The 69,837-nt window shown below is 54.1% G+C and overlaps 2 protein-coding genes across 2 annotated transcripts; one reads left to right on the forward strand and one right to left on the reverse strand.

Moving 5' to 3' along the window:
* Positions 1-31,747: 31,747 nt before the first annotated feature.
* On the reverse strand, positions 31,748-38,055 carry LOC143692744 (serine/threonine-protein kinase pim-1-like). The gene is made up of 6 exons (XM_077172986.1): positions 38,025-38,055; positions 33,627-33,733; positions 33,459-33,509; positions 32,888-33,254; positions 32,097-32,273; positions 31,748-31,854 (listed from the first exon to the last, which is right to left on the reverse strand). Exons 1-6 carry the CDS (start codon positions 38,053-38,055, stop codon positions 31,748-31,750), a joined length of 840 nt encoding a protein of 279 aa, XP_077029101.1.
* Positions 38,056-39,760: 1,705 nt separating this feature from the next.
* Positions 39,761-56,443, forward strand: LOC143692745 (serine/threonine-protein kinase pim-1-like). The gene is made up of 5 exons (XM_077172987.1): positions 39,761-39,769; positions 44,445-44,859; positions 45,507-45,683; positions 46,959-46,966; positions 56,396-56,443. Exons 1-5 carry the CDS (start codon positions 39,761-39,763, stop codon positions 56,441-56,443), a joined length of 657 nt encoding a protein of 218 aa, XP_077029102.1.
* The last annotated feature ends 13,394 nt before the right edge of the window (positions 56,444-69,837 follow it).

Here is a 69,837-nt window from a genome sequence, read left to right on the forward strand (position 1 = left end):
GCTCCAGCACAAGGGCTGCGTGTGCCCATCCCATGGCCCCGGTGCAGTGACACAGGCAGCACAAAAAGGTCTGGGTTCCTTTGCTTCTCATTGCCACGGCATGTGTGGAGCTGGAACTTACCAGGGCCCTGGATCAAAGTGTGCCTGTGGCTCTCTCCCTTCTTCTATGGCAGAGGAATATCCTGCACCCAAGGATCACAGAACAGGTCTTCTAATGTGGGTCTCTCCAAGGAGTTCACGGATAAACACCACCTGATCAGATCTTTGCACTCTGGCAAGAGAAAGCAGAAACTGACGGTCAGCCAGAGAAGGCTCCTGTCTGCTTTGTCCCACTATTGCCATGGCCAGGCCATTCTGGATGTGCTCAGGGTTGGGCCTAAACTTTCCCATCAATTCCCTGTTTTGGAGGAGAGCAGGACATGTGCCACCTCCTCAGCAGCTGCCAGAGCGGGATGCTCACGAGCCCGCTGCTGGCTCCCAGCACTGGGATTCCCCCCGTGCCCAGAGAAGAGGATCCACCTTGAGAGAGCCCTTGTGGCAGCGGGAGCTGGCCCCAGCTGAGGTTCCGGCCCCTCCTGAACAGGTGCTCCCCGCAGACCATCTGGTGCAGCAGGATGCCCAGGGACCAGATCGTTGCTGCCTCGCCATGGTACCAGCCAAAGTCGTTCCATTCCGGGGGGCTGTAGGACAGTGTTCCTATGGAATACAGATGGAGTTCAGCAGGGGGATGCTGCTGCTCCCACAGCCTGGCCCCAGCATCCCTGGGCCTGCGGGGGCTGCATCAGTGGCACACAGGGTCACCACTGCCCTCTCGCCAGCACCTGGGACTTGTGCACAAACTAAGGCTTGGAAAAGAAGCCACTGGTGTCAGAAGAGGGCAGAGGAAGCCCTGGCTAAGCCTGACCATGACCTGCAAAGCAAAAACCCTCTCTGTGCTGGGGAAAACATGCCCTTATCCTCCCTGCCTGCATTGCCCCAAACATATTAGGAAGCCAAGGCAAACAGGGAGAGTGGATCAGTCCAAGCCCTTCCTCTTGCCTGCACACCAAACTGGCTGGGGCACAGGTTCCGCCCCCATCTCTGCTACCCCCACCCACGGGGGTTTTGGTCGGGCTGGCTGCCCCAGCCCAGCCCCAGTCCTGGGCAGAGTGGCTGGCAAAGGCTGCCAGCAGGGCTGGAAGATGGCTCCCCACCCAGCCCCGCTCTAAAGCAACTCAGCTGAAGACTCAGTCCCCTGACTGGCAGCAAAAGGGAGAATCCCCTCTGCCACAGCCAGCTTGGGCTGGGAGATGTTGGGCCATGAGATGCCGGGACCAGGAGTACACCCTTACGTGGGCTCACCTGCAAAGTGGGTGTAGGCTGTGTCTTGCAGGTAGGTGCCACAGCCAAAGTCGATCAGTTTGGCCTTCCCGGTGTGCAGGTCAAGCAGGATGTTCTCTGGCTTGATGTCGCGGTGCAGGACCCCGCAGCTGGTGCAGTGCCGCACGGCCTCCAACACCTGGCGGAACAGCTCCCGCGCCTCCTCCTCGGGCAGGAACCGCCGTGCCCCAATGAAACGCTGCAGGTCCTGACACCGCTCTGGCCGCTCCAGCACCATCACGATGTGGTTGGGCAGCTCAAGCCACTCCAGCAGCTGCACCACACCAGGGAAGCCAGTGGACACCTTGGCCTGCAGCACGACCTCCAGCGGGGCCCTGCTGCCGTCGGGCTGCGGGAGGAGCACGATGCCCTCAGTGGGGCCGATGCCGTGCCGGGGCTCGGGGAGCCCTCAGCCAGCCCGGGATGCTCTGCGCCCTGCGCTGGACCCACGCCCGCTCTCCCTCGAGGCGTCCTGGCGGCTTCCACCGTGCCGGGCCTCGGCTCATCCCCGCCCGGCAGCCCCGGCTGCTGCCGCTGGCCCCGCTCACTCACCAGCTCGCCCCAGTGCCGGACGCGGTTCCGTGGCACCCTTTTGATGGCCACCTGCAAGCCAAGGACAGCAGCGGGCTCAGCTCGCCGCCCGCCCTGCCCAGCCCCATCCTCCTCCTCCTCCTCCTCCGCCCCCTCCTCCTGCGCCCGCCGCCGGCCCCGCCGCTCACCGGGGCGCCGTCCGAGAGCCGCGTGGCCGCGAAGACGCTGCCGAATCCTCCGCGCCCCAGCAGCGAACCCACTCGGTACCGCTCCTGCAGGGCCTCGTGCGCCTTCCCTGCGGGCGAGACGCGGCTGTCAGAGCTCGGCCCGGGGCCAGCAACGGCCCCCGAGCGCCCCTCAGCCGCCCCGGGCCGGCCATGCCCGGGCGTTCGCTCTTTGGAACGCGGCACGGGAGGCTCGGGGCCGGCGGCCGCGCTGCCGAGCGGCGGAGCTCGGGCCGGGGAAGCCGCAGCGGAGGCGGCGGCAGCGGCCGCGCCGCCTGTGTCCTCCGCGGGCCCCGGGAGGAGCCGGGGCCGGGGCCGGGGGCGGGGTCGGGGCCGGGGCCGGGACTGGACCCTGCGTCGGGTCCGGGGCCGGGCTCGGGCCAGGCGGAGCCGAAGGGCGGCGATGCCGCCCCCGCACCAGGCACTGACGCCCGCCCAGCAGCGCCACCGCCAGTACGGCCAGAGCCGGGCGGAGGCGAGAGTGCGGCGGGACGGCCGGGGCCGGGCACGGGGCAGCCCCGCCCGGGGCCGGGGGCGGGCCGGGGGCATGGCCCGGCCCGGCAGGGGAGAGGGAGGCGGGGAGAGGAGAGGGACGCCGGGCAAGGGACCCCGAGAGAAGGGTGCCCGACCGCGGGAAAGGGAGAGATAGAGAAAGAAAAAGATAAAGAGAAAGTAAGAAAGAGTGATCTAAAATATCTGTTCTGCTGCTGTCGCTGCTGCTGCCGCCGCTGCTGCTGCCGCCGCTGCAACTGAAGCACCGGGGCCGTTCGTCCCCGTGTCCGTTCCCCGCTCGCCCCACGAGCCCCACGTTCGAGCCCCGCGCGCCCCGGGCACAGCCCCTGAGTCTGTCCAAACACGGGAACTTTGCAGCGGTGAGCCCAGATGCAGAGCCCTGACTCCTGCACACTGGCACAGCAATCCCCTCGCTTGCTGCTCTGCATTGGCCTGGCTGAGGGTCAAACACTGTCGGGCCACCTTTCCTTGCTGTAGGATTCCTACCTGAGCCCAGCACTGCACTTACATCTCCAGTGTTGCCTTCCCGTAAAAACAGGGGAAGGAAATCTCTGTGTGGCTCATGGTATTTTCCAGTGCCTAAAAATCACTAAGTCACCGATCTTAGAGGTGCGGTGCATCTGGAATTCCTGGGATGGAGAAGTAGTGCAACATGGAAAAGGGGAGCATAGAAATAAATAGAGGAAAACATCTTGGATTGTTTCTTTCATTTTCATTTCCCTTCTGGAAAGCTGTTTCAGTTTTCCAGGAATCTTCTCCTGTCTCTCTTCCCAAGAATGTCTCATGGAGAACAAGGTCAAGCTTCTGTCACAAGATTTGCCAGCAGGAAATTATGCCACTGGTGAAATTTTCATGATGACTGTTTGTGCTGGCTTAGGTCAAATTTGGGGAGGAAACCTCCAAAAGGGGATCTGCCTAGAAAGCAAGTTCAAGCGGCCCCTCCCCCTACTAGTTCAGGAAAAGACTTCCCTCGAAAAAAGTGCAAAAACCCCAGTTTATTTAACAAGTGAAGTATTCAGAAGCATAAAAAATGCATAATATTAAATAAAACCTCTGACAGTGCTGAAGAGATGGCAAATTCAGAAAGTCCTTTTTGTGGGTTGTAGTTGGCTCACTCGGTCTCTTCTAAGTCCCTCTGGTGCTGGAATGCAGCGTCCCAGAGCTCGGTGGGCCACAGGTGTGAGCTGCCGGTGTTTTTCTGGGTTTTCAGTCCAGAGCAGGTTTAAACAGTTCCAAGAGAAAGTAAAGTCACAGTCCCAGGAACTTCTCTGCCTAACCTAGCCTAAAACCAAATTGCTGGACCTGGGCTGTGAAGGCATTGGGAAATTTCCAAATCTGGGCACTGGCGGTCCCAGCAAACACCAGATCTGGATGGTGCTGGAGCCAGAACCTGCAGATTTCCAAATTTTGGCTTTCTGTGCCAGCAAATCACTGGACTTGGGCTGTGCTGGCTCCAGGAAGTTTTCAGATCTGGGCACTGGCACTGCCAGCAAACACCAGATCTGGGTGGTGTCGTTGCCAGTGACAGAAATCTGCCGGATTTGGGCTCCGCTGGCACCGGGAAATTTCCCAATCTGGGCACTGGCGCAGCAAACACAAGATGTGGGTGGTGCCAGAGCCAGTAGCAGAAAGTTGCCGGGTTTTGGATTTCTGTGCCAGTAAATTGCTGCTGCACTTGGGCTGTGTCAGAATAGGGAAATTTCCAGATGTGGGCACTGGCGGTGCCAGCAAACACCAGTGAAACCTTCTGGCCCTCATCCGGACCGTTGACCAGTGGTTTCCCTGAGAACCAGCTCTGGCCACTTTACAGACAGAGACTGCTTTCATCTGGTGCTCTGGAAACAGAACTTTAATGAAGGCAAACACAACAAACAGGACGGTGTGCACAGTAGAGAGAGCAAAGCAGAAAAAAGCCTGGCTCCAGGGTCTAGCAGGGATATTTATCCATTTATTTATGGGGAGGGGTTAAGGTGGGATCTGAGGGAAGGATCCAAGAGGAAGGAAGGATTAAGAATATTACAATTTTTGCAGTATAAAGTAACCAATGGTAGCAAAGAGAACTCAGAACTTTCTCGTAACAATCTGCATAACTGAACAAGAGGATTATGGGTGGGAGCTCCTGCTGACCCTGACTAAAGAGGGTTTTCCCATGGCCTTAAGCCGAGGTCTCCCTCTTCTTTTAAACAAACCCCAACACACCAGATCTTGGCAGTGCTGGGTTGTGGCTTTCTTTGCCAGAAAATTGCTGGACTTGGCTCTGCCAGAACAGGGAAATACCCAGATCTGGGCACTGGCAGTGGCAGCAAACACCAGGTCTGGGCACCTGTATTGGCATCAGGAAATTGCCGCATTTTGGCTTTCTGTGCCAGGAAATTGCTGAACTTGGGCTGTGCCAGAACAGGGAAATTTCCGGATCTGGGCACTTGCGCAGCAAACACCAGATCTGGGTGGTGTGTTGTAGTGTGTTTTTATACTTTGTAATACTTTGTAATAGTTTTGTTTTTGAATCCCCGTATTTTTCCCAAATGGTTCATCCCAGATGGTACCCCCCTCCCTTTACCTGTGTAATCCCTTTCCCTTGCTGAGATCATCCCCAAACCCCCACCCTGGCTCTCTGTCAATCCCTCAGCATCCCATCCCCTCCATCCAGAAGCTTCATTCCAGGATGTCGAGTGATCAGCCAGAGGCCAGGGGTCAGCCCCCCAAGCCCTGCCCCATACGCTGTCCTAAATGTCCATCCCCCAGTACCCATCCCTTAGGGTCACTTCTTGGTTAGTAAAATGTTATCTACTTTGGGTTTCCACCTCCCTTTAAATGTAACCTTGGCACATCTCCCGGGGCTGTGGGCAGGAGGCCCCTGAGGTGTAGGGGCTCCTTTGGGACTCCTAGAATAAAACCTTGGATTAACCCCTGCTAAGAGTCGGCCCTTTCTCTTCTACCGATGTCTCTGGTGTCTCTTGTGCTGCACAGGCGCCCAGCCCAGGTGCCCTCAGTACCCTCGGGGCACAGAGAGTGTCTCCCCGCTGTCGGCCGTGTCGGGGCTGCCCCCGGTGTCTGCTGACTCGGGACTGGCCCAGGGTTCCTGAGAGGCTCCCAGAGGGACAGAGACAGCGCCCGTATAGGTAAACTGAATCGCCCTGGGATTTTGGAGGTAATTACAAATGGGCCCGAAGGTGCAAATTTTGGTGTCACAGATGAAGAACAAGAACCAGTGACATGGGCTGAAGAGGCTCCTCCATGTAACCAACTGCCCCCAGAGGAAACGCGCTACGCTCTTTTCACTGACGGTTCCTGTCGCATCGTAGGGATGAACCAGAAGTGGAAAGCAGCCGTATGGAGCCCCACACGACAGGTCACAGAGGCCACTGAAGGTGAAGGTGGATCAAGCCAACTTGCTGAACTCAAAGCCATTCAGCTGGCCCTGGACATTGTAGAAAGAGAGAAGTGGCCAAAGCTCTACCTCTACACTGATTCATGGATGGTAGCCAATGCTCTATGGGGATGGCTGGAGAGGTGGAATGAGTCCAACTGACAGCGTAGAGGAAAACCAATTTGGGCTGCTGAAGAGTGGAAAGACATTGCTACCAGGTTAGGGAGGCTACCTGTGAAGGTGCACCATGTAGATGCCCATGTCCCCAAGAGTTGGGCTAATGAGGAACACCAAAACAACAAACAGGTAGATCAGGTAGCAAAAACAGAGGTGTCGAAGATAGACTTAGATTGACAACAGAAGGGAGAGTTAATTCTAGCTTGATGGGCCCATGATGCCTCAGGCCATCAGGGCAGAGATGCCACCTATAAGTGGGCATGAGACCAAGGGGTGGATTTAACCATGGACAGTATTTCTCAGGTTATCCATGACTGTGAGACGTGTGCTGCCATCAAGCAGGCCAAGCGAGTGAAGCCCCTATGGTATGGTGGGCAGGGGTCCAAGTACAAGTATTGGGAGGCCTGGCAGATTGACTCCATCACACTGCCCCAGACACGCCAGGGCAAGCGCCACGTGCTGACCATGGTGGAAGCCACCACTGGATGGTTGCAAACCTACCCTGTGCCTCATGCTACTGCCCAGAACACCATCCTGGGCCTGGAAAAGCAGGTCCTGTGGAGACATGGTACCCCTGAGAGGATTGAGTCAGACAATGGGACTCATTTCAAGGACAGCCTTATCAACACCTGGGCTAGGGAACATGGCATTGAGTGGGTGTACCATATCCCCTACCATGCACCACCTGCAGGCAAAGTGGAGAGGTACAATGGACTACTAAAACCCAGCTGAAAGCTTTGGGTGGGGGATCTTTCAAAAATTGGGAGCAGCATTTAGCAAATTCACCTGGTTAGTTAACACCCAAAGTTCCACCAACCGAGCAGGTCCTGCCCAGTCTGAGTTCCTGAATGTAACAGATGGAGATAAAGTCCCAGTGGTCCATGTCAGAGGTTTGTTAGGGAAGACTGTGTCGGTCAATTCTGCCTCAAGTACAGACAAACCCATTTGTGGGGTTGTCTTTACTCAGGGACCAGGTTGCATATGGTGGATAATGCAAAGAGATGGAACAACACGATGTGTACCTCAGGGAGATCTGATTGTGGGGTGAGAATGATATGCAATATCACTGTTCGTTGGATGTTACTGCCATTGCCTGTACATTACACCATACAGACATGAGACAGAAGGAAATGTGTAAGTGCTGAAGGTCTGGGCAAGTGGAAGATGGAGAAGGAAATGTGCAAGTGTCGAAGGTCTGAGCAAGTGAAAGATGGAACTTTGAGTGAGTAAGGTGAAAGGGGTGAAATCCTGCAGCTCTGTAGTATAGGGCATGGATTCAGTGGTCCAGTGTGGGGATGTGATGAGGGCATGATGGGTATTGCTTGTAATTTTTGGGGGAGCAGATGGAAATTTTGTGTGAATAAATGCATGATGTGTGGTAGTATGATGATTATATGGGGATAAGGGGTGGAATGTCCTAGGGTGACGTTATGATGCTTGTATCCCCACTCATGTGTCCTGTTAATGTTGGATATAATGTTCTGTACCTTTAAGACTGGCTCTGAAGAGTGAAAGTATTGTTTGGATATTCTTATCAGCCTGGTGGGACACAGAGACGGGCAGTACATAGTGCTGCTTTTGCTTTTTGCCTTTCCTTTTTGCATTGCTCTCTCACTCTTGCTTCTGCTTCACTTCTGCTTGCTCTTGCTTCTGCTCATTAGCTAGTTTAGCTAAACTGTCCAAATTTCGTCCTGGACTGTTTCTCCTTTCCTTTTTGAACCATCTTGAACCTGCTCCAGACTGGGACCTGGGAACACCGAGCGTTTGCACCCTGTGGCCTGCAGCAGCTGCCCCAGCGCCAGAGGGACTGAGTGACCACCCCCAAGAGAGACTTTCTGAATTTGCCATCTTTTTTTCAGAGTGGTGAAAGAGCGGTGTCATCCGGTATTGTTCATTTTGTGTGCTGGGGGTGCTGTGCCTGTTAAATGAACAGGTTCTTTCCACTCCTCTCCGAGGAATTCTTCCCGAACCGGCTGGGGGGAGGGGCCATGTGGGTTTGCTTTCTGGAGGGGCCACCCTTTGGAGATTCTCTCCCAAATTTGCCCTAAACCAGGACACCCCAATATGGAATGGCAAACAGGATAGATTCAGACCGGGGAACTCATTTCACATCAAAGATATTGCAGAAAGGGGTTCAGGCCCTGGCAGTAAAATTGGAATTACACACCCAGTGGCAACCATAGAGTTCTGGTCAGGTTGAGAGAATGAATCAAACTCTTAAAAGAGCTCAAGTTAACATAATGATTGAAACCCAAATGTCATGGATAAAATGTCTCCCTTTGGACTTATTAAGAATTAGAACCCAACCCCAGTCAGATCTGGGGCTGTCACCCTATGAAATGATGTTTGGGTTTCCCTTCCTGACCTCACCCCAGAAGGCTGCCACCTATGAGGAAGGGGAAGCCAATGCCAAGAAATAAGTGATGTCTATAGCACAAACCTTAGGAGGGCTAAGACATAAAGGGGGAATTCCTCAAACTACCACCCTGGATTTCAGAATCCATAATATTAATCCCGGGGATTGAGTGATGATTAAGTCATGGAGAGATCAGCCTCTAACTCCTCAGTGGGAAGGTCCCTTTCAGGTACTGCTCAGCACCGAATCGGCCGTGTGAGCTGCAGAGCGGGGATGGACTCATGGCAACAGAGTCAAAGGCCCAGGAGAAGAACCCAAAGAGTGGACTATAACATCCAGGCCGGGGAAAAAGAGATTGACTCTCAAGCAGAGACTGAAAGACAACGAGGAAAACACAGAGACACCCAAAAAGTAGAGTCAAGCATCCAACAACCAGCTCGAGAACTGTCTTCCTGTTTTCATGGGAGAGAATTACCAGCATCTGTTGAGCAGAAGTACACAAGGGACTGTAAAAGGTAATGGGACAGCTTCTTCAAGAAAATAAGACAAAGGAAGGAAGGCAAGACCGGGTTGGCTCCTTTGTTTGCTACCAAGAAGGCTCCATAGCCCTGCTGTGGGTAGCAACCCCGTAGGCACGGCAAGGTAGGGACAAAAGGCCAGACCAGACCTCTGTAATTCCTCAGTTGTCTTTTAATTCAGCAGGGACTGGAGGGCAGGACCGAGTTGGCCTCTGTACTCACCCCTAAGATGCACCAACTATGGGCAGCAGCCACACAGGCACGGTAGATGGGAGTCAAAGCCACACTGGACCTCTGGGATGCCCTTTTGTCCATTCCAAATAAGTGTGTCTAAGGAAAACCTGAGATTTTTTCTCCTGTTCCCACTGTCCTTGCCCACATCCACAGATGGTGGTATGACTCATTCAAGAGAAAAAGAAAATTTTTTACTTAACTGTTTGAGCAAAATGACTTATAGAAAAAGGGGGCTTGTTATAGATGCGTAATCCTATGGTTGACTCTCACAATTAAGGGCTGGATATTAAATACATGTTAGGAGAAGTTTTGTAGCTGTATAGTTATCCTTCCCCTCCCCCTTGCATTGCTATCACAGGATGGCCTCAGTAGTTGGGGCATTTGGGAGGGTTGGCTTGTGACTATGGCAGCACCTGACTGTGGTGATGTTCACAAGGGTTCTTTGATAAGGGAAGAGATGAGAATGTTGACTCCATTTTTCAGAAGGTTTATTTATTATTTTATTATATATATTACATTAAAACTATGCTAAAAGAATAGAAGAAAAGGTTTCATCAGAAGGCTAGCTAAGCTAAGAATAGAATGGAATGATAACAAAAGCTTCTGTCTCAAACAGAGAGTCCAAGCCAGCTGACCATGATTGGCCATTGATTGGAAACAACTCTATGAGACCAATCACAGATGCACCTGTTGCATTCCACAGCAGCAGATAACCATTGTTTACATTTTGTTCCTGAGGCCTCTCAGCTTCTCAGGAGGAAACACCCTAAAGAAAGGATTTTTCAGGAAAAGATGTCTGCGATACCTGACCTCCAATCAAGGTGTGAGACAGTGATCTCCACCACTGGACAGTGAAGAAGGAGTCGATTGACAAGACTTGGGAGGGGCCAGAGGTATAAAAGACAGAACAGCCATTTTGTAGATGAGCACATCCTGACTGAATCCTTTGCTTCTCACACTGTGTTATTTTCTTTATTCAGTCTTCTGTTGTATTTTGATAAGATCTAAATATTTTAAATTTTTGAAAGTGAAAATGGTTTCTCACATGAGGTTGGGGAACTTGGGACAAGGTTGTCCACACTGGGTCAACTCTCAAGGTAAAACTTCTCTGACCTGGTGAGACCTCCTTAGGAGTGGCCCTACATCAATATAAATCACAGAAAGCTGCAATCAGCTCTTCTCTGAAGAGAACAGTAATAAAATACACTCTTGAAAATAGGATTACTTATTTCTTAGAAGGTCATTGAAATATTTCTTCACAACTGTAAAAGGAAATCTGCCTAATAAACTCTCCAGAGCTGAGGGAAATCAAGGCAGAGCCATGGTGTGTCAGGACTTGCTTGACCCTAATGAGCCCCGTGGTGCATTTGGAGCTGAGCCCTGGAACCTCAGGGCCTGAGATTGCACAAACCTTTCCAGGAGTCAAAGTCAGAGGAAAAACTCAGAGTATCTCAAAGCATGAATGGATCCTACTGAGGTCCATCCCCAACACAGGCTCCTCATGGACTCCTTGGAGGAGACAATTGGAGGCCTGAATTGGAAAAAACACCTCTCAGAGATTCAGAGTGGAAAGGAACATCCAAAGTACCTTAAAAACCTTGAGTATCTGAAAGTATTAATGAGCCACACTGAGTGTCAGTACAAAGCCCTCAAGGGACTCATTAAAGCAGATAATTGAGACCATGATTACACAAACCTCTCACAGAGTCTGTATCAAAAGGGCAACACCAAATACTTTAAAAAAACTGAAGTACCTTGAAGCATTAATGAGCCCACTGAGTGTCATTACTGATAAAGGCTCTCAAGGGACTAATTAAGTAGATAATTAGGGGCTGCAACTGCACAATCCTTCTCATAGAGTCTGTATCAAAAGGGAAACACCAAGTACCTTCAAATAACTGAAGTACCTTGAAGCATTAATGAGTCCCACTGAGTGTTGTTCCTGACAAAGCCTCTCCAGGGACTAATTACAGCAGATAATTGGAGGCCATGATTGCACAAACCTCTCAGAGACTCCAAGGCAAAAGCCAAAGCCAAAGCCCTTTGAAAAACCTGCAGTCCCTGCAGGGAGCATGAAGGAGCCCCCAGGGCCATTGCTGAGCAAGGCTCCCCAGGGACTCCTTGCAGCAGATCCTTGAGGCCACTGGGATGTGGGCTAGGGGGGGATGCTGAGGGCAGCACAAGGGGCTGCCAGTGCCCAGCCTGGCTGGGGCTGTGCCAGGAGGCCCCAGGGCCTCAGCACAAGGTGTCTCCTCCCAGCCCTTGCTGGCACAGACCCTGCTGTGCCCCAGGGCACCCAGACTTGGCTTCTCTTTGTCCCCACCTGTCATCACTGCCTGCAGTTCTCTGCTCTGCCTGGGGCCTGGGGACACTTGCTCAGTCGTGTCCCTCAGTGGGACCCATTAAAAGTCCAAGAAACTTTGGAGTTGGATTCTGCCTTGGAGTTCTGGAGAGGTTTCTTCAGCTCCCTCTCAGGGACTGATGTCCAGGGCCTGAGCACAAAGCCCCAGAGGCTGATTCAAGTCCTTGTGCTGTGTCTGTGCTGCTGAGCTGGGCTGGGCTCCTGGCACAGAGGCAGCTCCTGGTCACCAAGAAGAGCTTCAAAAGCACATTTCTGTGGATGAGCAGCTCTTGTGCCAGCCCAGCAGGGCTGGGGCACTGCCTGCAGCCAGCCCGGGCACAGCCCAGAGGCACAGAGAGCTTCAATCAGTCAGGGCTGGGAAGGGGCTGAGAAGTGCCTGGGGCACAATCACTGCCAGCCCTTGGCACAGGAACCTCTGGCTGCAGGACAGTGCAGCTGCAGCTCCTGGAGCCATCTCCTCAAGCTGGAACATGCCAATGCCTGCAGAGCCTGTGAGTACAACTCTGAGTATTTCTGGTGCAGGGGAGGTTAAATGCTCATGAGGCTCTGACATGCTGAGGGGTTCTGGTCAGTCACAGAATATTTCCAAGACAAGGACTTTGTAAAAAATGAGGAAACTTTCAAATACTTTGTATTCAGTTTCCCACTATTGGAGCATGGCAGGGAGGGGGGGATAAGTATAAAGGTTGATTATGAATTATAATTATGAATTTTGACAAGTGCCTGAGACATCTGAACAGTTTCTTTTTAGTGATCAGTAGGAGATCCCTAAAGTGCTTTCAGCCACTCTGCCCATGGACAGCAGCAGCATCACCTTTGCTGGAGCCATCAGGCTCAGTCTGAGCTGTCCTTTCTCCAAGCTGCAAACAGAACCTGCCCCCAGCCAGTGCCCTGCAAACAGGCAGGGTTCTGTAGGGCCAAGGAGAGTGCACAGAGATTTGGGGTCTGTGAGTGCTGGCAGGGAGAGATCAGGCACAGGGAAACACCTGCAGGAGGGAAATCTGCAGGAAGCAGAGAGAAGATGAGGCAATGAGAGAAAACAAAGCCCAGCAATGCTGTGGCAGGGAGAGTTTAGAGATGCCCACAGGAGCCCCTGCAGTGCAGCCCCTCCCTCTGAACAAGCCCCCTCCCTCCTGTGCCCCAGCCAAGCCTCTGCCCTCAGGGCCGGGGCTCCAAGGCGTGCAGCCCCTCCTGTGCAGGCAGAGCTGCAGCAGAGCCGTGGGGCAGCTCTGCAGCCCCGGGCCCAGTTCCCTCTGCAGAGCACAGGGCTGGGAGCAGCTGCCCGGCCCTGGGGGCTCTGGCAGGGGGCACAGCTGGCTCAGGGTGACGCTGTCCCCAGGGCCCGGCTCTGGGCAATGCTGTCAGTGCAGCCAGGGAAGGAGCTGCATCTCCCACAATCCAATGCCATCAGAAGGACACTTGGAAGTCTCCCTGAGATTTCAGTCCAAGCTGGGAGCTCCAATCCAGGGTGCAAACCTGTCCTGCAATATCTCTGTGTTATCTGAAAGCCCAAGGGTGAGGCACAGAAGTTCTAGGATGGGAAAATGCTGCTGGGTTGGTGAAATGAGCCCTGTGTGTCCCTGGGTACAAATGTGGGGCTGAGACCTTGAGAAAGGAATGGACATTTGGTGGACTGTAAGGGATCCATCTGCTCTCAGTAGTGTCAGGATGGTTTTAATGGGAAACATGGGAGGGTGATCATCCTCTGTCTGAGAATGTTGAAAGCCCAGAGAATCGTGGAACAGGACTGGGAGACAGACCTCCTCCCCTCACTCTCCACTCACCACCTTGCCTCAGAGAACTCACTCTGTTCTCCCTGAGGGCAGCAGAAATGCTGAGAGTTTCTGACATCTGAATATAGTCATCAAGAGAGGGGGAAGAGGAGCTGTAAAATCTCTAGAAGATTTAAACAGATTTTACCATTCCTGCTCTCTGGCAGTGGGGGTGCACATGCTCACAGGGCCGTTTGTATTAACAAGGTTTCAAAGTGGAACATGAGGACAGGTCCCTGTCCTCCTCCCACATCTGCACAGCAGAGCTGAATAATAAAAACCCTGTGTGTAGCTGCCCTGAACCTGATGTCCCACTCAGACAGCACCAGCCAGGGATCCTCCCTTGAAGCTGAAGGAAAATCGTCTGGAAATTCAAAAGGGTGTCAGAGGGTTATACAAGAAGGGTCTATGGGAAAAGGCTTTGTTTTTGCTGGGAAAAGTCTCTCTTTTTGCTGGAAAAAGTTCCTCCTAACCTGTCACTGACTTTTCTCCATGAACAGCTCCCCAAGGCCAGCCAGAGCAAATGTCCAACAGCAGCTCCATCAGGCACTTCCTGCTGCTGGCATTGGCAGACACGCGGCAGCTGCAGCTCCTGCACTTCTGCCTCTTGCTGGGCATCTCCCTGGCTGCCCTCCTGGGCAACGGCCTCATCATCAGCGCCGTAGCCTGCGGCCACCACCTGCACACGCCCATGTTCTTCTTCCTGCTCAACCTGGCCCTCGCTGACCTGGGCTCCATCTGCACCACTGTCCCCAAAGCCATGCACAATTCCCTCTGGGACACCAGGAACATCTCCTACACTGGATGTGCTGCACAGCTCTTTTTCTTTATGTTCTTCATTGGAGCAGAGTTTTATCTTCTGACCGTCATGTGCTACGACCGCTACGTGTCCATCTGCAAACCCCTGCACTATGGGACCCTCCTGGGCAGCAGAGCTTGTGCCCACATGGCAGCAGCTGCCTGGGCCAGTGCCTTTCTCACTGCTCTGCTGCACACAGCCAATACATTTTCCCTGCCCCTGTGCCATGGCAATGCCCTGGGCCAGTTCTTCTGTGAAGTCCCACAGATCCTCAAGCTCTCCTGCTCACACAAAAATTCCCTCAGGGAAATGGGGCTTATTGCAGTAATAACCTGTTTATGCTTTGGCTGTTTTGTGTTCATTGTTTTCTCCTATGTGCAGATCTTCAGGGCTGTGCTGAGGATCCCCTCTGAGCAGGGACGGCACAAAGCCTTTTCCACCTGCCTCCCTCACCTGGTTGTGGTCTCTCTGTTCCTTAGCACTGCTGCATTTGCCTACCTGAAGCCCCCCTCCATGTCCTCCCCATCCCTGGACCTGGCCCTGTCAGTTCTGTACTCGGTGGTGCCTCCAGCCCTGAACCCCCTCATCTACAGCCTGAGGAACCAGGAGCTCAAGGCTGCAGTGTGGAGACTGATCACTGGATGCTTTCAGAAACATTAAACTGCTGGAAATTTCTGCAAATCACTTGTAATAAAAGTCAACTTTGATACTTGCTGGTTTCATTTTGGAGGTTCTTCTTCTTTGTTTTACTTTTTTCATATTTTCCACAAAGAAATGTCATTGTTTTTGCCATTTCTCATTTTGTTTCTCTTCACCTTCCCTGTGGCCACACACTGTGTCAATGAGGGGCTGCGCTCTTGGTGGTTTTAAAGGAACTAAAGGATGTCCCAGCAGAGTTTTCTGCAGAGATGCCCTTTTGTTGCCTTCTCTGGAGCTACAGCAGCAATGTCTGTGTGCAGAGCTGGGGCAGATCAGGGCTGGCCCAGCAGCTGTGCCCAGCAGCAGCAGCAGCAGCACTTGGTGTTGCCAGTGCTGCTGCCGTGGCCCTGCCCCGCTGCCCTGGTGGCCCTGGTGTTGCTGCAGGGCCTGAGTGCTCTCGGGGCCGGGCACAGCCCTGGGGGTGGCAGTGCCAGGGCTGCAGCAGGGACAGGCCATGGGCACTGCTGGGGCAGCGCTGACGCCTCAGGCCAGGCCCTGGGGGCTCCAGGCTCCTTGCCCAGGCTCTCTCAAGAACACGGCCAGGCCAATGCTCAGCACAGAAACCCCCGTCAGCAGCCCCAGGCTGGCCGTGGGCAGGCTGGGGGCAAACAGCATGGCTGGGGCTCTGCAAGGGCCCTGGGGCAGACGGGAAGGAGCAGCAGAGCAGGGGCTGATCCATGCCCAGGGCGCTGCACAGCCCAGGGCAGCGTCCCAGAGCGTCCTCATGCAGCTGCCAACAACATCCCCCCTCTGCAGCCCTGGCCTCTCCCCCAGCTCACACAGGTGCCCCATCCTTGCAGGCACAGACACGGCAGCACTGCCTCAGCAGCCCCTGTTTGCATTGCACACAGCAGGGCCAGCACCCCCATGCTGTTGCTGTGGGGACATGAACCTGAGGGAGCACAAATGCCATCAGCCCCTGGGGCCAGCAAGGCCTGCGGGACACCAGGGAAACCACTCAGCTTTGTCCTGGCCTCTGCACTCAGCCAGAAAGTTTGTTCCCATCAGCTGGGAGTTTCCTGTGCCACTGCAGACGCTGTTGCTCAGAGCCAGGGCTGCCTGGCAGCCACCCCCAAACTGCCCTGAGCATTTCCTTGGCTTCTCCTTTGCTTTCTTTACTCTTCCTGCTACAAATTTCTCCCGAATGCCCACCCCAAAGGGTTTAGAACTGGACACAGCACTCGAGGTGCTGCCCAACCAATGCTGAGCACAGGGGAAGAATCCCTGCCCTGCTCCTCCTGGCCACACCATTCCTGATCCATGCCAGGAGCCATTGGCATTCTTGCCCACCTGGGCTCACTGCTGGCTCATGTCCAGCCTGCTGTCCATCAGTCCCTGCAGGTCCCTTTCTGCCTGGCTGCTCTCCAGCCACTCTGTCCCCAGCCTGTAGTGCTGCAGGGGTTGTTGTGGCCAAAGTGCAGGACCCGGCACTTGGACTTGTTAAACCTCACCTTGTTGGATTTGGGCCCTGGATCCAGCCTGTCCAGGTCCCTGTGCAGAGCCCTCCTACCCTCCAGCAGATCCACACTCCCAGCCAACTTAGTGTCACCATGGTTCCATGAGGCCCCAGAGTGTCCCAATGGTCTCCATGACTCCATGAGACCTCCCAGTGTCACAATGTCCCTTTGGTTCCATGGGAAACCTTGGTGTCAGAAAGTCCCTTGGATCCTTGTGCCCTGCAGTGTCACAATGGATCCTTGGTCTCCCAAGGCCTGCTGTGTCACAATGGATCCTTGGTTCCATGAGGTCTGGCAGTGCAGCAATGCTCTCCTTGGTTCCACAATGTCACAATGGCCTCTTGGTCCCAAGGGCCACCACGGTGTCAAACATGTTTCCTTCATTCCAGGAGTCCCTGAGGAGCAGCACTGGCCCCTTGGTTCCATGGGGCCCTGCAGTGTCACAATGGCCCCATCGTGACACCAGGTCCTGCTCTGTCACAATGCTCTGCATGGTTCCACAAGGCCCTGCAGTGTCACAGTGGCCTCTGTGGTGCCACCAGGACCCAGACTGTCACCATGGACTCCTTGCTTCCATCCAGCCCCACAGTGTCACCATGGCCCCTTGGCTCTGTGCTGCCATGTCGTACACAGTGTCACCATAGTCCTCTTGGTGCCACCAGGCCCCGCAGTGTCACAATGGCCCCTTGCTTCCCCAGGGCCCTGCAGTGTCACAATCATCAGAGAATCAGCCAGGCTGGAAAAGACCTTGGAGAGCATCAACTCCAACCTGGCACCCAATACCACCTTGTCACCCAGACCATGGCACTCAGTGCCACATCCAGTCTTTCTTTAAACACTTCCAGGGACAGCGACACACCCACCTCCCTGGACAGCCCATGCCGTTGCCCGATCACCCTCTGTTTGAAGAATATTTCCAATGTCCAGCCTAAATGTCCCCTGGTGCAGCTGAAGGCTGTGTCCTCTTGTCCTGTCACTGTTCCCTGGGAAAAGAGCCCAAACCCCACCTGGCTGCACCCTCCTGTCAGGGAGTTGTAGAGAGTGATGAGGTCTCCCCTGAGCCTCCACTTCTCCAGGATAAACAACCCCAGCTCCCTCAGCTGCTCCTCACAGGACTTGTGCTTCAGACCCCTCCCCAGCCTTGTTTCCCTTCTCTGGACACGCTCCAGCCCCTCCGTGTCCTTCCTAAATTGGGGGGCCCTGAACTGGACACAGCACTTGAGGTGCTGCAGAACTAATGCCAAGCACAGGGGAAGAATCACAGCCCTGCCCCTGCTGGCCGCACCATTCCTGATCCATTGGATTTCCAGGGGTTGGATGAGGGAAATGGTGGGGAGGGAGTGGGGACAAAGTGTTATTGATTATCAGCCAGGAGGGGTCTTGATTATCATATCTGTTCAGACTGGATTAGAAGGTGCTGGGGGTCAATATCAATTGGACATTGATTATACCAAACCATAAACAGGAAAAGAAAACTTAACATGACAAAACACTTCTTTCTGCATTGTTTTCAATACAGTGTATTCACTTAGAATACACTTCTGAAATCTGTCTAATTATTCACAGAATAAATAAATACATAGAATATTCCCTGTGGCTTTTGATTTTCTGGAGTTTTTGCACAAATGTTTATAAGCTTTCCTCACTGAATTCCTGAACTGAAGAATTCAAGAAAGAAGAGGCATCTGGTGTAGTAAAACTCATCAGCAACCCTCCAAGTGGCTGAGGATCCCTCCCCATCAGAGCAGCATTGAACAGAAGTGGGCACAGCTTTGTGGCTGCCCCAGCTTTGGCATGGGCCCTGGGTCTGGAGCAGGAGCAGCTCTTGAGTGTCGTGAACGGCGGGAGAAATGCGACACACCATATGCAATGAATAGCAAATCCCGAAGTTTATTGAAACCCCACACATATTTATATTGGTGTTAATGAAGCTTATACATATTGCAAAAGCTGAGCTCATTATTGGTTAAAGCACACTTAGATCAACCACACCTACTTCTATCTTCTAACAATTATTTTGTTTCTATGTTTGCATTCTTCTAACTTTTCTACCTAAGATAACTACATTTTCTGGCAAGCGATTTTCTCCCCCGTCTTCCCGTTTCAGGGAAGGTCACTGTGACCTTCGTCAGTAATTGCGCACTGGTTGCTCAGTTCCCAGCTTGTTTCCCCCATCCTTATCCATTGGTATCACATCAAAATGTCCTTTCTCAGCTAACCAATTATCCAAAAAGCTCTCTACACTTGAGGGCCCCAAGGCCGGGGCTCTTGTGCTGCCCTGGGCAGATGGGATGGCAGCAGGGGCTGCAGAGCTCTCAGCACCTCAGGCCGAGGGGAGCAGGGCAGCCAGGGAGCCTCCTTTGGCCTTGGCCAAGCACCTTCCCCCATGGCTGGGGCTGAGTCCTGTGGCAGCTGCAGCTGCTGCTGTGCCCTTGGCAGGGGCTGAGGCCGTGGGGCCAGTGCCCAGAGCAGCCTGGCCTGAGCAGAGCTGTGGGGCCAGAGCCGGCTGGGCTGGGCTGGGCTCAGAGAGTCCCTTGGTGCTGCCCAGAGCTCAGGGCAGCTGGCAGAGCTTGCAGGGAGCTGGGCTGGGCTCCGAGAGCCTGGCCCAGAAACCATCAGTGTCCATCTCAGCCTGGCTGAGCGTGTAGGGGCAGGACTCAGGCCAGGCCTTGTGGGGCAGGGCCAGCGCCTGTGCAAGGCATTGCAAACAGGCAAGTGGCCCAGAGAGGAGGCTGCTCTGTGCCCTTGGTGGCATGGACAGAGCAGGGAGGGGGCCCAGGACATTTGTCAGCGCCAGCCTCTGTGCCCATGCGTTGGCAGCCCTGGCTGCTGAGCCCAGCTTTGGCCTGGGCTGAGTTTGGCTGTGGCCCAGCTCCATCCTCCTGCGGGGCTCAGGGCCTGTTCCCGGCCATGGCCAGCCCTGGCTGCCTCTCTGCTGGCCCAGAGGCCGGCAGAGCCCGGGGCAGGGCTGTCTGTGCAGCCCCACAGGTGCCACGGGCTCTGCAGGAGCTGGCAGAGGCTGCCCAGCAGGGAGGCCATGGGGCACAGAGCCCCAAGGCTGCTGTGGGCACCACGGCACAGGGGCCGTTCCCAGCCGCAATGCTCCTGGCCTGGGCTGGGCCTGCACAGGGGCTGGGCCACTGTCGCAGACATCTTTTCACTAAAAATCCTTTCTTTTGGATTTTTCCTTCTGAGAAGCTAAGAGGCCTCAGAGACAGAATGTAAACAATGGTTATCTGCTGCTGTGGAATGCAACAGGTCCGCTTGTGATTGGCCCATCTTGGATGTTTATAATTAATGGCCAGTCAAGGACCGAGCTATCTCAGACAGAGTCTGAGAGGGCTGCCTTTGTTATCATTCTTTTCTATTCTTAGCTTAGTTATTATCTGAGGAAACCTTTTCCTTTCCTATTTCTTTTTAGTATAGGTATAATGTAATATATATATATATATATATATATATCATAAAATAATAAATGAAGCCTTCTGAACATAGAGTCAAAATTCCCGTCTCTTCCCTCATCCATGAACCCCTGTGAACACAGTCACAGTTGGTGACCCCGAGTGACTGAGGAGGAAAATCATCACTTGGTGAGACCCCCAGAGGAGCATTGCTGCATTTGGGTAAATCCCGAGTGTGTGGCATTGATTGTCACCTCATAAGTGACCACAGAAGTGGATTCTAGCCAGGAGCTGAAGAACTGAAGATCCTGATTTGGACAGAGTTCACAGCAAGGCTGACCACAGAGACAACCTTCTGAAAAGCCTCCAGGAAGATGGCCAGAAAGCTCAGCAGCACCAAGCAGTTGGTCAGAGAGTGCTGGACACTGTCACAAGGTTCTGTTAGCTTTTCCCCTCCTGACAATGCTGCCCTTTGCACTTTGTGGCTGCAAATGTGGAGGACCCCTCCCACAGAGGCAGAGGTTCCTTTCTCCCCTTCAGAGGAGAGACTTATTGCCCTCTGGCACAAATGGGGTGAATTCTCCTGTTGGAGAGATATTTCTATGAGTTTTTCAATGGGCAAAGCTCTTTGGGTTTTCTACGAATGTACTCTATGCCCTTGATATGTTTGTGTGGGAGTGCATGGAATCCATTTTCCAAGTCATTTTGAACAACAGATTCGTGTGCGCCTGGATTTATCCAGTGTTCAGCGCACTTTTTCTGGTTTTGCAACGGAGAGCAGCTGTTTTTCCCTGGATTGCTAACTGCACGGGGCAAGCCCCATTCCCCCCAATTCTCGTGGGAGGAGACCATTTGGAGGGGGACGATCTGCTGCTTCCCAGCCCCCCTGAATCGCAGCAGGGGGGGGGCGAAGTTTTGCCCGGAGCCAAAGAAGTTTTTTTTCCTGCGTTTTTGGAGCATGCTCAGACGGAGCCATCTTTTCCCCCCGTCGTCTCTCTCCAGGGGATGATGAGTGGGCGGCACCGCCCCTGGCAGCCCTGCAGGCCCCACCCCGGCCAGGCCCTGGGACCCCACCCTGCTCAGAGCTGGGGGCAGCATCGGTGCCCGAGGTCCCGTCTCTGGGGCCCGCGGGGCCGCCTCCCGTGCCTGGGGGGCCGCTCCAGCTCTCCCCGCGGCCGCTTCTCCGGGCAGCCCCGCCCGCGGCTCCACCGGCTTCTGCGCCTGCGCGGCTGACCTCCGAAACAGCGCTTCCCGCGGCTGCGCCGGTGTTTCCAGGCAACAGAGATCCGGCGTCGCTTCCACCGCTTCCCGCGGCTGCGCCTGTGTTGCCAGGCAACAGAGATCCGGCGTCACTTCCACCGCTTCCCGCGGCTGCGCCGGTGTTGCCAGGCAACGGAGATCCGGCGTCTCTTCCGCCACTTCCCGTGGCTGCGCCGGTGTTGCCAGGCGACAACAACGCGGCTGCTGCTTCCGGCCTGGCGGGGGGTGCATTCTCTCCGGCCCCGCCGCCCCCGCCACCCCTCCGGCGGCTTCGCCGCCTTCCGCCGAACCAGTCCCAGTTCAGGATGCAGCTGAAAACGACACCGAGCCCGCGGGACCCTCGGAGCTGCCCGCGGTCCCAGTGCCCCCGGCAGCAGCTGCCGTGGCGGCTCCTGAACCCAGCGTGACTCCCCCCCGAGTTTTTCGGGCTGTCCCGGGGCTGCCCCTGCGGGTGGAGCTGGGACAGGGGAAGAGGGCGTCAGCCTCTCCTTCCGTAGGGGAGGCATGGCCCGACAGCTGGGTGTGGATGCTGCCCGGCTGCCTGCTTTCAAACTCAGCGTTCTTGGCGGGGTGGGGGGTGTTTGGTCGGGGACTGCCCCTTGGAGGTTGCCATCCCTGCCGCCCCCTCGCGCACCCCAGCGGTGTTGGGGAGGTGGCTCCCAAAAGTTCTGTCCCCGGTCCCCCGGCCGGAGAGGTTTAGTGTGGTGCCGGGAGGCAGATGGGAGGAACGCCTTTTGCATTTGCATTGCAGAGGCAAGGGGAACAGTGGGAAGCGGTCATCGCTTGTTTGCTATGGGGAACAAACATTCCCAGACCCGAGATGAAGATCCTCGGGACAGCTTCTGTCCCCCCATTGCTGGCATGCCTCGGTGATTTTGGGGGAGGAAGCGTTTGGTCACCTGTTCTGCCATTGTACTGGCAGCAGGGTGCGGGTCTGTGCCAATGCAGAGCCTGCCTCGGGGGCTGGGCCTGGGCTGTTGGGCTCGGGTCCCTGGACCAGGGCCACCTCCCGGCCTCCTGCTGGGTTTGGGAGCTTTGCTTCCCCCTTCAGGTCCTGGGCCACCGTTTTGTGGGCCAGGTCTGGGGTTCCTGATCCTTCCACATGGGCCAGGGCCCCCCAGGGCCTCTCTCAGGCTCCTCTGCTGCTGCTGCTCTTTCCGACCAATAAAAAAAAAAAAGAAAAAAATTAAATTAAATAAAAAGAGTTGAAATAGCTGGCAGCAGCTCAGAAGTATTGAAGGGCCAAAAGATAGCTTCAGCCCAAGCTGTTCCATAAAGGGCTGTGTCAAGACATGCCAGAAATCTTCTCAAAATTGTTTGAAATTGTTTGATGACTGTCAATGGACTTTTGATAACTATTGATGGATTTTTCTGTAGCAAGCCTGTTTTAGCACCAAAAGGAACTTTCAGAGATGGCAAAGAGGAACATCTTCAGTCCATGGACTTTTCCTGAAACTCAGCTGCTTGGACTTGAACTTTCTTTGCATTGTTTTTGCATTTTCTTATATTGTAAATGGTTTAGTGATATGATAGAATTTTATGTTCTACAGGTGAAGAAATTCCCTGTTCATTCCACAGGAGCACTTGACCCAAGTTCTGTTGGCAACAGATAACCTGTCAAGTGTTTGTTATTTCCTCTGCATATGCCTAGCAGAGAAAATTACAAACACTTTTCTTTTTAATTTAACTAAATAAAAAAAGGTGACATGTCGCAGACATCTTTTCACTAAAAATCCGTTCTTTAGGATTTTTCCTTCTGAGAAGCTAAGAGGCCTCAGGGACAGAATGTAAACAATGGTTATCTGCTGCTGTGGAATGCAACAGGTCCACCTGTGACTGGCCCCTCTTGGATGTTTATAATTAATGGCCAATCAAGGACCGACCTATCTCAGACACAGTCCGAGAGAGCTGCCTTTGTTATTCTTTTCTATTCTTAGCTTAGCTAGTTTCTGAGGAAACCTTTTCCTTTCCTATTTCTTTTTAGCATACTTATAATATAATATATATATCATAAAATAATAAATCAAGCCTTCTGATCATGGAGTCAACATTCTCGTCTCTTACTTCCCCTGAAAACCCCTGTGACCACGGTCACATTAACCCCTGCTAAGAGTCAGCCCTTTATCTTCTACCGATGTCTCTGGTGTCTCTTGTGCTGCCCAGGCGCCCAGCCCAGGTGCCCTCAGTACCCTCGGGGCACAGAGAGTGTCTCCCCGCTGTCGGCCGTGTCGGGGCTGCCCCCGGTGTCTGCCGACTCGGGACTGGCCCAGGGTTCCTGAGAGGCTCCCAGAGGAACAGAGACAGTGATGCTGGTGGCAGCACCAGGAAGCTGCCGGGGTTTGGCTTTTTTGCCAGAAAATTGCTGCATTTGGGTTGTGCCAGCACTGGGAAATTGCCAGATGTGGGCACTGGCAGTGCCAGCGCACAGCAGATCTTGGTGGGGAATGTGCTGGCACTGGGAAATTGCCAAATGTGAACTTTCTGAGCCAGCAAACTGCTGGAATTATGCTGTGCAGGCATCTGAAAAATTCCGGATCTGGGCACTGGCGGTGTCAGCAAACACGAGATTGGAGTAGTGTAGGCACCAGGTATTTGTTTGGTTTTTGCTTTCTTTGCCAGCAAATTGCCGCACTTGGGCTGTGGTGGCACAGGGAAATGTCCAGATCTGGAAATGGGCGGTGCCATCAAACACCAGGTCTGGGCGGTGACAGTCTTGGCACCAGGAAATTGCTGTGTTTTGTCTTCTTTTTCCAAAAATTGCTGCACTTGGGCTGTGTTGGAACTGAGAAATGTCCAGATCGGGGTACAGGCGGTGGCAGCAAACACCAGATCTTGGCATTGCCAGTGGCGGCAGCGGAAATTGCCAGATTTTGGCTTTCTTTACCAGAAAATTGCTGGACTTGGCTCTGCCGGAACAAGGGAATTTCCAGATCTGGGCACTGGAGGTGGCAGCAAACAGCAGATCTGGGCAGTGCCAGACCCAGTAATGTTGGAAATGAATTTGTAGAGAGTTTTTAAGGTTTAATAGAAGGTTTCTATACTATGTATACAAGTGTCACAATCCGTCCTTATGAACAGGTTTTGTGATGGTTTGTGGGTTGATCTCAGAGTGCAAAAAGCACCAACATGGTACAGGGGGTTTCAGTGATAATCAAAACAAATGTACCTTTATTGAATAACCACAACAAAATGCTTTGGGGAGGAACTGGGGGAAAGGGAAAAAGAGGGAGGAAGAGAAAGGAAGGTATAGAGCTACCAAACGTAGAATGGGCGAAGTCCTTCAATGTCCAGCCAATGGAGTTCACCAGGTCACGTCTGGGGAGGTCTCAGGGTTGCAGTTCATCCAAACTCTAATTATACTCTTTTTCTTGATGGGGGAAGGGGTAAAACTTGAAACTGAATCAAAGGTAGTCTATTGTATTTTTGGGGGAAAGAATGGTGTTTAGAGAAGGGTACACACAGTCCATGTTCTCAGCAGTGGGCGAGAGCCATTGTCTTCTTGGTCCACTGCTCACACCTGCAACATCCATCTCGCTTTGGTCAGCTTGCCTCCCCCACACACCTCCCCCAGGCTGGGGGTCTCAGTCCCAGTCCTTGGAAAGAGTGTGGGGGGGCCTTTTCCCATAGGGATTTCATGTCCTGGTCTTTGATGGAGAGGCTTCTTACACCTCAGTCTGTCTGTCACAGTGGGTGTAAGACAAGTGAGGGATCTTCTGTGAGGGACCACCCAAAACTCAGGAGAAGTGCAGCCAGGCCGAGAGGTGGGACAACTTCCAAGGCTATTGTTGCAAAAAGGGCACGGTGCCCCCTTCTTCCTTTCATTGGGTTCAGTGGAGCATACTGCAAACACACCTGTGAACCCCATCCTGTCTCCCCTCACTCACCTGGGACCTGCTTTGCTTGGAGAACTGGCTGCAAACAGCCAAAGAGGGATTTTGACTTTTTAATTTTTTGAAGCAATCTAAAACTCCTGAGTTTCCCCATTGCAAACAGACACCCTCCTCAAGTGTGTGCCAAGCCCAAGCTGCCACCAAGAGCACTCCAGGCCTGCCTGGGCCAGCTGTGAGGGTGGATCATCACCCCAACCTGCACTGCGCCATTGCAAGGGGCTTTTGCCATGGACACTGCAGGGACCCCACTGCTGGCTTTGGGTGCCATGGCAACCCCCATCAGTTCAGGTTTCCTTGGAAACCAGCCCAGGGAGCCATTTCTGCAGCCAGGTTCCATGGCCCCTTGCCTGCAGAGCTGTTGCTGCCCTGGGCTGCCATGGCAACCCTGAGGACAAAGCGGTGCCAGGGCTGTTCCAGGTACAATTGCAGTGACACTCGTTGGTGCCACCAGGTGCCATGGCAATGGACACAGGGACCCATTCCTTAGATTGGTGCCATGGCAACCAATGCCCGGAGCCGTTGTGGTGGTTGGTGGCCATGGAAAGCTGCCCTGGGCCCCTTGCTCAGGGCTGGTGTCAGTGCCCAGGGCCAGAGGGGATCCCTTGCTGGGGGCTGTGCCATGGCCACTTGCCCTGTGCCGCGCTGGCCGCTCGGGCACCAGGAACCAGCAGCCAAGGGCACTGCCAGGGCCAAAGGCCAGGTCAGCCAGACAGAAAGGGGCAGCGCTGGGCACTGTTTCCATGGCAACCGGCACTGGGGGGGACACCTGGGTCACCTGGCCTGGCAGTTGCCATGGAAAGCCCTGGCAGGCATTGGGGGCACAGCCCCTGGCACTGAGACACTGCTGGGCCAGGTGCTGAGCACAGCGCTGAGCACGCAGAGATGGTTTTGTTCTTGCTGAGCTGCAGCACAGCCAAGGCCTGTCCTGCCCCTCGTCCAGCCACGCTGGGGAGGGGCTGGGGCTGCGGGGGAGCTGGGCAGGGGACACAGCCAGGACAGGTGACCCCAACTGACCCCGGGCACAGCCCAGACCAGAGCACATCATGCTCAGGGTATGAAGGGGGGAACAAGGAGGAAGGGGGAATTTTGGAGGGAGGGTTTCTGCCTTGCCAGGTAACACTCAGGCAAGAGGGGGCCCTGTTTCTCCAGTGGGCAGGGTCACTACCAAAGACACAGACACCAACTGAAGGAATTGTGTCATTTATATCATGCACAGCTGCAAAGAATTAGAAAAGGATAAGCTCAGCAAAGCACATCATCATTAGCAAAGAATTACAAAAGAAGCTCAGCAGTCCATCATAACTCATCATTACATTTTGATGACTAACCCCTTGGTGAAACACTAGAGGTGTTTGTGGCAGACAAAGATTCTGGCTGACTATCAAGGTACATCTTACAGACACCTGTAGTACTTTGGTGACACCGTTCTTCATTCATTTTTCTCAATCTCATTCGAGTTAGGAACAAGAATTCTGTTGTCCATGGAGCTGGCACCATGTTAATTCAAGAATAATGCCCCCAGGCCCTTTGCTGTTCAGCTTTACTATGCTGCCTGTGGCTAACAAGGCCTGGGGGGGCCCTTTCCCCTCTGGCTGGAAGGGGCCAGGTCCCAGTCCCTGAGGGGCACCCGGGCTCCTGGATGCAATTCCTGTGCAAGTCCCTCAGTGTCACAGCAGCCTTCACATGGAGCCCCGTGGATCAGAGCATTTCCCAAAAAGGCCCTTGGGGCAAACAGGGAGATTTGGTCTAGCAGCATGTGTAAAACAATATCCTGTCAGATCTACTTGTTCTCACACAGAACACTTGGCTGCAGGGACACATTCCCATTGTTCCTGCCCAGGTTTCAGGACTCAGAGTTGTCTTTCCCAGGAGCTGCTCCTTCAGCTGCCTTGGGAGGGCCATTTGGCCTCCAGACCCACACTCGGGCTCCATTATTAGGGCTGCTGCATCCAAACCCTTTATCTCCACAAACGGTGGTGATTGCAGGTGGATCTCCTTTTTTCACAATCCTTCTTAAAATTGCAATATTGATAATTGTGCTACCCTGTCATGGGGTTGACTAATCCAATCCTGGTCACTATTGTTTAACACAATTCCTTTAATTTCACCTTGATATTCTGCATCAGTTCCTCTTCCCATGACATGAACACTTTGCAAGGCCAAGCTCGGGTGAGCAGTTACCAAAGCAAAGTGTCCTGGAGGAATCTGAATTCCTGTTTCAGTATTGATAGCTCTCATTTGCTTTGAATTTATCCAAACTAATTCCAGTGCATGAAGGCCCAGCCCTGCAGCCTCTGGGCTGGCCCTGCCAGGGGCCATCACAGCCAGAACAATTTCCCAGGCAGCCCAAGTCTCACTGCCCATGGTTGGATTTGCAAATTGGGGGCAGCCATGCACAGCCAGGGGTTTCCATTTCCCCCGTGGGCCATTGTTAAGGGCATGGAGCACATCTGGGAGATGGGTTCTCCATGGGCAAAGATTCCCATCTCCTCATTTTTATAACTGCTCTTTTAACAACCCCTTTACCCATGTAACAAAACCTGCAGCTTGTGCATTGTCTGGTACATGAAAAACCCTGCAGGCTTCATCACTGAATTTTTCACAGGAACAGACAAAGCACTCTGCATCACAGTATCAGCAAACCCTGGGAAAACAGCCAATTTCCTCCCTTCCTCCTTTTTTCACTGTATACAATCTCACAAAGTTGACCACTGACATTAGGGTCCTGGCCAATCCTGTTCTGTAGGGTGTTTAGTGTTACATACCTGAGCAGCCAAAGCTACCAAATTAGTATTGTCAGCACTATTTCACATTATTATTATTTTATATGTAAATAGTGATACAGAAATATAAATATAGATATAGATATAAATCTAGAAATATATATGAAGGTCTTATTATCCTAGAAATATGTATATAGTTATTTATTATATTGATATTTCACTTGCATAAATGCATCTGAGCTCAAGATTAAAACATTCTTCTCTTGCTCCATGTGGGAGCATTCCAACAACAGTTTTTCCTTCTGTTGGTGCTGTTTCCAATGTGTCATTAACAAAATTCACCCTCGTCTTCCCAAACCCACAAGTTCTTTTCCTTTTCCATGTGCAATTTTTGGATGCATTTGAAGCCATCCAGGGGTTCAGCCTCTTTTACCTGACTGCCCCACTGCTCCCACGGGGCTGCGACCTCAGCCCACTCCAGAGCCAGGGAACTCCAGGGAAGGGCTTCCCCTCTGGGAATTTCTGATGGCACTGATTCCTCACATTGACACTGAACAAGTGACATTTTGTTGGGATCTGGCCAGACTGGGCCAGTTTTGTTTTACCAGTGGGCAGGGTCAGCACCAAAGACACAGACTCCAACTGAAGGAATCAGTGTCATTTCCTGCAGCTCAAAGCAGCAAAGAATCACAACAGGAGCAGCTCAGCAATGCACCCAACCATCCCCACCAAAGATTGCCTGCAGTGATTGAGAAAGATCCAGCCCCAGTTACCCTCAGCCTTTACCATCCCCCAGACCCACACAGCAGCTGGGGAAGCTGTCACAGCCAAGGGCTGCAGAGCCACTCCTGGGCACTGGCAATTCCTGCAGGTGCCTCCAGCCACAGCTGAGGCTCCAACCCCGCTGGGAGAGGGCCCAGCTCTGACAGTGCTGAATGGACAAACTGACAGCACTGCTAGTGTGGCAACATCTGGTTTCATCCTCTCTTGGCTCCCTCCCAAAGCCTGGCCAGGGCCCCAGGAGGAACCAAGGGAGGTGACTTTGACCATTCAGCCCCAAACAAGGTCAGAAGTCAGATTTCATGGCCTTGTCTGGCTTCTAAATACACAAAGGTCAACACATGTTTCACTAAGGAGTGGCTAAATCTATCACAGTGCTAATGACCATGCACATTTCATCAGGGAGCAGATACAAAGATAACCTTTGGTTGGAAGGTTCCTCCAGAGGCCACCTTTGGCTCAGGGCCTGCTGTTCAGGCCTCACTCAGGGCTGCTGTCCAGGCCTTGGCACTTCAGGGACGTGGTTTAGTGCTGGGCTTGGCACTGCTGGCTGAGCGGCTGCACTGGGTGAGCTCAGAGGGCTTTTCCAAGAGAAAGGATTCTGTGATTCCATGATTCTATCCACTGCATTCAGCTGGGTCCATGTTAGCAGCATTCATTTGCTCAGAAAGTCTCCTCTTGCCCAGCTCCTGTGGCCTGAGGCTTCAGCTCCTTCAGCTCCTGGTGCTGAGCTGCTCATGCTGAACGAGACGACTCGGAGAGAAGAGCACAGTCCATGCAATTCCTTCTGGGACACGGAGAGGGGAGGCTGTGCAAACAGGAGCATTGTTTGCTGTGGCCTCCTCTCTGCCCTTCACGCCTTTCAGTGCTTGGAACCAGCCAAGACCTTTGCCAAGAGTGCAATGGAGCAGCTGTTCCTGCTCCTGGCTCTGGCTCTCTCCAGTCTCTGCCCTTGCCTGCTTCTGTCCCTCGTGCTGTGCCCTCTGTTCCCCCAGGGCTGGCTGGCTGCTGCCCAGGACTGTGGCACTGGCACAGATCCAGTGCTCCAGAGCCTCCTTTCTGTGCCCTTGGAGCTGCCTGGGCACAGCAGCCTTTTCCATCTGCAAGCTCCCCATGGACAGGGAGTGCCCATCTCCGTTCCTTGCACAGCCTCCAGGAGCCCAGGGCTGCCATCTCAAGTCCCTGCTGGCACTGGGGGCTCCCAGGTGCCTCAGGCTGCTGTGACACCGCTGCACACGGGAGGGAACAGGGGCAGGGGCTGTGCTGAAAGTCAGCTCCATCTGCTGCTGCTGCTGCTGCTGCTGCTGCTGCTGCTGCTGCTGTGGGGTCATTTGTGCAGCCCTGGCCCAGAGTCAGGGATCAGATCCTGCCAGTCTCTTCCAGCCCTGGCTGCTCAGAGTTTGGGCCCTGGAGCCTCAGGTGGCCAAAGGCAGCTGCTGCTGGTCCCTCTGTGTGCCCGTGTTCAGCAGTGCTGCTCCATCAGTCTGTGCCCAGCAACGGGGAAAAGCCTCAGCCCTGCAGGGCCAGGAGCTGCCGGGCTCTGCCTGAGCAGCTCAGCCAGCAGGAAGGGAGCTGCTCCACACGGGAACCAGGAGCAAAGGACATTCCTTTTATAGGACATGTTTTCTATTTAAAGGAAAAAAAAAGTAAAAAGGAAAAAATAGGTAAATTGTAAAAGATAAGAATAAAATCCAAGTGTTAGTGAAAAAACATAACATAATGTTAGTGAAAAAAACAAAACAGAAATGCAAAGTTACATTCTTTGCACTAAGAAGTAAATTATTTTAAAAAGAGAACTCAGTTATTTACATTGTAAATGTGCTGATGGCATGGATCCATCTTACTGACCTCAGCAGCCTTTTAAAAGATTTTGGGCTTTGTTTCCAACATTGCCATTTGAAATTGTGGTTGAAGCAAGAGGAACTTGCTTTGTGCCCTTCCAGCTCCAAGCAGGACTGGGAATGGAAACTCTGTCAAACCCCAAATCCTTTAGAAGATGCCCTTCCTTCTCACCCTGTGAATGAGCTGCACATTCCCGTTGAAACTGTCAGGGATTTCTTAAAGACACCAAGTCCCACTTAGGGCTTTTTGCTCTGGTTTGGCAGTGCAGAAGGGCAATTCTCCATCCACCAGCTCCAGACTGCACTGCCTCAGGAGCACGGCCCACTCACCAGCTTTGGCCCACTCGTGGCACTGCTAGAGGAGGAAGAAAGTACAACTGCACAATTCCAGCCAATCAAGAAGGAAGAGTGGGACAGACAAAACAGCCTGTGCAGATCCAGGCGTTCAGCTGGGACTGTGGAGAGTTTGGGTCCTTGCCAATTGGATGTGTGTCCCCAGCTGCAATCTCTGGGCCTGCAGCAGAGTCTCACTCAGCTGCCAAAGCAGAAAGCTCAGGCGCTGTGCTCACAACGGGCTCGTCTGATGCAGAGCTGTCAGAGCAATGTGAGGGCAGAGCCAGCCCAGCTGGGCCCAGGGCTGAGCCCAGCAGAGCCCTGGCAGAGCCCAGAGCAGCCTCAGCAGCCGCAGAGCCCGGCTGCAAGGAGAGAAAGCAGAAACTGCCCGTCAGCTGAGGGCTCCTGTGCCCTTGTGCCAAGGCCTGCGGGGCCCAGGCCGTGCTGGCTGTGCCCAGAGCTGTGCCCAGAGCTGCCCATCCCTGCTGCCTTTGGCAGCAGAGCAGGAGGGCAGGACATGTGCCCAGCCTGCAGCCAGCCACGGCACATCCAGCCCTCAGCAGCTGCCCAGAGCCAAAAAGCAGCTGGGCAGCGACTGAAGAATTCATTGCATCTGCCCCAGCTAAGGGGGAACCTTTGGTGCCCGGCCAGACCGTGCCAGGCCCAGATCTGGGAGCATCCCCCTGCCTGTGGACTCACCTGCAAACTGGGCCTGGAGCCTGGCTTTGAAGAAGGTGCCAGAATCCAAGTCCATCATCTTCAGCTGGCCAGGCCAAGGAAGAGATTGTCACCCTTGAGGTTTTCCTTGATGTCTCCAGCAGCAGCCCCACCTGGTACAGCTTCTCCAGGGGCTCCTGCTCCTTCCCTGGGGCCAGACCAGGCTGTCAGGGCTCTGCCCAGGGCCCCAGCCATCCATGAACCAGACAAACCAAACCAGGGGGGATGGTGGCCACCAGTGCTTGCCACACCAGGTCTCCAGCTCAGCTCCAGCCCAAGAGCTGCGTGTTCCCTTCTGCTGACCCCTGCTCAGAGCTACAAGCAGCACAAAACTAGCCTGGTTTGCTTTGCCACTGAGTGCCAAGAGATGTGTGGAGCTGGTACCTGCCAGGCCCCTGGATCCAACTGTGCACGTGGATCTCTCCCATCTTCTAGGGCAGAGGAACACCCTGCACCCAAGGATGACAGAAAAGCTCTTCTAAGGATGGCCTGTCCGAGGGTTGCATGGACAAACACCTCTTAATGATATCCTGGCACTCTGGGGAGAGAAACCAGAAATCACCAGTCAGCTGGAGAAGTTGCCCCCCTGTTCCCGTGCCCAGGCCATGCTGGGTGTGCCCAGAGCTGGGCCTAAACCTCCCCATGGATGCTCTGTTTGGAGGGGAGCAGGAGAGCAGGACCTGTGCCACCTCCTCAGCAGCTGCCAGAGCGGGATGCCCACGAGCCCGCTGCTGTCTCCCAGCACTGGGATTCCCCCCGTGCCCAGAGATGAGGATCCACCTTGAGAGAGCCATCGTGGGAACAAGATCTGCCCCCGGATGATCTCCTGGCCCCTCCTGAACGGGTGCTTGCCCATGACCAGGTGGCACAGCAGGAGGCCCAGGGACCAGATCGTCGCTGCCTCGCCGTGGTAGCGTTGGTGCTGAATCCACTCTGGTGGGCTGTAGGACAGGGTTCCTGTGGAACACAGACACAGCTCAGCAGGGGGATGCTGCTGCTCCCAGAGCCCGGCCCCAGCATCCCTGGCCATGTGGGGGCTGCCCCACAGGCACACGGGGTGAGCGCTGCCCTCTCACCAGCACTTGGGACTTGTGTACAAACTCGGGGCTGGAAAAGAAGCCACTGGTGCTGGAAGAGGGCAGCAGAAACCCTGGGAAGGCCCAACCATGACACACAAAGGAGAAACCCACCCACTGGTGGAGAAAACCCACTCTCCTCCCCACCTGCATGGCCCCCAAAAATGTTAATAAGCCAAGGCAAACAAGGGGAGCAGAGCAGTCCAAGCCCTTCCTTGCCTGCACACCAAACCATCCGGGGCACGGGGTCAGACCCCGCTCTCTGCTACCCCCATGGGGGTTTGTGTCGGGCTGGCTGCCCCAGCTCCAGCCCCAGCCCAGGCCACAGTGGGTGCTGAAGGCTGTTGGCAGGGCCGGCAGCTGGCCCCCCTCACACCCCACCCAAATCAACTCGGCTCCAGCATCAATCCCATCCTGGCTGCAATAGGGAGAAGCCCCAGTGCTGCACCCAGGCTGGGCCATGAGATGCCCAGGAGCATCCCCTGGAGGGCTCACCTGCAAACTGGGTGTAGGCTGTGTCTTGGAGGAAGGCGCCACAGCCAAAGTCGATGAGTTTCAGCTGCCCCCTGGCCAGGTCGAGCAGGATGTTCTCGGGCTTGATGTCCCTGTGCAGGACCCCGCAGGCGGTGCAGTGCCGCACGGCCTCCAGCACCTGGCGGAACAGCGCCCGCGCCTCCTCCTCGGGCAGGAACCCCCGCTCCGCCAGGAAAGCCGAGAGCTCCTGGCACCGCTCCGGACGCTCCAGCACCAGCAGGAAGCTGTCGGGGAGCTCGAGCCACTCCAGGAGCTGAATGACAGCGGCACAGCCACGGGACACCTTGGCCAGCAGCACGATCTCCAGCGGCGCGCTGCTGCCGTCGGGCTGCGGGAGGAGCGCGGTGCCGTCAGTGGGGCTGAGGCCGTGCCGGGGCTCTGGGAGCCCTCAGCCAGCCCGGGATGCTCTGCACGCCCTGCTCAGCGCACGCCCGCTCTCCCCGCAGGGCTCCCGGCGGCTCCCACCCTGCCGGGCCCCGGCACCTCGCCGCCCGGCCCGGCCCGGCTGCTGCCGCTGGCCCCGCTCACTCACCAGCTCGCCCCAGTGCCGGATGCGATCCCGCGGCACGCGTTTGATGGCCACCTGCGAGCGAGGGAGAGCAGCGGGCTGAGCTCGCCGCCCGTCCTGCCCAGCCCCATCCTTCACCCTTCTCCTCCTCCTCCTCCTCCCCCTCCGCCCGCCGCCGGCCCCGCCGCTCACCGGGGCGCCGTCCGAGAGCCGCGTCCCCGAGCAGACGCTGCCGAAGCCGCCGCGCCCCAGCAGCGAACCCACTCGGTACCGCTCCTGCAGGGCCTCGTGCGCCTTCCCTGCGGGCGGGACGCGGCTGTCAGCGCTCGGCCCGGGGCCAGCAACGGCCCCCGAGCGCCCCCCGAGCGGCCCGGGCCGGGCATCCCCAACCGCCCCGGGCCCCGGCGGCTCGGGGCCGGCGGCCGCGCTGCCGAGCGGCGGAGCTCGGGCCGGGGAAGCCGCAGCGGAGGCGGCGGCAGCGGCCGCGCCGCCTGTGTCCTCCGCGGGCCCCGGGAGGAGCCGGGGACGGGGACGGGGACGGGGACGGGGACGGGGACAGGGCCGGGGCTGGGGCCGGGGCCGGGGCCGGGACGGGACTTCACGTCGGGTCCGGGGCCGGGCTCGGGCCAGGCGGAGCCGAAGGGCGGCGATGCCGCCCCCGCACCAGGAACTGACGCCCGCCCAGCAGCGCCACCGCCAGTACGGCCAGAGCCGGGCGGAGGCGAGAGTGCGGCGGGACGGCCGGGGCCGGGCACGGGGCAGCCCCGCCCGGGGCCGGGGGCGGGCCGGGGGCATGGCCCGGCCCGGCAGGGGAGAGGGAGGCGGGGAGAGGAGAGGGACGCCGGGCAAGGGACCCCGAGAGAAGGGTGCCCGACCGCGGGAAAGGGAGAGAAAGAGAAAGAAAAAGATAAAGAGAAAGAAGGAAAGAGTGATCTAAAATATCTGCTTTTCTTCTGTCGCTGCTGCTGCTGTCGCTGCTGCTGCCGCCGCTGCTGCTGCCGCCGCTGCCGCCGCTGCAACTGAAGCACCGGGGCCGTTCGTCCCCGTGTCCGTTCCCCGCTCGCCCCACGAGCCCCACGTTCGAGCCCCGCGCGCCCCGGGCACAGCCCCTGAGTCTGCCCAAACACGGGAACTTTGCAGCGGTGAGCCCAGATGCAGAGCCCTCACTCCTGCACACCGGCACAGCAATCCCCTCGCTTGCTGCTCTGCATTGGCCTGGCTGAGGGGCAAACACTGTCGGGACACCTTCCCTTGCTGTAGGATTCCTACCTGACCCAAGCACTGCACTTACATCTCCAGTGTTGCCTTCCAGTAAAACCAGGGGAAGGAAAACTCTGTGTGGCTCATGGTATTTTTGAGTGTCTAAAAATCACTAAGTCACCGATCTTAGAGGTGTGGTGCATCTGGAATTCCTGGGATGGAGAAGTAGTGCAACATGGAAAAGGGGACCATAGAAATAAATAGAGGAAAACTTCTTGAATTGTTTCTTTCATTTCCTAAAAACTGTTTCAGTTCTTTCAGAATCTTGTCCACAGTCCTGTTTGCTCTGTCCAAGAACCTTTCCTGGAGAACGAGGTGCAGCTTCTGTCACAAGATGTGCCACCAACTGCAGCTTCTCTTGGCTTTCCACACTGTGCATGCAGCACAACTCTTGCAGCAAAGCAGGACAAAAGTTTGAAGAACTTTACAGCTAGTTCTTTCTTTTCCTTGTGAGCTGGGCACTTGTGCCATTGGTGAGGTTTTCATTGTTACTGGTTTACACTAAGAAAACATTATGGGCTCCCAGGAATTGTTAGGGAATGCAAGCCTGACTGAATGCAGAGAAAGACTCTCCAGAGCCTGCAGCCAGAAATGGAGAGCTGTGTGATAATCATTCCAACACCCCCATGGACATCTTGAAAGTGATGTAGAACATGAAAATGGGCTGACAGAGGGAGTTTGTGTCAGTGTTCAGTTCAGATGCTTCTACATCTCCTGCACTCATATAAATCAAGAGCACAATCAGTTCATGAAAGGCACCAGAACAAGCTGGACCCCTCAGGAGATGACTGAAAGAATCTGAAAAGGAGAAATGCAGGGAATGACTTGGTGAGCTTTGCCTGTACAAAGGATCATTTTTCCTAATACTTTCCAATCCATTCCCTCCACTTTTGTCCTTCCTGACAAAGCCATTTTCATGCCAGATTCCCCCATGAAATGGGAAGCCTGAGCTTGTGGAGTGCCTGAACGATGCCCTGTTCCTCTGCAGGGACACTCAGGCTGGAACAGGAGCAGGAGCCCTCTCTGGGGCAGCCTCCTCCGAGCTGGAATTTGTGCCGTGCTGGGAGAGGAGGAGGAGGGGGAGAAGGCAGGCGCTGTGTGGCAGGAGCAGGAGGGTTGGGCCACAGGACATTCCGTCTGCATCGCTGCCCCGCAATGGGCGGCCGTGCCCGGGGCTCTGGGCCTGGCCCTGCGTGCGCTGAGCTGCCTGGGCTGGGCTCAGGTTCCCGCTGGGACTGGGCAGAGCCTGGGCTCAAACTGGGGGCAGCAGCAGTGCAAAACACCTCTGGGCATCTGTGTTTGCTGCTGCTGGGGAGGAGCAATGAAGCGAGTTGAGAAGTTCTGGTTTCTGTTTCTCCTGGTGGATTTTTAAATTTAATTCCACACTATGGAGGCAATTTCTGTGCTGGCCTCTGTCAGTTTATTCTCTTTCAACACAACAAGGCTGTGTTTGAGCACTGCAAATGTGGCCTGTGTGGCTTTAATTCCTCTCGCCTTAGTGCTCAGGGGCTGGTGATATTCCAGTATCTGCTGATCTTTATGCCTGCAACAAAAGCACTGACTTCACTTTCATGAAAGAACCGTGGGCAGCACCAACTGAAAGAGGCACTTGCAGTTTTATGGGTAAAATTCAGGTGGCAAGCAGAAGAGGGCCAAGAGCAGCCGTGATCTCCAATTCCCAAGGCAAAGGCACCAGCAGCCTCCTGCTGTCAGCTCAGGGTGAGTCAAACAGAGCTGAAAACAGCGCTGGAACCCAATCCTTACTTCCTCTGAGGGCTGGCTCAGGGCAGCACAGGCAGGCCCTGAGCAGTCAGGGCTGTGTGTGGGTGCTGGCTGCTCTGCTCCAGAATTGAGCTGGAAAAAGCCCTTGGGAGCCGAGGCAGGAGCAGGCAGGAAGGGGCCAGCGCTGCTGCTGCTCCTGGCCGGGAGCCCCGGCTGGGCCGGGCCGGCGCCCCCTGCGCTGCGGCTGCTGCTGCTGCTGCCAGAGCCGGGCGGGACTCGGGGACAGGGAACGGACACGGGGGGGGGGACAGCAAAGGCCTGGTGGCTGCAGGGATGGTGACGCTGGGGCCAGCGCCTGCACAGAGCTTCAGCCCGCAATTAACCCTGAGGGAAACGCTGGGGAAAGGCTCCATTTCAGCCTTTCTGCACTCGTGGCTGGGAAGAGACTGAAATGAAAGCAGAACAAGCAAGGCCCAATCCCTCCTCTTTTGGGATGAGCCCTGGCCCTGGGCCTGTGAGGGGCCTGTGAGGGGCCGTGAGGGGTAGTGAGGGGCCATGAGGGGCCGTGAGGGGCCATGGGGAACTGGGGAAACCATAAAGGTCTGTGAGAGGCTGTGGGAGCCCAGGCCCCTCATGGAACCAAGGGTCCATTGTGACACTGCAGAACCAAGGAGATCATTGTTGACAGTACAGAACCTCTTGGAACCAAGGGGCCACTGTGGCCCAGCAGGGCCTTATGGAACCAAAAGGACCATGGTGACACTATGGAGCCTCATGGTACCAAGGGGCCATTGTTACACAGCAGCCACAGCAGGGCCACAGAACATAGGAGATCATTGTGACACTGCACAACCTCATGGAATCAAGACATCCATGTTACTCTCCTGAACCTCATGGAACCAAGGGTCCCTTGTGACACTGTGGAACCAAGGAGATCATTGTTGGCAGTATGAAAGCTCATGGAACCAAAAGTCCATTGTGACATTGTGGGGCCTCATGGAACCATGGAGACCATCATGACACTTCAGGACCCAGTGGAACCAAGGGGCCATTGTGACACTGCAGGGCCTTGTATAACCAAGGAGCCATTGTAGCACATCAGGGCCTCATGGAATCAAGGGGGTCACAGTGACCCTGTGGGGCTCCGTAAGGGGCCATGGGGCTCTATAAGGGGCTGTGGGCCCCCATGAGACCACAGGGACATTCTGACTGTGGAACCAAGGATACCATTGTTACACTATGGGGCATCATGGAACCAAGGAGGCCATTGTGAACCAGCAGGGGAACCCGCTGAGACTATTGTGACACTTCAAGGGTCATTGTGGAGCTGCAGGGCCTCATGGAACCAATGACACCATTGTGACATGGCACAGCCTCATGAGACCAAGGGGCCATTGTGACACTATAGGGCCTTGTAGAACTGAGGGGCCCTTGTGACCCTGTGTGGCACCATGGAACAAAGGAGAGCACTGTGACACTGCAGGGAACCAAGGGGCCATTCCGTACTTTAGGGCTTCATGGAACCAAGGTGCCATTGTGATACTGCGGAACCAAAAGAGACCATTGTGACACTGCGGGGCTTCATGGAACCAATGAGGCCATTCTGACATTCCGAGTCCCCATGGAACCAAGGGGCCATTGTGACACCATAGGGCCTCACAGAACCAAGGCAGCCACTGTGACACTGCAAGGTCTCATGGAAGCAAGGGACCAGTGTAACACACCCAGGCCTGGTGGAAGCAAGGGGCCATTGTGATCCTGGGGAACCCAGTAGAACCTAGGGGCCATTTTGAGACTCTGCATCCTCATGGAACCAATGGGCCATTGTGGCACTGCACAGTCCCATGGGAACAAGGAAACCATTTTGACACTGCAAGGCCTCATGGAAGCAAGGGGCCATTGTGCCACTGTGGAGCCAAGGAGACCATTGTTATATCACTGGGCCTCATGGAAACAAACATCTGTTGTGATCCTACAGGGTCTTATGGAACCAAGGGGCCACTGTGATGCTGCAGGGCCCCAAGGATCCAAGAACATGGAACAGGTCTGGCTGGCTGGGCCTCCTGGGGGCTGCCTGACTGGTCTTGCTGACCTTGGCATGTTGAGGGTCACTTCTCATCAGCCCCTGAAGCCCTGGAGTTGTGTGCTTTCCTTCCTGTGGGAAAGAACTGTCTTTCTCCTCCAGGGGTTCATGGCTGAAATTGGGATTCCTCTTCCAAATTTGATTATATCCAAGGATTATTCCCATATGAAACCTGCCAGGACAGACAGCTCTGGCTGGCCTTGGCCTCTGGGGGGCCACCTCTCATCTGCCTTTAAAACTCTGGGGGCTGGTGCTTTTCTTCCCATGGAAAAAACCCATCTTTTATGTCCAGGAATCCATGGCCAAAATTGAGAATCTGCCTCCAAAATTCCTTATATCCAAGGATAGCTCCCAGACAAAAGCTGCCAGGACTATCCAGGTTCCCTTGGCTTCTTGAGGGCCAGCTCTCATCTCCCTTTGAAACACTGGGGCTCCGTACTTTCCTACCTGTGGAGAAGAACTGTCCTTCTCGTCCAGATGCCCATAGACAAAAGTGGGGTTTGGCCTCCCAAATTCTGTCTCTCCAAGGATTCTTCCCTGACAACAAGTCTGGCTGGCCTTGGCCCCCTTGGAGCTGCCTCTAATAAGCCTTTGGAACACTGGAACTCCACCCTTTCCTTTGTGTGGAGAACTGTCATTCCAGTCCAGGAACCCATGGCTGAAATGGAATTCCACCCCCAAAACTCCCCATATATCCAAAGGCTGCTTTCAGACAAAAGCTGCAAGGACAGACAGGTCTGGTTTGCCTTGGCCTCTGGTGACTGCTTCTCATCTGCCTTCAAACCCTGGGGTTCTGTGGTTTCCTTCCTATAGAAAAGAACTGTCCCTCTTGTCCAGGCACTCTTGGCCTCAGGCACTTGACCACTATACAGGGATGTTGGGAAGGATGAAAGTTTGACAAGAAAGTCTCACAGATATGTATGCTTGGCAGAAAGATTTTTGAATGTAGAATCTGAAGAAGGAATAGAAATGAAAGCAAGTTTTGATATAAAAGAAAAGAATTGCTGGAGTGGTCTTACTGGATAGCTAAGAAGGCAAAGTATATGTTAATTAGAAAGGGTTTTTATGACTTAGAGCAAAGGATAAACCCACGTCAAACAAGAAGATGTTTTTACCAAGCAGAAAGATAGCACAGGCAAACAAGTCAGCAAATGCTGCAGGTAGAAAAAAGGTCTCAGAATTTTCCACTGCAAGAAAACTGGAAAACATCTTCTAGCTTAAACTGTAATGTACTAACTTTTTGTGACTGGAGAATAGTAACATGAATATGGTAATTATAGTAGTTACAATTGGCTATAGATAAAAGTATAGGTATAGATTGGTTCTACTGTATCAAGATGCTCAGCAAAGAAAAGTATATAATGCATTTGTAACCTAAACTAAGGGTCTCCAGGCCTGCAGCTGGAGCTGACAGCTGTGGGCACAGCTCTGTCACCCACAACCCTGGACTGCTGTAACACCTTGCAAACAATAAACTGCATTTTGAAGAGCCACCTGGAGTGCCACATCCCTCATTTCGGCTCTCACAAACTGATGTTTCCCAGATCTACCAGTGCCCAGATCCAGAAATTTCCTGGTGCTGGTGCAGCCCAAGTGCAGCAATTTGCAGGCAAAAAAAGCCAAAATCTGGCAATTTTCCATTGCTGGCTCTGTCGCTGCCCAGACCTGGAGTTGCCCAGCACTGCCATTGCCCAGATGCAGAAATTTCCCAGTGCTGGCAAAGCCAGAGTGCAGCAATTTGCTGGCACAGAAATCCAAAACCCGGCAAATACCTGGGGCTGGCAGCACCCAGATCTGGTGTTTTCCAGCACTGCCAGTGTCCAGACCTGGCAATTTCCTGGTGCTGGCACAGCCTAATTCCAGCAATTTGCTGGCAAAGAAAGCCAAAATCAAGCAAATACCTGGTTCCTAAAGCAATGCAATCTCGTGTTTGCTGACACCGCCAGTGCCCAGATCCAGAATTTTTCAGATGCCTGCACAGCATAATTCCAGCAATTTGCTGGCACAGAAGGTTAACATTTAGCAATTTCCCGGTGCTGGTACATTCCCCACCCAGATCTGGTGTGCGCTGGCACTGCCAGTGCCCACATCTGGCAATTTCCTGGTGCCAGCACCTCCCAAATGCAGCAATTTTCTGGGAAAGAAAGCCAAAGCCCAGCAGCTTCCTGGTGCTGACACTGGCATCACTCAGATCTGGTGTGTTGGGGGGCCTCAGCTTAAGACTGTGGGAAAACCCTCTTTAGTTGGGGTCAGCAGGAGCTCCCAGCCATAATCCTCTTGTTCAGTTATGCAGATTGTTACTAGAAAATTCTGAGTTGTCTTTGCTATCATTGGTTCCTTTTTACTGCAAAAAGTGTAATATTCTTAATTGTTCCTTCCTCTTGGGTCCTTCTCTCAGATCCCACCTTTAACCCCTTGTCCTAGATTGCTAAGCAATGTGTATTCCATTTACCATCTGTTAGGGCTATGGCAGTTCTATTCTGGGAATTGGGCAGTTTTCTTATCTCTTCCCCCAACCAATCCTCCCTCCGGGGAGACACCTGATGTTAATGGCCTTTGAATGTCACTGCATGACTGATAAAATTACAGCATCCCACTGCGAGATGCTCCGCCCAGAGGGAGGAGCCAAGCATTCCCAACTGGATATAATCTGAGATCTTGGGACACCAGAGCATTTCCACTGGATTCCCAGAGGAACAGCTGCCTCTTAAACTGGATCTTCAAAGGAAGACTACACCCTTTTCTACAGGATCACTGCTCCAACAGAACCACACCTGCTGCCCCAGGAGGGCTGCAGCCACAATTCCAACTGGACTGCTACCAACACCCTGACCCACAGGGTGTCATGTTGTATTCTGACTCTGTCAGTGTTGTTTTGATTTACTGCATTGTTTATTTTTTTTCTTCCCTAATAAAAGAACTGTTATTCCTGCTCCCATATCTTTGCCTGAGAGCCCCCCCTTCATTTCAAATTTATAACAATTTGGAGGGAGGGGGTTTACAGTTTCCAGTTCAGGGCAGGCTCCTGCCTTCCTTAGCAGACACCTGTCTTTCCAAACCAAGACACCCTCCCCATAAATAAATGGATAAATATCCCTGCTAGACCCTGGACCCAGGCTTTTTTCTGCTTTGCTCTCTGTACTGTGCACGCCGTCCTGTTTGTTGTGTTTGCCTTCATTAAAGTTCTGTTTCCAGAGCACCAGATGAAAGCAGTCTCTGTCTGTAAAGTGGCCAGAGCTGGTTCTCAGGGAAACCACTGGTCAATGGTCCGGACGAGGGCCAGAAGGTTTCACTGGTGTTTGCTGGCACCGCCAGTGCCCACATCTGGAAATTTCCCTATTCTGACACAGCCCAAGTGCAGCAGCAATTTACTGGCACAGAAATCCAAAACCCTGCAACTTTCTGCTGCTGGGTCTGGCACCACCCACATCTTGTGTTTGCTGTGCCAGTGCCCAGATTTGGAAATTTCCCGGTGCCAGCGGAGCCCAAATCCGGCAGATTTCTGTCACTGGCAACGACACCACGCAGATCTGGTGTTTGCTGGCAGTGCCAGTGCCCAGATCTGAAAACTTCCTGGTGCTGGCACAGCCCAAGTCCAGTGATTTGCTGGCACAGTAAGCCAAAATTTGGCAATTTCCAGGTTCTGGCTCCAGCACCATCCAGATCTGGTGTTTGCTGGGACTGACAGTGCCCAGATTTGGAAATTTCCCAATGCCTTCACAGCCCAGGTCCAGCAATTTGGTTTTAGCTAGCTTAGGCAGAGAAGTTCCTGGGACTGTGACTTTGCTTTTTCTTGGAATTGTTTAAACCTGCTCTGGACTGAAAACCCAGAAAAACACCTGCAGCTCACACCTGTGGCCCACCGAGCTCTGGGACACTGCATTCCAGCACCAGAGGGACTTAGAAGAGACCGAGTGAGCCAACTACAACCCACAAAAAGGACTTTCTGAATTTGCCATCTCTTCAGCACTGTCAGAGGTTTTATTTAATATTATTCATTTTTCATGCTTGTGAATACTTTACTTGTTAGATAAACTGGGTTTTTTGCACTTTTTTCGAGGGAAGTCTTTTCCTGAACTAGTAGGGGGAGGGGCTGCTTGAACTTGCTTTCTAGACTGATCCCTTTTGGAGGTTTCCTCCCCAAATTTGCCCTAAGCCAGCACAAACAGTCATCATGAAAATTTCACCAGTGGCATAATTTCCTGGTGGCAAATCTTGTGACAGAAGCTTGACCATGTTCTCCATGAGACATTCTTGGGAAGAGCAGACAGGAGAAGATTCCTGGAAAACTGAAACAGCTTTCCAGAAGGGAAATGAAAATGAAAGAAACAATCCAAGATCTTTTCCCCTATTTATTTCTATGCTCCCCTTTTCCATGTTGCATTACTTCTCCATCCCAGGAATTCCAGATGCACTGCACCTCTAAGATCGGTGACTTAGTGATTTTTAGACACTCGAAAATACCATGAGCCACACAGAGTTTTCCTTCCCCTGGTTTTACTGGAAGGCAACACTGGAGATGTAAGTGCAGTGCTTGGGTCAGGTAGGAATCCTACAGCAAGGGAAGGTGGCCCGACAGTGTTTGCCCCTCAGCCAGGCCAATGCAGAGCAGCAAGCGAGGGGATTGCTGTGCCAGTGTGCAGGAGTCAGGGCTCTGCATCTGGGCTCACTGCTGCAAAGTTGCCGTGTTTGGACAGACTCAGGGGCTGTGCCCGGGGCGTGCGGGACTCGAACGTGGGGCTCGTGGGGCGAGCGGGGAACGGACACGGGGACGAACGGCCCCGGTGCTTCAGTTGCAGCGGCGGCAGCAGCAGCGGCGGCAGCAGCAGCGACAGCAGCAGCAGCGACAGCAGCAGAACAGATATTTTAGATCACATTTTCTTTCTTTCTCTTTCTATTTTTCCTTCTCTTTCTGTTTTTCCTTCTGTTTTTCTTTCTCTCCCGTTCCCGCTGTGGGGCACCCTTCTCTCGGGGTCCCTTGCCCGGCGTCCCTCTCCTCTCCCCGCCTCCCTCTCCCCTGCCGGGCCGGGCCATGCCCCCGGCCCGCCCCCGGCCCCGGCCCCGGCCCCGGGCGGGGCTGCCCCGTGCCCGGCCCCGGCCGTCCCGCCGCGCTCTCGCCTCCGCCCGGCTCTAGCCGTACTGGCGTTGGCGCTGCTGGGCGGGCGTCAGTGCCTGGTGCGGGGGCGGCATCGCCGCCCTTCGGCTCCGCCTGGCCCGAGCCCGGCCCCGGACCCGACGCAGGGTCCAGTCCCGGCCCCGTCCCCGTCCCCGTCCCCGGCCCCGGCTCCTCTCGGGGCCCGCGGAGGACACAGGCGGCGCGGCCGCTGCCGCCGCCTCCGCTGGGGCTTCCCCGGCCCGAGCTCCGCCGCTCGACAGCGCGGCCGCCGGCCCCGAGCCTCCCGTGCCGCGTTCCAAAGAGCGAACGCCCGGGCATGGCCGGCCCGGGGCGGCTGAGGGGCGCTCGGGGGCCGTTGCTGGCCCCGGGCCGAGCTCTGACAGCCGCGTCTCGCCCGCAGGGAAGGCGCACGAGGCCCTGCAGGAGCGGTACCGAGTGGGTTCGCTGCTGGGGCGCGGAGGATTCGGCAGCGTCTTCGTGGCCACGCGGCTCTCGGACGGCGCCCCGGTGAGCGGCGGGGCCGGCGGCGGGCGCAGGAGGAGGAGGAGGAGGAGGAGGAGGAGGAGGATGGGGCTGGGCAGGGCGGGCGGCGAGCTGAGCCCGCTGCTGTCCTTGGCTTGCAGGTGGCCATCAAAAGGGTGCCACGGCACCGCGTCCGGCACTGGGGCGAGCTGGTGAGTGAGCGGGGCCAGCGGCAGCAGCCGGGGCTGCCGGGCGGGGATGAGCCGAGGCCCGGCACGGTGGAAGCCGCCAGGACGCCTCGAGGGAGAGCGGGCGTGGGTCCAGCGCAGGGCGCAGAGCATCCCGGGCTGGCTGAGGGCTCCCCAAGCCCCGGCACGGCATCGGCGCCACTGAGGGCATCGTGCTCCTCCCGCAGCCCGACGGCAGCAGGGCCCCGCTGGAGATCGTGCTGCAGGCCAAGGTGTCCACTGGCTTCCCTGGTGTGGTGCAGCTGCTGGAGTGGCTCGAGCTCCCCGAACACATCGTGATGGTGCTGGAGCGGCCAGAGCGGTGTCAGGACCTGCAGCGTTTCGTTGGGGCACGGCGGTTCCTGCCCGAGGAGGTGGCGCGGGCGCTGTTCCGCCAGGTGCTGGAGGCCGTGCGGCACTGCACCAGCTGCGGGGTCCTGCACAGGGACATCAAGCCCGAGAACATCCTGCTTGACCTGCACACCGGGAAGGCCAAACTGATCGACTTTGGCTGTGGCACCTACCTGCAAGACACAGCCTACACCCACTTTGCAGGTGAGCCCACGTAAGGGTGTACTCCTGGTCCCGGCATCTCATGGCCCAACATCTCCCAGCCCAAGCTGGCTATGGCAGTGGGGATTCTCCCTTTTGCTGCCAGTCAGGGGACTGAGTCTTCAGCTGAGTTGCTTTAGAGCAGGGCTGGGTGGGGAACCATCTTCCAGCCCTGCTGGCAGCCTTTGCCAGCCACTCTGCCCAGGACTGGGGCTGGGCTGGGGCAGCCAGCCCTACCAAAACCCCCGTGGGTGGGGGTAGCAGAGAAGGGGGTGGAACCTGTGCCCCAGCCAGTTTGGTGTGCAGGCAAGAGGAAGGGCTTGGACTGATCCACTCTCCCTGTTTGCCTTGGCTTCCTAATATTTTTGGGGCAATGCAGGCAGGGAGGATAAGGGCATGTTTTTTCCCCAGCACGGAGAGGGTTTTTCCTTTACAGGTCAGGGTCAGGCTTAGCCAGGGCTTCCTCTGCCCTCTTCTGACACCAGTGGCTTCTTTTCCAAGCCTTAGTTTGTGCACAAGTCCCAGGTGCTGGCGAGAGGGCAGTGGTCACCCTGTGTGCCACTGATGCAGCCCCCGCAGGCCCAGGGATGCTGGGGCCAGGCTGTGGGAGCAGCAGCATCCCCCTGCTGAACTCCATCTGTATTCCATAGGAACACTGTCCTACAGCCCCCCGGAATGGAACGACTTTGGCTGGTACCATGGCGAGGCAGCAACGATCTGGTCCCTGGGCATCCTGCTGCACCAGATGGTCTGCGGGGAGCACCCATTCAGGAGGGGCCGGAACCTCAGCTGGGGCCAGCTCCCGCTGCCACAAGGGCTCTCTCAAGGTGGATCCCCTTCTCTGGGCACGGGGGGAATCCCAGTGCTGGGAGCCAGCAGCGGGCTCGTGAGCATCCCGCTCTGGCAGCTGCTGAGGAGGTGGCACAGGTCCTGCTCTCCTCCAAAACAGGGAATTGATGGGAAAGTTTAGGCCCAACCCTGAGCGCATCCAGAATGGCCTGGCCATGGGAATAGTGGGGCAAAGCAGACAGGAGCCTTCTCTGGCTGACCGGCAGTTTCTGCTTTCTCTCCCCAGAGTGCAAAGATCTGATCAGGTGGTGTTTATCCGTGAACTCCTTGGAAAGACCCACATTAGAAGACCTGTTCTGTGAACCTTGGGTGCAGGATATTCCTCTGCCATAGAAGAAGGGAGAGAGCCACAGGCACACTTTGATCCAGGGCCCTGGTAAGTTGCAGCTCCACACATGCCGTGGCAATCAGAAGCAGAGGAACCCAGACCTTTTTGTGCTGCCTGTGTCACTGCACCGGGGCCATGGGATGGGCACACGCAGCCCTTGTGCTGGAGCTGAGCTGCTCTGCCCAGCACTGGTGGCCGCCATCCAAGCTGGTTTTGCTTGTGCTGGTTCCCTGACAGCTGGGGCCCTGGGCAGAGCCCTGAGAGCCTGGTCTCTCCCCAGGGAAGGAGCAGGAGCCCCTGGAGAAGCTGTACCGGGTGTGGATGCTGCTGCTGCTGCTGCTGCTGCTGCTGGAGACAGCCGGGATGACATCAAGGATGACAAGCTCTTCCTCAGCCTGGCCACTGGAGGCTGAAGGTGATGGACTTTGATTCTGGCACCTTCTTCAAAGCCAAACTCCACAGGGAATTTGCAGATGAGTCCCCAGCTGGGGAAATTCTGCCAGATTTGGGCACGGCCCAGCCTGGCTGGGAGGCAAAGGTTCCCCCTTTGCTGGGGCAGATGCAACTCATCCTTCAGTCGCTGCCCAGCTGCTTTTTGGCAGGGCTGGGGGCATGGGCTGGGCTGGGTACGAAATGGGAGTGGGCTCCTGGCCCTGCCAACAGCCCCCAGCAGCCACCGTGCCCCGGGCTGGGGCTGGGGCTGGGGCTGGGGCAGCCAGCCCGACACAAACAAAGCCCCATGGTGGGAGCAGAGGTGGGACTCCAGAACCTGTGCAGGGGCTGCTTTGCTCTGCAGGCAAGGAAGGGCTTGGGCTGCTCCACTGCCCCTGTTTGCTTTGGGATCACCGTGATTTTGGGGACAGTGCAGTGGGGAAGAGAGAAAGTGTGGGCTTCCCTCAGCCATGGCTGGGTTTTTCCCTACCAGGGGAGTTGGTAGGAGTTGGGCCTTCCTCAAGGCCCTGACAGAGATAAGAGTTTTCACCATTTTTCTTGCTTTCCCTTTTTGCATCTAATCTCTTTTCAATAATGTGTTGTTTGTTTTTCCAGAGGAAGCATTCTAGGTGGTCCAGCGTGGATGGGGAAGTGCTTGGGAGCAGCTGTGGCGTGGATGGGCGGTGGCCTTGGAGAAGGCTGAGGCCATGGTTTGGGAGCAGCTTTTCTTGCAGCCGTGGCTGGCGTGAGGTGGGTCCCTGTGTGCTTGGCAGGGTGGGATCAGAGCTTTTGGGAGATTGCAGCGAGCACAGGAGCATCCTGCTCTGGGCAGCTGCTGAGGGCTGGATGTGCCGTGGCTGGCTGCAGGCTGGGCACATGTCCTGCCCTCCTGCTCTGCTGCCAAAGGCAGCAGGGATGGGCAGCTCTGGGCACAGCTCTGGGCACAGCCAGCACGGCCTGGGCCCCGCAGGCCTTGGCACAAGGGCACAGGAGCCCTCAGCTGACGGGCGGTTTCTGCTTTCTCTCCTTGCAGCCGGGCTCTGCGGCTGCTGAGGCTGCTCTGGGCTCTGCCAGGGCTCTGCTGGGCTCAGCCCTGGGCCCAGCTGGGCTGGCTCTGCCCTCACATTGCTCTGACAGCTCTGCATCAGACGAGCCCGTTGTGAGCACAGCGCCTGAGCTTTCTGCTTTGGCAGGTGAGTGAGACTCTGCTGCAGGCCCAGAGATATTACCTGGGGACACACATCCAATTGGCAAGGACCCAAACTCTCCATAGTCCCAGCTGAACGCCTGGATCTGCACAGGCTGTTTTGTCTGTCCCATTCTTCCTTCTTGATTGGCTGGAATTGTGCAGTTGCACTTTCTTCCTCCTCTAGCAGTGCCACGAGTGGGCCAAAGCTGGCGAGTGGGCCGTGCTCCTGAGGCAGTGCAGTCTGGAGCTGGTGGATGGAGAATTGCCCTTCTGCACTGCCAAACCAGAGCAAAAAGCCCTAAGTGGGACTTGGTGTCTTTAAGAAACCCCTGACAGTTTCAACAGGAATGTGCAGCTCATTCACAGGGTGAGAAGGAAGGGCATCTTCTAAAGGATTTGGGCTTTGACAGAGTTTCCATTCCCAGTCCTGCTTGGAGCTGGAAGGGCACAAAGCAATTTCCTCTTGCTTCAACCCCAGTTTCAAATGGCAATGTTGGAAACAAAGCCCAAAATCTTTTAAAAGGCTGCTGAGGTCAGTAAGATGGATCCATGCCATCAGTACATTTACAATGTAAATAACTGAGTTCTCTTTTTAAAAAGATCACTTACCTCTTAATGCAAAGAATGTAAATTTGCATTTCTGTTTTGTTTTTTTCACTAACATTATGTTATGTTTTTTCACTAACACTTGGATTTTATTCTTATCTTTTACAATTTACCTATTTTTTTCCCTTTTTCTTTTTTTTTCTTTTAAATAGAAAACATGTCCTATCAAAGGAATGTCCTTTGCTCCTGGTTCCCGTGTGGAGCAGCTCCCTTCCTGCTGGCTGAGCTGCTCAGGCAGAGCCCGGCAGCTCCTGGCCCTGCAGGGCTGAGGCTTTTCCCCGTTGCTGGGCACAGACTGATGGAGCAGCACTGCTGAACACGGGCACACAGAGGGACCAGGAGCAGCTGCCTTTGCCCACCTGAGGCTCCAAGGCCCAAACTCTGAGCAGCCAGGGCTGGAAGAGACTGGCAGGATCTGATCCCTGACTCTGGGCCAGGGCTGCACAAATGACCCCACAGCAGCAGCAGCAGCAGCAGCAGCAGCAGCAGATGGAGCTGACTTTCAGCACAGCCCCTGCCCCTGTTCCCTCCCGTGTGCAGCAGTGTCACAGCAGCCTGAGGCACCTGGGAGCCCCCAGTGCCAGCAGGGACTTGAGATGGCAGCCCTGGGCTCCTGGAGGCTGTGCAAGGAACGGAGCTGGGCACTCCCTGTCCATGGGGAGCTTGCAGATGGAAAAGGCTGCTGTGCCCAGGCAGCTCCAAGGGCACAGAAAGGAGGCTCTGGAGCACTGGATCTGTGCCAGTGCCACAGTCCTGGGCAGCAGCCAGCCAGCCCTGGGGGAACAGAGGGCACAGCACGAGGGACAGAAGCAGGCAAGGGCAGAGACTGGAGAGAGCCAGAGCCAGGAGCAGGAACAGCTGCTCCATTGCACTCTTGGAGAAAGCTCTTGGCTGGTTCCAAGCGCTGAAAGGCGTGAAGGGCAGAGAGGAGGCCACAGCAAACAATGCTCCTGTTTGCACAGCCTCCCCTCTGCGTGTCCCAGAAGGAATTGCATGGACTGTGCTCTTCTCTCCGAGTCGTCTCGTTCAGCATGAGCAGCTCAGCACCAGGAGCTGAAGGAGCTGAAGCCTCAGGCCGCAGGAGCTGGGCAAGAGGAGACTTTCTGAGCAAATGAATGCTGCTAACATGGACCCAGCTGAATGCAGTGGATAGAATCATGGAATCACAGAATCCTTTCTCTTGGAAAAGCCCTCTGAGCTCACCCAGTGCAGCCGCTCACCCAGCATTTCCAATCCCAGCCCTAAAGCACGTCCCTGAAGTGCCAAGGCCTGGACAGCAGCCCTGAGTGAGGCCTGAACAGCAGGCCCTGAGCCCAAGGTGGCCTCTGGATGAACCTTCCAACCAAAGGTTATCTTTGTATCTGCTCCCTGATGAAAATGCATGGTCATTAGCACTGTGATAGATGTAGCCACTCATTAGTGAAACATGTGTTGACCTTTGTGTATTTAGAAGCCAGACAAGGCCATGAAATCTGACATCTGGCCTTGTTTGGGGCTGAATGGTCAAAGTCACCTCCCTTGGTTCCTCCTGGGGCCCTGGCCAGGCTTTGGGAGGGAGCCAAGAGGAGGATGAAACCAGATGTTGCCACACTAGCAGTGCTGTCAGTTTGTCCATTCAGCACTGTCAGAGCTGGGCCCTCTCCCAGCGGGGTTGGAGCCTCAGCTGGGGCTGGAGGCACCTGCAGGAATTGCCAGTGCCCAGGAGTGGCTCTGCAGCCCTTGGCTGTGACAGCTTCCCCAGCTGCTGTGTGGGTCTGGGGGATGGTAAAGGCTGAGGGTAACTGGGGCTGGATCTTTCTCAATCACTGCAGGCAATCTTTGGTGGGGATGGTTGGGTGCATTGCTGAGCTGCTCCTGTTGTGATTCTTTGCTGCTTTGAGCTGCAGGAAATGACACTGATTCCTTCAGTTGGTGTCTGTGTCTTTGGTGCTGACCCTGCCCACTGGTAAAACAAAACTGGCCCAGTCTGGCCAGATCCCAACAAAATGTCACTTGTTCAGTGTAAATGTGAGGAATCAGTGCCATCAGAAATTCCCAGAGGGGAAGCCCTTCCCTGGAGTTCCCTGGCTCTGGAGTGGGCTGAGGTGGGAGCCCTGTGGGAGCAGTGGGGCAGTCGGGTAAAAGAGGCTGAACCCCTGGATGGCTTCAAATGCATCCAAAAATTGCACATGGAAAACGAAAAGACATTGTGGGTTTGGGCAGACAAAGATGAATGTGTTAAGAGTCCATTGGAAACAGCAGCTTCAGAAGGAACAATTATTGTTGGAATGCTCCCACATGGAGTAAGAGAAGAAGGTTTTTATCTTGAGCTCAGATGCATTTGTGCAAGTGAAATATCAAAATAATAAATAACTATATATGTATTTATAGTATAATAAGATCCTCATATATATATTTTGATATATTTTTATATGTATGTCTAGGTCTGTCGATCTATATCAATATGTATATCTACATATAAAATTATAATAATGTGAAGTAGTGCTGACAATACTAATTTGGTAGCTTTGGCTGCTCAGGGATGTAACACTAAATACCCTACAGAACAGGATTGGCCAGTGCCCTAATGTCAGTGGTCAACTTTGTGAGACTGTATACAGTGAAAAAAGGAGGAAGGGAGGAAATTGGCTATTTTCCCAGGGTTTGCTGATACTGTGATGCAGAGTGCTTTGTCTGTTGCTGTGAAAAATTCAGTGATTAAGCCTGCAGGGTTTTTCATGTACCAGACTATGCACAAGCTGCAGGATTGGTTGAAAGGGTGAAGGAGTTGTTAAAAGAGCAGTTGAAAAAATGAGGAGATGGGAACCTTTGCCCATGGAGAACCCATCTCCCAGATGTGCTCCATGCCCTTAACAATGGCCCACGGGGGAAATGGAAACCCCCTGGCTGTGCACGGCTGCCCCCAATTTGCAAATCCAACCATGGGCAGTGAGACTTGGGCTGCCTGGGAAATTGTTCTGGCTGTGATGGCCCCTGGCAGGGCCAGCCCAGAGGCTGCAGGGCTGGGCCTTCATGCACTGGAATTAGTTTGGATAAATTCAAAGCAAATGAGAGCTATCAATACTGAAACAGGAATTCAGATTCCTCCAGGACACTTTGCTTTGACAACTGCTCACTTGGAACTTGGCCTTGCAAAGTGTTCATGTCATGGCAGGAGGAATTGATGCAGAATATCAAGGTGAAATGAAAGGAATTGTGTTAAACAATAGTGACCAGGATTGGATTAGTCAACCTCGTGACAGGGTAGCACAATTACTGATATTGCAATTTTAGGAATGGTTGTGAAAAAAGGAGATCCACCTGCAATCACCACCGTTTGTGGAGATAAAGGGTTTGGATGCAGCAGCCCTAATAATGGAGCCAGAGTGTGGGTCCGGAGGCCAAATGGCCCTCCCGAGGCAGCTGAAGGAGCAGCTCCTGGGAAAGACAACTCTGAGTCCTGAACCTGGGCAGGAACAATGGGAATGTGTCCCTGCAGCCAAGTGTTCTGTGTGAGAACAAGGAGATCTGACAGGATATTGTTTTACACATGCTGCTAGACCAAATCTCCCTGTTTGCCCCAAGGGCCCCTTTGGCAAATGCTCTGATCCACGGGGCTCCATGGGAAGGCTGCTGTGACACTGAGGGACTTGCACAGGAATTGCATCCAGGAGCCCGGGTGCCCCTCAGGGACTGGGACCCGGCCCCTTCCAGCCAGAGGGGAAAGGGCCCCCCCAGGCCTTGTTAGCCACAGACAGCATGGTAAAGCTGAACAGCAAAGGGCCTGGGGGCATTTTTCTGGAATTAAAAAGGCGCCAGCTCCATGGACAAGAGAATTCTTGTTCCTAACTCAAATGAGAATGAGGAAAATGAATGAAGAATGGTGTCACCAAAGTACTACTGGTGTCTGTAAGGTGTATCTTGATAGTCAGCCAGAATCTTTGTCTGCCACAAACACCTCTAGAGTTTCAACAAGGGGTTAGTCATCAAAATGTAATGATTAGTTCTGATGGATTGCTGAGCTTCTTTTGTAATTCTTTGCTAATGATGATGTGCTTTGCTGAGCTTTTCCTTTTCTAATTCTTTGCAGCTGTGCATGATATAAATGACACAATTCCTTCAGTTGGTGTCTGTGTCTTTGGTAGTGACCCTGCCCACTGGAGAAACAGGGCCCCCTCTTGCCTGAGTGTTACCTGGCAAGGCAGAAACCCTCCCTCCAAAATTCCCCCTTCCTCCTTGTTCCCCCCCTTCATACCCTGAGCATGATGTGCTCTCGTCTGGGGTGTGCCTGGGGTCAGTTGGTGTCACCTGTCCTGGCTGTGTCCCCTGCCCAGCTCCCCCGCAGCCCCAGCCCCTCCCCAGCGTGGCTGGACGAGGGGCAGGACAGGCCTTGGCTGTGCTGCAGCTCAGCAAGAACAAAACCATCTCTGCGTGCTCAGCGCTGTGCTCAGCACCCGGCCCAGCAGTGTCTCAGTGCCAGGGGCTGTGCCCCCAGTGCCTGCCAGGGGTTTCCATGGCAACTGCCAGGCCAGGTGACCCAGGTGTCCCCCCCAGTGCCGGTTGCCATGGAAACAGTGCCCAGCGCTGCCCCTTTCTGTCTGGCTGACCTGGCCTTTGGCCCTGGCAGTGCCCTTGGCTGATGGTTCCTGGTGCCCGAGCGGCCAGCGCGGCACAGGGCAAGTGGCCATGGCACAGCCCCCAGCAAGGGATCCCCTCTGGCTCTGGGCACTGACACCAGCCCTGAGCAAGGGGCCCAGGGCAGCTTTCCATGGCCACCAACCACCACAACGGCTCCGGGCATTGGTTGCCTTGGCACCAAACCAAGGAACGGGTCCCTGTGGCCGTTGCCATGGCACCTGGTGGCACCAACGAGTGTCACTGCAATTGTACCTGGAACAGCCCTGGCACCGCTTTGTCCTCAGGGTTGCCATGGCAGCCCAGGGCAGCAACAGCTCTGCAGGCAAGGGGCCATGGAACCTGGCTGCAGAAATGGCTCCTCGGGCTGGTTTCCAAGGAAACCTGAACTGATGGGGGTTGCCATGGCACCCAAAGCCAGCAGTGGGGTCCCTGCAGTGTCCATGGCAACAGTCCCTTGCAATGGCCCAGTGCAGGTTGGGATGATGATCCACCCTCACAGCTGGCCCAGGCAGGTCTGGAGTGCTCTTGGTGGCAGCTTGGGCTTGGCACACACTTGAGGAGGATGTCTGTTTGCAGTGGGGAAACTCAGGAGTTTTAGATTGCTTCAAAAAATTAAAAAGTCAAAATCCCTCTTTGGCTGTTTGCAGCCAGTTCTCCAAGCAAAGCAGGTTCCAGGTGAGTGAGGGGAGACAGGATGGGGTTCACAGGTGTGTTTGCAGTATGCTCCACTGAACCCAATGAAAGGAAGAAGGGGGCACCGTGCCCTTTTTGCAACAATAGCCTTGGAAGTTGTCCCACCTCTCGGCCTGGCTGCACTTCTCCTGAGTTTTGGGTGGTCCCTCACAGAAGATCCCTCACTTGTCTTACACCCACTGTGACAGACAGACTGAGGTGTAAGAAGCCTCTCCATCAAAGACCAGGACATGAAATCCCTATGGGAAAAGGCCCCCCCACACTCTTTCCAAGGACTGGGACTGAGACCCCCAGCCTGGGGGAGGTGTGTGGGGGAGGCAAGCTGACCAAGGCAAGATGGATGTTGCAGGTGTGAGCAGTGGACCAAGAAGACAATGGCTCTCGCCCACTGCTGAGAACATGGACTGTGTGTACCCTTCTCTAAATACCATTCTTTCCCCCAAAAATACAATAGACTACCTTTGATTCAGTTTCAAGTTTTACCCCTTCCCCCATCAAGAAAAAGAGTATAATTAGAGTTTGGATGAACTGCAACCCTGAGACCTCTCCAGATGTGACCTGGTGAACTCCATTGGCTGGACATTGAAGGACTTTGCCATTCTATGTTTGGTAGCTCTACACCTTCCTTTCTCTTCCTCCCTCTTTTTCCCTTTCCCCCAATTCCTCCCCAAGGCATTTTGTCGTGGTTATTCAATAAAGGTACATTTGTTTGGATTATCACTGCTGCCCCCTGTACCATGTTGGTGCTTTTTGCACTCTGAGATCAACCCATGAACCATCACAAAACCTGTTTGTAAGGATGGATTGTGACACTTGTATACATCCTATAGAAACCTTCTATTAAACCTTAAAAATTCTCTACAAATTCATGTCCAACATTACTGGGTCTGGCACCGCCCAGATCTGCTGTTTGCTGCCACCACCAGTGCCCAGATCTGGAAATTCCCTTGTTCCAGCAGAGCCAAGTCCAGCAATTTCTGGCAAAGAAAGCCAAAACCAGGCAAATACCTGGTGCCTACACTACTCTGATCTCGTGTTTGCTGACACCGCCAGTGCCCAGATCCGGAATTTTTCAGATGCCTGCACAGCATAATTCCAGCAGTTTGCTGGCACAGAAAGGTCACATTTGGCAATTTCCCAGTGCCAGAACATTCCCCACCAAGATCTGCTGTGCACTGGCACTGCCAGTGCCCACATCTGGCAATTTCCCAGTGCTGGCACAACCCAAATGCAGCAATTTTCTGGCAAGAAAAGCCAAACCCCGGCAGCTTCCTGGTGCTGCCACCAGCATCACTGTCTCTGTCCCTCTGGGAGCCTCTCAGGAACCCTGGGCCAGTCCCGAGTCGGCAGACACCGGGGGCAGCCCCGACACGGCCGACAGCGGGGAGACACTCTCTGTGCCCCGAGGGTACTGAGGGCACCTGGGCTGGGCGCCTGGGCAGCACAAGAGACACCAGAGACATCGGTAGAAGAGAAAGGGCTGACTCTTAGCAGGGGTTAATGTGACCGTGGTCACAGGGGTTTTCAGGGGAAGTAAGAGACGAGAATGTTGACTCCATGATCAGAAGGCTTGATTTATTATTTTATGATATATATATTACATTATACCTATGCTAAAAAGAAATAGGAAATGAAAAGGTTTCCTCAGAAACTAGCTAAGCTAAGAATACAAAAGAAAAGAATGATAACAAAGGCAGCTCTCTCAGACTCTGTCCGAGACAGCTCGGTCCTTGATTGGCCATTAATTATAAACATCCCAGATGGGCCAATCACAGGTGGACCTGTTGCATTCCACAGCAGCAGATAACCATTGTTTACATTCTGTCTCTGAGGCCTCTTAGCTTCTCAGAAGGAAAAATCCTAAAGAACGGATTTTTAGTGAAAAGATGTCTGCAACAGTGCCCAGCCCCTGTGCAGGCCCAGCCCAGGCCAGGAGCATTGCGGCTGGGAACGGCCCCTGTGCCGTGGTGCCCACGGCAGCCTTGGGGCTCTGTGCCCCATGGCCTCCCTGCTGGGCAGCCTCTGCCAGCTCCTGCAGAGCCCGTGGCACCTGTGGGGCTGCACAGACAGCCCTGCCCCGGGCTCTGCCGGCCTCTGGGCCAGGCTCTCGGAGCCCAGCTCCCTGCAAGCTCTGCCAGCTGCCCTGAGCTCTGGGCAGCACCAAGGGCCTCTCTGAGCCCAGCCCAGCCCAGCCGGCTCTGGCCCCACAGCTCTGCTCAGGCCAGGCTGCTCTGGGCACTGGCCCCACGGCCTCAGCCCCTGCCAAGGCCACAGCAGCAGCTGCAGCTGCCACAGGACTCAGCCCCAGCCATGGGGGAAGGTGCTTGGCCAAGGCCAAAGGAGGCTCCCTGGCTGCCCTGCTGCCCTCGGCCTGAGGTGCTGAGAGCTCTGCAGCCCCTGCTGCCATCCCATCTGCCCAGGGCAGCACAAGAGCCCCGGCCTTGGGGCCTTCAAGAGCTGCTCCTGCTCCAGGCCCAGGGCCCATGCCAAAGCTGGGACAGCAGCCACAAAGCTGTGCCCATTTCTGTTCATTGCTGCTCTCATGGGCATGGATCCCCAGCCACTTGGAGGTTGCTGATGAATTTTATTACTCCAGAGGCCTCTTCTTTCTTGAGCTCTACAGTTCAGGAATTCAGTGACAAACGCTCATAAACATTTGTTCGAAACCCCCAAACAAGAAAAGCCCATGGGAATAATTGAAGTTTTCAATTCTTCTCTAGTTAATTAGACACATTTCACAATTGTATTCAAAGTGAATATACTACATTGAAAACAATGCAGAGAGAATTGTTTTGCCTGTTTAAGTTTTCTTTTCCTGTTTATAGATAGATATCAGCAATGTCCACTTGATAGTGACCGCCAGCACCTCCTAATGCAGTTTCAACTGATTTGAAAATCAAGACCCTTCATGGCAGACAATCACACTTTGTCCCTACCCACAACCCAGGACTTCCTTCATCCAACCCCTGGCACTCAGAGAAGCTGAGGAATGGAGTCACATCCAGGGGTGTCCCCAGGGCTCAGGATTTGGGCCAGGTCAGTTCAATCTCTTTATTGCTGATCTGGACAAGGCCATTGAGGGCACCCTCAGTCAGTTCCCAGGTGAGCCCAAGCTGGGTGGGAGTGTGGCTGTGCTGGAGAGCAGGAAGCTCTGCAGAGGGATCTGGACAGGCTGGAGCCATGGGCCCAGGACAATTGGATGAGGTTCACCAAGGCCAAGGGCTGGGTCCTGCCCTGGGCTCACAACCACCCCAAATCCCTGGGCATGCCCTGCCCCTGATCCCCACAGCCTGTCCTGTTTCCTTCATCCCTGCATTGCCAGGGACTCTCTGGGACAAGGGAGCTCTGCTCTGGGGATGGAGGGAGGTGCAAGTGCAGCCACTGGAGTGGGAACCACAACTCGTCAGGTTTGAGTCCTTTGGGGGACAGGAACTGGTGAGACTCAGAGGCACAGAAAGTTTCTCCACATGGCCAACAGACCATGGTTGAACAGGATAAAATTTAATAACAATCACACTCTTCCCTGAGCTATGTTCAAAGTCCCAGCAGTGTCTGATGTGTCCTCCATCCACATTTCCATTCTAACATTTTTTTCACACAAATGTGGTTCTGTGACAGATAGAAACACAATTAAGTTCTTGTATCAGGATGCTCATCCTGGAGTGGGGGCAAAACAGCTCCAACAATTCCTGATTTGCAAAGCTGTCAGTGGTGGATGGAGAAGGGAGGTCGGGCTGCTCTTGGTGTTGAGGAAATGCTGAAACCAGCCTGACTCATTTCCTCTCCTCCTGTCCTGGCTGATCTCCCCTCTTTCCCCTTCCACCCAGTGGCTTTTGTCTCCCACCAGGCCCCCGGTGAAGAGCCTGGCTCTGTGTTCTCCATCCCTTCCTCGCTGGCACTGCCAGGCTGGGATGAGGAGCCCCTCAGCCTTCCCTGCTCTGGGCTGGACAAGCCCAGCTCCCTCAGCCTCTGCTCACAGCCCAAGGGCTCCAGCCCCACCTTGGAGGCCCTTCCCAGACCCTGCTCCAGCTGCCAGACATCTTTCCTGCCCTGGGCAACCCAACCCAGGCCACAGTGACCTGGATAATCCCCGTCCTTGATGTCCTGGTCACACAGCCCTGGCCCCTTGTGCCCATGTCAGGCTCTGGGGTGGATCCTGTGGAACATCCTTTGGTGGAGGCTGTGGCTCCAGGTGGGCCGGGGGGATCCCGGGGGACAGGGACCCCGCTGGGCATGGACAGCATTGGACTTGTTGGGAGAAACTGTGAGGGGGAGCTGGGGCGGAGTGACCAACCCAGTGACCTGACACAGCCCTGCTGGGATGTCACACAGCCCCTCTGGGATGTCACACAGCCCCTCTGGGATGTCACAGTCTGCTCTGTGACGTCAGACATCTGCCATGTGATGTCACAGCTGGCTCTGTGATGTCACAGAGGCAGTCTGTGATGCTGTAGCTTCTCCATGACCTCACATCCCCCACTCTGTGATGTCATAGCCCCCACTCTGTCACCTCATGTTACCAGATAATCAATTGTCTACACCAGGTGAGCTGACACCTGGAGCTTGTTCTCCACATCCCCAGGCCTATGGAAACCACACAAGGCCCATTGTGTGAGAAGGGGAACTGGAAGCTCAGCAGCCTCAGGGTCCTGCCAGCTCAGCCAGGCCCACTGGAACATTGGGGTCCACGACCACCAGGGACCACCAGAGAGACCCCCAGGACAGAGGAACACATGGGTAAAAAGGAGGGGGAATATGTTAATGATTTTGGGGAAATGATTATCATATGTATGTTTAGCCCAGGATAATCAATGAATATGTGAGCAAAATACGGAAAAAAACCAGAAACTTTCCTGTACTCAGCCTGCAGGGCTTTGGGAGGAGCTCTCCCCCGTGCATCCAGCTGAATAAAGAATGCTGCTTCTTAATGCTACACTGGGGTTAAGGAGTTTTTTGTTTCACTGAATTTTTGGTAATATTCCCACTGCCAAGGAAAGCTCTGTCTGCTGCTGCTCACAAACAGAGAAGGGCTGGGGGCAGATGTGGGGCTCAGAGGCTGCCTGGGGCACAGTGACCATGAAATAATCAAGTCTTCAATGTTCTGTGAAAGAAGGAGGGGCAGCAACAAAACCTCTACACTGGAATTAGGAAGGGCAGACTTTGGCCTGTTTAGGATGCTGATTTGGGGAATATAAAATCAGATACTGACTTTTTTTAAAGAGAAACAGCCCTTAAAAACAAAGGGGTCCAGGAAGGATGGACACATTTCAAGAAAGTAATCTTAAGGGAGAAGAGCAGAATGTCCCAGTGTGGCAAAAGATGAGCTGGTGAGGAAAAGGACTGGCCTGGCTTCCTGTAGAGAGCTTTTTGGAGAATTGGTTAGCTGAGAAAGGACATTCCGATGTGATACCGATGGATAAGGGTAAGAGAAACAAGCTGGGAACTGAACAACCGGTGCCCAATTACTGACGAAGGTCACAGTGACCTTCTCTAAAACGGGAAGACGGGGGAGAAAATTGCTTGCCAGAAAATGTAGTTATCCCAAGGTAGAGAAATTAGAAGAATGTACACATAGAAGCAAAATAATTGTTAAGAGATAGAAGTAGGTGTGTTTGATTATAGTGTGCTTTAACCAATAATGAGCTCAGATTTTGCAATATTCATAAGCTTCATTAACACTAATATAAAAATGTGTAAGCTTTCAATAAACTTTGAGATTTGCTATTCATCGCATATGGTGTGTCGCATCTCTCCCGCCGTTACGACAGCTTCCCATAGAGCTTTTGTGGAAAGTCAACGGAAGGAAGAGTGAGCATCACCTTTGGACTCAAGGTCTGGAAACTTAGGCAGTATTTAAGGATGTTATTAAGTTATGCAGAAAGAAAAGGAAAAGGGTGAAAGCTCAATTAGAACTTAACCTGTGCACTTGTTTGAAAAATAATAGAAAATGTGTCTATAAATAAGTTAATAGCAAAATATGGGATAAGGAGAACCTCTACTCTTTATTGGATAAAGTGGAGAATAGAGTAACTAAAGATAAAGAAAAGGCTGAGCTACTTAACACCTTGTCTGTCTCAATTTTCATTATTAGGACAGGCTGTCCTCAGGACAAGTGTTCTCCTGAGCTGGTAGATGGGCACAGGGAGCAGAACAGCCCCCTGGAATCCAGGAGGAAGCAGCTGCTGACCTGCTGAGCCACTCAGATGCTCACAGGTGTACGGGATCAGATGGGATCCATCCCAGGGGGATGAGGGAGCTGTGGATGAGCTCCCCAAGCTGCTCTCCATCATTTACCATCAGTCCTGGCTCAGCAGGGAAGTCCCAGAGCACTGGAGGTGCCAGTGTGAGCCCATCCCCAGGAAGGGCTGGAAGGAGGAGCTGGGGAACTCCAGGCCTGTCAGCCTGACCTGGGTGCCCGGCAAGGTTATGGAACAGATCACCTTGAGTGCCATCACAGGGCACCCACAGGATGGCCCAGGGATCAGAGCCAGCCAGCGTGGATTTAGGGGTGGCAGGTCCTGCCTGACCAACCTGGTCTCCTTTTATGCCCAGGTGACCCACCTGTGGATGTGGGAAAGGCTGTGGATGTTGTGTGCCTGGACTCCAGCAGAGCCTTTGACTCTGTCTCTGACAGCATTCCCTGGAAAAGCTGCAGCCCACGGCTTGGGCAGGTTCCCTCCTGGCTGGGAGATTTAAGAGCTGGCTGGAGGCTGGGCCCAGAGAGTGGTGGGCATGGTGCTGCACCCAGCTGGTGCCCAGGCACTGGTGCTGTCCCCAGGGATCTGTGCTGGGCCCAGTCCTGTTTAATATCTTCACTGATGATCTGGGTGAGGGGGTCGAGTGCAGCATTCACAAACTGCAGATGGCACCAAGCTGGGTGTGAGTGTGGATCTGCTGGAGGGCAGGACAAGAAGACCCAGCCTTAAGCTGCACCAGGGGAGGTTCAGGCTGGACAATAGGAAGGAGTTCTTCACAGAAAGGGTGAGTGGGAACTGGAATGGGCTGGCCAGGGGGGAGGTGGCAGAGTCACTGTCCCTCTCCAGTGGCACTCAGTGGCATGGTCTGGGTGACAAGGCAGTATTAGGGCATTGGATGGACTTGATGATCCCAAAGGTCTTTTCCAGCCTATTTGATTCTGTCATTCTCTGATGACTGGGACACTCTGGGGCCCTTGTGACACTGCAGGGCCTCATGGAACTAAGAGGACCATGGTGACACCGTGCAGCCCCACAGATCCAGGGGTCCATGGTGGTGCTGTGGGGCCAAATGGACCCAGGGAGTGCCCTGTGACTCTCTGGGCACTCGTGGAACCACAGAGGCCATTGTGACACTGCAGGGCCTCGTGTAACCAAGGGGTTTCACCATTTTGACACTGCTAAACCAAGGAGACCATTGGGAGACTGCAGTGCCCAGTGGAACCAAGGGGCCGTTCTGACACTGCGGGGCCTCATGGCACCAAGGGGACATTGTGACACTGCAGGATCCTGTGTAACCAAGGGGCCACTGTGACACGTTGGAGCCTCAAGGAATCTGGAATAATGCTGTGACACTGTGTGGCCTTGTGGAAACAAGGAGTCCATTGTGACACTGAGGGGACTTGTGGAAGCACAGAGACCATGGTTACAGTGTGGGACCTCATGTGACCATGGGGCCATTGTGACAGCCTGGGGCCCCATGGAACCAAGGGGACCACTGTAGAACTGCAGCACCAACGAGAACATTGTGACACTGTGAAGCCCCATGGAACCAAGGAGTCCACTGTCACATTTTGTGGCCCATGAAACCAAGGAGACCAGTGTGACAGTGCAGGGCCTGGTGTAACCAGGAGGCCATTGTGACACTGAGGGGCCCCATGGAACCAAGGACATCTTTGCAGATGACACCAAGCTGGGTATGAGTGTTGATCTGTGGGAGGGTAGGAGGGCTCTGCACAGGGCCCTGGACAGGCTTGATCCAGGGCCCAAATCCAACAAGGTGAGGTTTAACAAGTCCCAGAGCCGGGTCCTGTACTTTGGCCACAACAACCCCTGCAGCACTACAGGCTGGGGACAGAGTGGCTGGAGAGCAGCCAGGCAGAAAGGGACCTGCAGGGACTGATGGACAGCAGGCTGGACATGAGGCAGCAGTGTGCCCAGGTGGGCAAGAAGGCCAATGGCTCCTGGCCTGGATCAGGAATGGTGTGGCCAGCAGGAGCAGAGCTGCTGTGCCAGCAGTGATCTGCCCCCAGCTCTGCACACAGACATTGCTGCTGCAGCTCCAGAGAAGGCAACACAAGGGGATCTCTGGAAAAATCTTTGCTGGGAGATCCTTTAGTTCTTTAAAGCCACATGGAGTGCAGCCCCTCATTGACACACTCTGTGGTCACAGGGAAGATAGAGGGAAACAAAATGATAAATGGCAAAACCAATGGCTTTTCTTTGTGGACAATATTGAAAAACTGAAACATGGGGGAAAACAGAACAAACCCATAACCAAACCCAAAAGAATTATCAAAGGTGATTTATATTACATGGCCTGTCCCTGCTGCAGCCCCGGCACTGCCACCCCCAGGGCTGTGCCTGGCCCCGAGAGCACTCAGGCCCTGCAGCAACACCAGGGCCACCAGGGCAGCGGGGCAGGGCCACGGCAGCAGCACTGGCAACACCAAGTGCTGCTGCTGCTGCTGCTGCTGGGCACAGCTGCTGGGCCAGCACTGATCTGCCCCAGCTCTGCACACAGACATTGCTGCTGCAGCTCCAGAGAAGGCAACACAAGGGCATCTCTGCAGAAAACTCTGCTGGGACATCCCTTAGTTCCTCTAAAGCCATTGAGAACACAGCCCCTCACTGACACAGTCTCTGGCTACAGGGAAGGTGGAGAGAAACAAAATGAGAAATGGCACAAAGATTGACATTTCTTTTTTGACAATATGAAAATACTAAAACAAAGAAAAAGAACCTCCAAAATTAAATCAACAAGAAGGATCAAAGATAACTTATACTAAGAGTGATTTGCAGAAATTGGCCAACAGTTTAATGTTTCTGAAAGCATCCAGTCATCAGTCTCCTCACTGCAGCCTTGAGCTCCTGGTTCCTCAGGCTGTAGATGAGGGGGTTCAGGGCTGGAGGCACCACTGAGTACAGAACTGACAGGGTCAGATCCAGGGATGGAGAGGACAGGGAGGGGGGCTTCAGGTAGGCAAACATGCCAGTGCTGACAAACAGGGAGACCACGGCCAGGTGAGGGAGGCAGGTGGAAAAGGCTTTGTGCTGTCCCTGCTCAGAGGGGATCCTCAGCACGGCCCTGAAGATCTGCACATAGGAGAAAACAATGAACACAAAACAACCGAATCCTAAAAAGGCACTGATAGCCATGAGCCCAAGTTCCCTGAGGTGGGATTCTGAGCAGGAGAGCTTGAGGATCTGAGGGATTTCACAGAAGAACTGGCCCAGGGCATTGCCATGGCACAGGGGCAGGGAAAATGTATTGGCCGTGTGCATGAGAGCATGGAGAAAGGCACTGGCCCAGGCAGCTGCTGCCATGTGGGCACAAGCTCTGCTGCCCACGAGGGTCCCGTAGTGCAGGGGTTTGCAGATGGACACGTAGCGGTCGTAGCACATGATCGTGAGGAGAAAATATTCTGCTCCAATGAAGAAGATCAGGAAAAAAACCTGTGCAGCACATCCTGAGCAGGAGATGTCCCTGGTGTCCCAGAGGGAATTGTGCATGGCTTTGGGGACAGTGGTGCAGATGGAGCCCAGGTCAGTGAGGGCCAGGTTGAGCAGGAAGAAGAACATGGGCGTGTGCAGGTGGTGGCCGCAGGCTACGGCGCTGATGATGAGGCCGTTGCCCAGGAGGGCAGCCAGGGAGATGCCCAGCAAGAGGCAGAAGTGCAGGAGCTGCAGCTGCCGCGTGTCTGCCAATGCCAGCAGGAGGAATGGCCTGATGGAGCTGCTGTTGGACATTTGCTGGGGCTGCACATCGGCACCTGTTCATGGAGAAAGGACAGTGAAGAGTTAGAGGAGATACCTGTAAACAAAATCAAAGCCTTTTCCAATACACCTACCCTGGAACACACATAGACACACTTCTGTTTTTAAGAATTCTGGTGTTTACTTTAAAGCTTCCCCATACCTCTGCTGGTGTTCTTGAATATCAGAAACCCTCACCATTTCTACTGCCCTTAGGGAATAGAGAGCATGTTCTGAGAGGCAAAGTGATAAGTGGAGAGCTAGTGGACATTGTCTGTCATTCTGACCTGTTCAGAATTTCGCTGGGCTTTAACCTTTGCCAGTTGGAGGGTGATCACCTCCCCATGTTTCCCTTTAAAATTCCCCAGGTACAGCTTAGAGCAGATGTTTCCACCACAGCCCAGCTCCACATTTGTAGCCAATGACTCACACTGCTCATTTCACCAACCCAGCAGCATTTTCAGTGTCACAACACCTCTGCCTTTGCCCATCAATCTCATAACTCAGAGCTGCTCTAGGACTGGTTTGCACCCTGGATTGAAGCTCGCAGCTTGGACTGAAATCTCAGGGAGACTCCCAAGTGTCCTTCTGATGGCATTGGATGAAGGGAGATGCAGCTCCTTCCCTGGCTGCACTGACAGCATTGCCCAGAGCCGGGCCCTGGGGACAGCGTCACCCTGAGCCAGCTGTGCCCCCTGCCAGAGCCCCCAGGGCCGGGCAGCTGCTCCCAGCCCTGTGCTCTGCAGAGGGAACTGGGCCCGGGGCTGCAGAGCTGCCCCACGGCTCTGCTGCAGCTCTGCCTGCACAGGAGGGGCTGCACGCCTTGGAGCCCCGGCCCTGAGGGCAGAGGCTTGGCTGGGGCACAGGAGGGAGGGGGCTTCTTCAGAGGGAGGGGCTGCACTGCAGGGACTCCTGTGGGCATCTCTAAACTCTCCCTGCCACAGCATTGCTGGGCTTTGTTTTCTCTCATTGCCTGATCTCCTCTCTGCTTCCTGCAGATTTCCCTCCTGCAGGTGTTTCCCTGATCTCTCCCTGCCAGCACTCACAGAGCCCAAATCTCTGTGCACTCTCCTTGGCCCTACAGAACCCTGCCTGTTTGCAGGGCACTGGCGGGGGGCAGGTTCTGTTTGCAGCTTGGAGAAAGGACAGCTCAGACTGAGCCTGATGGCTCCAGCAAAGGTGATGATGGTGCTGTCCATGGGCAGAGTGGCTGAAAGCACTTTAGGGATCTCCTGTGAACCTATTGATCACTAAAAGCAACAGTTCAGATGTCTTGGGAACTTTCAAAATTTCATAAATAATAATTCATAAGCAAAATTTACCAGGTCAGATATTACAGGCAACTGTCAAAATTTATAATCATCCTTTAATATTTATCACCACCTCCCTACTATTCTTCAATAGTAGGAAACTGAATACAAAGTCTTAAGAAATTTCTTACATTTTATCAAAATCCTAGACTTGGAAATATTCTATGACTGACCAGAACCCTTGAGCATGTCAGAGCTTCATGAACATTTCACCTCCCCTGCCCCAGAAATACTCAGAGTTGTACTCACAGGCTCTGCAGGCATTGGGATGTTCCAGCTTGAGGAGATGGCTCCAGGAGCTGCAGCTGCATTGTCCTGCAGCCAGAGGTTCCTGTGCCAAGGGCTGGCAGTGATTGTGCCCCAGGCACTTCTCAGCCCCTTCCCAGCCCTGACTGATTGAAGCTCTCTGTGCCTCTGGGCTGTGCCCGGGCTGGCTGCAGGCAGTGCCCCAGCCCTGCTGGGCTGGCACAAGAGCTGCTCATCCAGAGAAATGTGCTTTTGAAGCTCTTCTTGGTGAGCAGGAGCTGCCTCTGGGCCAGGAGCCCAGCCCAGCTCAGCAGCACAGACACAGCACAAGGACTTTAATCAGCCTCTGGAGCTTTGTGCTCAGGCCCTGAACATCAGTCCCTGAGAGGGAGCTGAAGAAACCTCTGCAGAACTCCAAGGCAGAATCCAACTCCAAACTTTCTTGGATTTTTAATGGGTCCCAGAGAGGGACACGAGTGAGAAAGTGTCCCCAGGCCCCAGGCAGAGCAGAGAACTGCAGGCAGTGATGACAGGTGGGGACAAAGAGAAGCCAAGTCTTGGTGCCCTGGGGCACAGCAGGGTCTGTGCCAGCAAGGGCTGGGAGGAGACACCTTGTCCTGAGGCCCTGAGGCCTCCTGGCACAGCCCCAGCCAGGCTGGGCACTGTCAGCCCCTTGTGCTGCCCTCAGCATCCCCCCCTAGCCCACATCCCAGTGGCCTCAAGGATCTGCTGCAAGGAGTCCCTGGGGAGCCTTGCTCAGCAATGGCCCTGGGGGCTCCTTCATGCTCCCTGCAGGGACTGCAGGTTTTTCAAAGGACTTTGGCTTTGGCTTTTGCCTTGGAATCTCTGAGAGGTTTGTGCAATCATGGCCTCCAATTATCTGCTGTAATTAGTCCCTGGAGAGGCTTTGTCAGGAACAACACTCAGTGGGGCTCATTAATGCTTTAAGGTACTCCAGTTATTTGAAGGTACTTGGTGTTTCCCTTTTGATACAGACTCTGTGAGAGGTTTGTGCAGTCATGGCCCCAATTATCTGCTTTAATGAGTCCCTGGAGAGCTTTGTACTGACACTCAGTGGGGCTCAGAAGCTTTGAGCTTCTCACATTTTTTAAGGTAGTTTGGAATTTCCTTCCAACACTGAGACTCTGAGAGGTTTTTGTGCCATCCTGGCCTCCAATTCTCTCCTCCAAGGAGTCCATGAGGAGCCTGTGTTGGGCATGGACCTCACTGAGACCCATTCCTGCTTTGAGACACTTTGGGGTTTTCTTCTGACTTTCACGCCTGGAAAGGTTTGTGCAATCTCCTCTCAGGCCCTGAGGTTCCAGGGCTCAGCTCCAAATGCACCACAGGGCTCATCAGGATGCGGCAAGTCCTGACAAACCATGGCTCTGCCTTGATTTCCCTCTGCTCTAATGCAGTTTATCAGGGCTGTATCTGGAGTGATTTTGGTTTGCTAATTTGAGATTTCTCAGCCAATGCATCTATTTGTGCAGTGGGATCAGTGTTGGCTAATTACCATTGCACTCACTGGAATATATTTACTCATTTCCTGCTGTGAGATAGGATTAGGAAAAAAGCAAAGTAGGCTCAAAATTTTAAAAGGGTATATAGAAAAGTTTATTACCAGTAAATAGAAGAAAGAGTAATAAGAATCTGAACACTTCTCCTCTCCCTACAACCTTTTCTTTCTTACTGACAATGCAAGGAGACAAAACCGGAAAGTTTCAGTCAGTTTACACCATCTAGAACAGTCTTTCTTCAGTTCACTTAGGGAGAGGAGTCTCTCTTTCATGCTATGGAGACTTCTCCATAAGAAAAATGTTCTCTTGTGGCTCTCAATTCCCACGAAGAGCAGCTGCCCAGAAAATCTGGAATAGTGAAGTCACTCCCATTTTTCACAGCTTTTCCCACAGCTGTTTTTATGGGCCATGTCAACTTATGGGGTATGAGTTTAAAGATGAGCTGTTCAAGAGCAAAGAATATCTTCATCTATTTCTGAAATCATCTTCATCTCTGAGAACAGAGATCTTCTTCTTCTCTCCATGAGGGCGCAGGATCTCATTACTCTTCTCTCTTTCTCTGTTTAAACTTCTCATGGGATCACAGCTACTTCAACATTTGCCTACTTTAGCATGGAGGTTTTTGCTGAACAGGTCATCTCCCCATATTTTCAATTAGTTATTGGGAAAAAGAGAGTCTGATGTATCAATTACATCCTTCCCCATAGCTTTACAAGAGGATTTCAGCCCCAAGATCAAGGCATCTCCTCATCCCTCCCATCTGGGACTCAACTTCCCCTTCACTGACCTCGGTGTCTTCATGTTGCTCCTCTGTGTGCCTGCAGTTTGTCCTTTTCTCTCACTGGAGGGAGGATGGAAGCACTGAAAGAGTTCATATCTCACCCGGGGCCTGCAGATGGTTCCGTGCCCCCGGCCGGGCTCGGTGCTTGCGGCCGGAGCTGTTTTACGATGGAGGTTTCTGCAGCGGCTGCGCTGGGGCTGTGTCAGGATGGGCCGCGCTGGGGCAGGGCCAGGATCTCAGCAGCCAGGCCAGAGCACAGCAGCAGCACGGCCGGGGGCCGATGGCTTCTCCTGCCCCTGCCCGGGGCTTGCGGCTGAAGCCCAAGGGTGGCAGAATCTTGGCCGAGCCGGCCCGGCCCGGGGCTGCTCCTGGGGCCCGGCAGATCCTGGCTGGGCCCGGGCTGGCGGCGGGGCAGGGCTCAGCAGGGCCCAGATGTTCCCAACTGCAGCCATGGCCCGGCCCGGCCTCAGCCCCGCGGCCTCCCCTGCCCTGCCCGGCAGCCGATGGGGCCTGGTGGGGTCCCTGAGAAGGGGCCCGGCCCCACGGCAGGAGCTGCCCAGCCCTGCTGGAACCCTGGATGCTGAGAAATTTAAACTTTCTCTGCTGAAAGGCACAGACCTGCAAGAGAACACTGCATTTGACATGAGGCTGTGGAGAAGGCTTCCAAAATTGATCAATAGCATTGGGATTATGGGTGTGTAGTTGGTTAGAAGTGTATAATATCACAGAAAAATCTTAAGACTTCGGGGTTTTGGAAGATAATAATAAATATGAAGCCAGATGGAGATTTTAGGGTTGAGACAGGTTGTTCTTCTTTACCTTCTTCCTTCTTCTTCACCTTCTTCTTCCTTCTTCTTCATGGGTTTGGGTGGTATTTTGTAATTGGACATAAAAGTCTGCATTGCAGGCTTCAAATGATCAATTATTGGGTTAAAAGGGAAAATAATTTGGGTATCTTTTCTTAATTGGATAGTTTAGCCTTAAAAGACCTTGTAACAAGAGATAGCCATTTTGTGCCCTGCTAATGAAAGATGCAGAACTCACGGCCTTAAGAATGTAACATGGGTAAGAAACAATAAACACCTGAGTCTGAACACGTACTGTCATCTCAAGTGCCTTCAATCCCGAGCCCAAGAGAAGTAGAAAAAGCAAGCAGAGAACCCACATGGCCCACCCTGGCTGAGATGGGGAGCTGGGCTGGCCTTGTTACCTCTGTGCCAGCCAGAAGGGAAAGAGACTCTCCCAGGCTTTCTCATCTTGAACATGTGTCTTCACAGAGGTGTGTACAGTTTCCTTCATGGTTTAACAGATTGTCAATTCTCAAAGCTGATTACTCATTGGTGTTTTGTCAGACATGGATGAAACTGCTAGCAGCTTCTCTTAGGACATCACTTCTGTGATGCAAAACCACCACAACAGCACAGAGCACAGAGCTCCTTTGTCCATATGTAGTGCTCATGTGCCCGACGCCTCAAAACCCCTCCTTAGGAGATCTCTGGGCACTCCCCAAGGTGTTTTCAAATGAAAACATTCAGCTCAGAGTCTAAGACAATCACCAGACGACAGGGCCAGCCTGACCTGTCTGTCCTAGCTACTTTTGTCTGGGAGCAATCCTTGGATATATGGAATTTGGGAGGCCAAATGCTAATTTTTGTCCATGGCCCTTGGACATGAAATCTGGTTCTTTTCCATAGGAATGAAGGAACAGAGCCCCAGTGTTTCAGGGGCAGATGAGAGGTGGCCACCAGAGGCCAAGGCCAGCCAGAGCTGGCACATTTTTTTCTGGAAGATACCATTGCATTAAGGAAATTGTTTAGGGAGAGTACCAAGTTTGGCAATGGGCATCTGTCACAATCCGCTCATACAAGTGGGGGTCGTGATGGTTCGTTAACTGATCTCAGAGTGAAAAAACAACACGAAGGGGATTTCAGTATTAATCAAATACATGCACCTTTTATTGAGTGCCCACAGCAAATGCAATAGAAGGATTTAGAAAGGAGATAAAGGATAGAGAGAGAGAGAAAGAGAGGGGGTGGATATAGCTACCAAATAGAGAGACTAAATCCTCATGTGGTCCAGCCAATAGATCTGTCTTGTCATGTCAGGGAGAATCTCAAAGTCTTGGTTAACTCAGGGGTCTATTATAGTCCTCTGCTGAGGGGGGAACAGGTAAAAGACAATGAAGAATAAGTTTATTGAAAACGGGTACAGACAGTCCATGTTCCAAAACAGGATAAGTCAATCTCAGCAGTGAGTGAGAGCAATTGTTTTCTTGGTCCAATGACCACACCTGGGCAAACATGTCACTTCAATCAGGCCAACCCCTCCCCATGTTAGGGTTATAGGGGTCTCAGTCTCAGTCCTTGGGAGGGGGCTTCAATCTCCGTCCATCATGGTGGTCGTGAAGCCGATGAAGGATTTTCCATGGGGGACCACCAAAGTTACCCCAGAAAGTTCATT

This window comes from Agelaius phoeniceus, assembly GCF_051311805.1.
Source record: "Agelaius phoeniceus isolate bAgePho1 chromosome W unlocalized genomic scaffold, bAgePho1.hap1 SUPER_W_unloc_2, whole genome shotgun sequence".
In the NCBI taxonomy this organism is placed as follows: domain Eukaryota; kingdom Metazoa; phylum Chordata; class Aves; order Passeriformes; family Icteridae; genus Agelaius; species Agelaius phoeniceus.

What these genes read in the sequence shown, in the direction of transcription:
- LOC143692744 (XM_077172986.1), bottom strand. Translation starts at nt 38,055, where the DNA reads ATGGCCCCTTGGTTCCATGGGGACTCGGAAT. An exon ending in GTTCCATGGGGACTCGGAAT is followed by an intron (nt 33,734 to 38,024) that starts GTCAGAATGGCC and finishes TCCCGCCCGCAG; the next exon opens with GGAAGGCGCACGAGGCCCTG. An exon ending in GGCTCTCGGACGGCGCCCCG is followed by an intron (nt 33,510 to 33,626) that starts GTGAGCGGCGGG and finishes CCTCGCTCGCAG; the next exon opens with GTGGCCATCAAACGCGTGCC.
- LOC143692745 (XM_077172987.1), top strand. An exon ending in AGCCTACACCCACTTTGCAG is followed by an intron (nt 44,860 to 45,506) that starts GTGAGCCCACGT and finishes TGTATTCCATAG; the next exon opens with GAACACTGTCCTACAGCCCC.